This window comes from Microchirus variegatus, assembly GCF_963457635.1.
Source record: "Microchirus variegatus genome assembly, chromosome: 2".
NCBI lineage: Eukaryota > Metazoa > Chordata > Actinopteri > Pleuronectiformes > Soleidae > Microchirus > Microchirus variegatus.
In genome coordinates, this window is record NC_139803.1 from 26,183,538 (window position 1) to 26,255,626 (window position 72,089).

At 39.5% G+C, this 72,089-nt stretch overlaps 1 protein-coding gene across 2 annotated transcripts; it reads right to left on the reverse strand.

Moving 5' to 3' along the window:
• Positions 1–38,564: 38,564 nt before the first annotated feature.
• Positions 38,565–58,500, reverse strand: usp53a (ubiquitin specific peptidase 53a). 2 transcript variants are annotated; one of them, XM_083885784.1, is made up of 16 exons: positions 58,323–58,500; positions 57,306–57,398; positions 57,028–57,162; positions 55,723–55,833; positions 54,679–54,761; positions 54,436–54,520; positions 54,048–54,194; positions 52,481–52,630; positions 50,618–50,762; positions 49,956–50,102; positions 48,872–49,018; positions 46,214–47,000; positions 45,306–45,373; positions 40,802–40,868; positions 39,980–40,713; positions 38,565–39,891 (listed from the first exon to the last, which is right to left on the reverse strand). In XM_083885784.1, the coding sequence occupies exons 1-16, from the start codon at positions 58,464–58,466 to the stop codon at positions 39,818–39,820; spliced, it is 3,117 nt and encodes a 1,038-aa protein (XP_083741910.1). In that variant the 5' UTR covers positions 58,467–58,500; the 3' UTR covers positions 38,565–39,817. The 2 variants fall into 2 exon arrangements, with proteins under 2 accessions (XP_083741910.1, XP_083741909.1); XM_083885783.1 differs by having other exon boundaries at positions 49,956–50,105.
• Positions 58,501–72,089: the final 13,589 nt, after the last annotated feature.

The window sequence follows — 72,089 nt, forward strand, 5'->3', positions numbered from 1 at the left end:
TAGACAAGACATAACATTACATACACATGCCTCTAATATACAAGACCGACTCTCAGTCACATCATTGCAATCCAATTTCTGCTGGGTGCCCAGAGATGTTTTCGCACAGTACTGAACATACACATTTGTGTCTTCAAAAGCAGTGTTTATTCAGCATCACAATTTCCTAATCAGCTGTCCCTTTTTAATCACCACCTCATCCTACCTGAAAAACCACACCAAGGACTGGCCACAGTCATGGAGATAAAGTTCAGCTGAAATGGTTTCTCAAATGAAAAAGACCCCAAGCAAGAAGCTGCATCTGCATCAATAACTACTCAATGATGCATGTTGAGTGCACATTGCTTGTGTGCTTGACAGGCTGTCACAAAAACAAAGCCAGAAACACACACGGCTTGGAAAAGGCAAGGCCACTAGCACAAAACATAAGTAGCTTGTAATAACCAACTGACACCTTTTTGGGGTCACATACAAATGGCACCACTTCTGTTTTTTATTTTTAAAAAAGACACTGCTCCTACATGCAACAGAGAGGCATTTGATGTAATTGGAGACAGAACCAATTTGAAAAGCCAAACGTGAATTGGACCTACAAATTGTCCTAAATGACTCTAAAGAATCCATTACTTTCTGGAACCGCTGAGCTGAACAGCCAATGTTTAGGGACACTTTTGCTGACATAGCTCATCTCCGTTTTAACTTTTGTACAAAGTGAGAAAATTACAACATAAAGTGACACAGCTCCTGTGACATTTTTTCGTGTTTTCTCTCCTGGCAAGCAGAATGCAGACACAGCAACGACGTTTAATTGCTCTGCTTCAGAGCTAACATGAAGCCGTTCTCCAGGCTGCTCGATTAAAAACACTTCCAGTGTTGCCTCAGTGAACCTCGTCTCAGATCAGGCTAGTTAACACACCACAATGCTCATTTTAGGCTGATATGTCAGGGGATATCATATGACCACTGGATTAATCCTGATCACATAATCTACCGACTAAACCAAGAAACAACACAATAAAACCTGTGTAACACCACATACCAACTGTTAAATCTACCATGAATGCCTTTGTGTACAAACTTTTCCAGGATTTGTCTCACACCCACCGACAGATATATGTACATATAATAGACCAATAATTGTATTGTCATGTACTTTTTACTCTCTTTACACATTACACAAAAAGTACATGACTGCATGTATGATTAAATTGCTTTCCTCGTGTGCCTCTGACATAAACACACATTTTTCTTCATGCTCACACATGTTCTGTTGTTAAGCATCTTATAGTTCTCGTCACCGACTGAAGGACAGTGCCATGTTCACAATGCAAATCTCTTGCCCGTGATCAGAAAATGAATACAAGGTAATAATAGAGACCGTAGTTGCCTTTTCTGAATGTCACAAAACACAACTGGCCAATGCTGACATAATACATTAAGCTTATTACAAAGGAAATATTACATTTACATATAAATTGAGTGAAGTCACAACTCGGTCTGCTGTTCCTTAAGATTATTCAGTCTTATCAAGAAAGTTGTTGGTGATTAAATACAAACACACTGCTGACATTGAATTAAAACAGGGACAAAAGCATTATTTTTTTTTTTGGTTGGAGATCATCAACAGTAGTGCTAACAAAGTCAGATGAATGCAAGTAAAGTTCCTTTGCAGTCACATTTTCCATTATACATTCACCTGCACTTGTCTTTTCTCATTAAAAAAAAATACACAGACATACAGAATGAAATATCACACATCCACCAAGCAGTTAAATTCCCAGTCTGCCTATCAAACAATTGTTATGACACAAGAGGCAAAAAGTCAGAGGAAGTCGCAAGGATTTAGCTTTCCGGACACAATGATTAGAAGCACTCAGGACTTAAGTGGAAAATAATAATAAACTTTATTTGAAAAGCACTTTTCTCAACACATGTAAGAGAGTGCTTAACAATAGCAATCAAGCCTTATCAAATATTACAAAGCATTTTGGCAAGGCAAGGAAAGAACACAATGAGCCAGCATTAGGCAACAGTGGAGAGAAAAAACTCAATTGTAACAGGAAGAAATCTCTGACAGAACTTGGCTGGTTGCGTAAAATAGGGGACAGAAGAGAGGTGGTGGAGAGACGAGAGATGCTCGAATAAGTTTGTTTGTAGTACAATAATAACAAAATCCCAGGATACATAGTAAAAACAAAGCTCATTTCTACTCATTTAATCTTGCAGTACCCAAGGTCAAGCAGCCACAGCTCATAACAGACAATCGTTTAAGGTTTTTATTCACTCTTCTGGACCACCGCCTATGTCTTTTATTCAAAGACTTATGATGATGACTATATTTTGCCTTGGATACACCTTAGCCCTGCAGTTATCAATAACTTAAAGAGATTCCCCCTGTACAAACAGTGCCGTTGAGAAAGACGTATGCGCGAGGAGACATTATGAGTTCTGGGCTATTGGATCCCTTTTAATGACTCTGAAAAGTGGCCATTTTGCCATCTCTCAGTCATTCTCCACATCCTCCTCCTCCTCCTGTAGGGCTGCAATTTTCCCAAGATGCAACAGCAGGATGACAAATGGTTGCTTAAAATGCAGTTTAAGAGGATTACTGTCCATGCTGTGTTGTGTGTGTGTGTGAGAATATATGAGAGCGTGAGTGAGAGAAAAGAGAGGGCAAATAACATCAGCCACCACTACTGATTTATTGTTTGTGGAACTACATGAGGAAAACATTTACTTTGGTGAGCTAGCTCAAGGAAGAGAGAAAATTATGATTTACTTCATCACTTAGAAGTGATGAGGCCCTCTCTGGGCTTGCTATAAATACTTGTGGCAGAAAAAGGACCAATATGTCCATAAAAATGTACAAATTTAGTGTGCTTCGTCGTCACTAGAAGTTATCACTGATTGGAGGGTTGGCAGTTCAATGACCAGCTCCTGCAGCCTATATGTTCAAGTGTTCTTGGGCAGGATAACTGTGCTATAAATTGCCCCTGATGGCTGTCACCATGTGAATGAGAGACAGAGAGGCGCTGAATATAAAAGTGCATGCATTTGACTCTGCATACAGGTTGCTAGGATTATAGTTTAGAACTGGGATAATTCTTGCCAATGTTATTTCTCTTTAGAAATAACATGAACACATGCCAAGGGCAAAAAAAAAATGAAGTACGCCATTTCAGAGTAGGTGGATGTTGTTTTTTCTTGAATGACTACGCCACAAAAGTATTTATCATAATAATCATACAGCGCCATTGCATATTGAATACTTTGAGTGGTCAGGCTATGTGATACCACCTTGTCTCAGTCATCAACCAGAGATGAACCATCTGTTTCATATCCAAAGAGGAAAAAGCATCACACAAAGAACACACATCATGTGTATAAGCCTTTCTGTCATAACACTGAGCTCAGTATTGACTATAATTATGGACAAATTCTACCACTTCACAAAGTACAGCATGAACAAAAGCGTACACAAAAAAAGGAAAGAAAAACCCAGCCCTTCGCATGTACCCCACACATCGTTAATGTATTTGGAAATGTTTGGTCTTGATCGTGGGAACCGCTTGCACGTATGATAAATAACACATCTGACCAGTCATTAGAGAGCAGTTGAGCTGTTCCTGTGGTTTGCTTGGCAACTATGCTCTGGGGTTTGGAAGCCACCGTGGTTGTATGTGGTCAGCAGGTCAGATATTTGGCAGCCTATAGCTTGACAGTTCGACTGCCTGCAGACTTAAAGAGTGTTCTTAAATAAGAAAGACTTTTGCAAGGAAGTCTTCAAAATGTAGGAAACGTATAAGCATAAGCTTTTTTTTTTCAACAAAGATGGTGGCCACATCTGCAGAGGAACAATTTTGTTGCAAGTATATTTTCGCAAATAAGCATGTTACAATGTTGAAATATGTTGGTTTGATATACATCCAAAAGACCGTTGATCTTTGAACACTAATGTCAGAAAATAAATGACGATTTACGAAAGCACCTAGCTAACTCCCAATTCCATAGGGAAGCCACTTCCCTCAACGAGGGGAATTTACGGTAGAGGGCACCCCAAACCAAGTGGAAATTTAAAGGGGGAGAAATGGGACGGGGCCCTACCTTCAGTTTGAAATAACAGAAATGATGCTTCCCTAATTAAAAAATAAATAAATAAACAATTCACGATTTGTCTTTAATTAAAAGAACGGAAATAAGGAATGCAAGATCACGTTTGCTGGGGGACATCATCGCTCAAGTTGAACATACCAACTCGGCACAAAAACAAAGACAAGAATATTATTAGGATGGAACAATCGCAACGCCAAATAAATCACAATGCTTAAAACTACACTGCCACGTTTCAGGACACTCGCTGATAGAAAAACATGTCCAACAATAATGGATTGAGGTGAAAAGAGGAGGGAGCACGGAAAACATCCTTTGTGACACTGCCGCTTACTCTGGTGAACACACATTGAAGCCCCCCCCCCCTCCCTGCCTGATCTATGGGCTGTCAGGGTAGATATTTTCTGATATACTTTATCCTATTTCTGCTGCACCAGTATGAACTATTGCTGACACCTTCTTGAGGGGGGGGGGGGGGGTTCAAACTCAACACTGCTTTTAACTGCCAATAAATTAAACTGATAATTTTGTGAGGAGACTGCTGTATGAGGAAAGGATAAGTTGGAGGGGAATGACAACACAGGTGCTTGCATAGATGACTACTTGTTTCTGTGATTTTTGTATTTAAACGAGGATTCAAACTGCATTTAAGAAAAGATCACAAGAAATTCTGTATTTTGCCAACTCGACTAAATAAAACACTAAAATAAAAAGGACATATTTTAGATTCAGAGATAAACTAGTCATTAATTTATGCCTCATGCCAAATTATATTGTGCATCGCTCCCCTTGTCAGTTTCTCCATTAACTGTGAAAACACGATAAAATAAGACAAAGTCCATCCTTCCTTAGGTTTGCATGTTTGTCCATTTATTCCAGTCAACAAAATACGGAGATAAATATTGACCTCTGTTATGTTCAGTTGTAAATGTTTGCTCAGAAGTAAAACAAAAATTAAGCAAGTTCATAATCATTTATGCCAGAAAAATGCAACATGGGGGCCCATGTATCCATGTAAAAACAACGGTCCGTTTCAGCCTTGTGTTGATTTGTTGTTTTTGGCAGCCTGACAGTCATTAAACAGTGGCCTCACAATGGTGGTCAAAGGCAACATTATCCTCCCGGTGTAACATGTTTACTTATACAAAGTGCTAAATATTGAGGAAACCAACACAGCTTCCAAATCTGCTACAGCACCGATGATGAAGCCTCCTACATCATAAACAAAATAAAGTCCTTGGAAGCTCAATTAGGAGCTTAAGATGATGAAAAACAAAACAACTGACCACCCTGAGTAAGTTGGTGGAAAAGATTAACTGGGATACGTGCACTCTTTGCCCAGAAACCACTGTGGAAATTCCCATAACAAGTGCATTCATGCCTCAAATGCCCCAGTGAAGCCAGTCAGGTCCAAGTTGTGGGTAACTGAGTGTGAAATGGCACTGCTGAAAAGAAGCATCTGCACTAACCAAACCTTTAGCTCTTTGGAGTAAGTAGTTGCTGTCCTACACCTTTAGTAAAATAAATGCATATGTATGTTAAACTCCTCTTTTATTACAGCAATATATTTAAACACACCATTTTATCATAACTAGATTTTACAGTTTGACTTGTTAAAACTAGAATGAAATAGGTGTTGTTGCTCTAAAGCAATCCATTGTTTCACCTACTGTATACTCTCTTTGTGGGGGTGCATAAGTAAACTGAAGAGGTCTTTCAGAATCCACGACAGCTCGACAAACATTAACATTTTCATTCTCCTCTCATAACTAACAGCCCCAGGGAGACCCAACCATGCGTATTCTATTAACAAAAGGCACGCCCAGTGCTCCAAAGTCTCAGTCTCGATTCATACACAGCCACAAATCCCTTGGCAAAAGCTGTTTGTGTTCACTAGAGCCTGCAAGAGGGACAGAAAGAGAGAGAAAAAACAACAACATAGACACAGAGATTGAGAAGAGAGAAAGAAGTGTAAGAAAAGCTAAAGAACAAAAACCCCTACTCAAATATAGGGCTTATCGCAACAGATTCACCATTAGGTGTTGAACTGTTGTTCCATCATTAGTCTGCAGATCCAAAGTCACACAGACATATTTTAGCTGTTCAGACACTTGAATCAAGAAAATTGTGTTTTCATGAGGAGGATTTTGGATGAACCATCCACTTAATGGGAACCCGGAGTCCATGTTTTTGATTTATCACGCATGCACACAGACATGTTTTCAATATCTGCAGAGTGGCAATGATCATCAATCGGTAAAAAAGCTTAATCAAATCAAATGAATTGTGAATTCATATTTCATAAACATGCGCTAAATGTCATCGACTCCAAAGGATTGTGTTTCACACAAAGGTGAAAAGTAGTTTCTTTCTTTGAAAGTTTCTGCACTTGAAAAAACATTGACTGCAGGGATCATTTTCTTTTCTGATAGAAACTGAATGCATAGTTAATTTCACAGTAGGTACAAGTAGAGCCACAAAGAATTGCTGATGGCAGGAGTTGTTTGCCCAGCAGGTCAGCAACACATCACTGACATTTACCTCTATTCATTTGCACAGGGTCTTGGAGCCTGCTGTGAGCTACACAGGTCAGAACAGTAAAATGGTCTCCTTGGTGGACAATTGCACTTGTGCTGCATTCTCTCATGGTTTTTCAACGATGGTTTTTCACTGCACCATATTTGGAAATCACCCTGTTTTTTAGACCATTAATGTAGGGGCGTTTAGATGTAGCCCTACTAAATTGGAATGATTTGATCATTAGGATCCCTAAGTGCACAAACCAGTTTCTAGGTTACAGGAATACACACACTGACAGGCCAGGAAAGACATGTGTGTAACACATTCACAAACATATAGAGCCCCCGAAGTGACATGAGAAAAAAAAAAAAAAAATGACGAAGCAAAAATTTATTTTTTATTTCTCAATTTTTTTTTTCCCCCGATGTCACTTTGGGGCTCCATACAATCAGATGGTGTAAAAGAAAAAAAAAAGTTAGTTCAACTTTTCTTGGACTCAAGAGGGCTGCTCTCTCCGATAGTAAAAGGTGTTTATCATGTACTGGTGTCCACAGTGGAGCCACTGCAGGGTGCAGATGGCTCGCTGCTGTTTTCTCATCTATGATTAAAGACGGTGAGAGTTCTACCAAACACCATCTTGCTCTCTCTACAGCAAATAAGTACTAAAGCGATTCATTTTATGTTTACTTATTTATTTTTCTTTTTAGACTTTTCAAAATGTATAAATTCATCCCATCATTGTTGTGGTCTTTGAGTGATCTTTCTAAGGAGGCTGTTCTCACTTAAACAAAGGTGTTGAATAAAAGCTTTAACTAGAAGATGATTGCCAATGCCTTTTAACAGAGTAGGTCTTTGTAATGCTTTGTGACAGCAGCATAGAGTGGACACATACTCATATTGCCCCACTCTTTTTCGTCTTCTGCCTAATTTCACATCTCTCATCACTGGGAATGTCGATACACCTTTCATTAATATGTTGGGGTTACAGTAAACTAATGTTTTTTTTCCTCAACCCAACGCTGAGAAAGAACCAAGCTGGTAACAGGGAGAGGAAATACAGCCATGTTTGAACTGTATATAACTCCAGGAGGAGTTGTGACTTAAGACAAGGAAAGACAACACTGCCCCCCAGGTGTAGAAAATGCAATAACCAGCCTGAACAGCAAAGTGAGAAAGAGATGCATTTCAGCAAGCAAACATTCTCATACCTGAAGACACACGCACAGGTTGCACGGTCTGAATCTTTATTTGACATCTTTATTTAAATAATTGTCTTCATTACCTAACTTGAGCTATTTGAACATCATCAAATCTTTCCCTTTGACAAACGCAAAAGAAAAGTTAACACAGAATTGAGAAGTTAATTTATAAATGCACACCAAAAATCTATTTAGTAATGTGTAAGTGACCTCGATTTGTGGGAGAGAAGTATGTGTGTTTACAGTTAAGGCATCTTAACAGAATATCATAATTGCTTCAAATGAGAGCTATTACCATTACCATCAAACCAGTGAGTGAGCCCATAAACAGCTTGTGAATCCTCCTTCTCCTTTATTCTCTATATTTCATATGCTGCTCAACTCATTGCACCCAACTATAGCTAATCTGGCTCTGAGCAGCGTGGGTGGCAGCGGGCAAGGGCACAAAGGGGCTGCTGGGTAAAAAAAAAAAAAAAAAAACTGTGGGGAGACAGCAGTGATTGACGGTTATAATTAGCCTGCTGAAGTTGGGTCGACGGAACAAGGCCGAGGGGAGGAGCCAGGGTGTTTACAAAGTATCGAGTAGACTTAGGTGAACTTACACTTTTTTATACAACATAATGGATAGAAAAAACACTATACATCTTACAGCATGTTGATTTAGAGGTTTGCCCATACTGTTCTGGGGACTTAAGTACTAATTTATTTTATTTGATGAAATTTTAATGACAATAATTAAAGGTCCCATATTATATATATATATTACCTATTTCTCCAATTTAAACTAGTTCTCTGGTGTCCTAATGAACATGTCTGTGACATGCTTTGGTTGAAATACCATAAGGATGAAGCACCACAGCAGTTCAATCACCCTGCCAAAACAGCCCTGTTCAGAACGCTCACTTTAGTAGTATCTCTTTAGGTCCACCTTAAAGGTCCACCTTAAAAAAAGTAAAACCAAACTTAAGGGACAGGAAATGACATCAGCCACAGTTGCTACTGGGAGCTAACAGCAGTTATCATTTGGAAAAGTGATCATTTGCAGGCTCTAGCAGGTACATTGCCGTCATATATATACACATGTACATAACATGTATCCACTGGACAGATAAATCCTCTGAGGCTGAGGGTGTAGGACTCTGTGCAGCACTGTGGAGCCAAGAATAGAACTTTTTTCGCGAACTTTCGGTTTTTGGATACCGTTGCCCTCGCCAGCACTTGCGTGTCTTACGGGCAGTGGAGCTCAGCGAGACAACAATTCCAGGAATTTAGCGTATCGTGACGTCCCAATGAGCGCAGAAGTCAACATTGTGTGTTTTATCTCCTGTACTTAGACTGAGGAGGACCACAAAAACATGAGTGAGTCATCTTTTTTCACACTTTGGTGACTGGTAGACCCTCCAGAGTCCTATTACTAGAAAGAGAATCCTATTACAGCATTAGCACAATATGAACAGGAGGAAACAGATGAGCAATTACAGGTAACCCTTTCCAGGCCTTGAAGCAACACAACTACTGATCACATTAAAGTAAGTTTTGTACAACGTCTCACTCCTCTTGGCTCTTTTTATTTGGAATATGATGTCAGTGTCAGCCTAACCATTAAGGCAGAACAAGGGAAAGAGGGGAGCAAGCTGCTGCCAAATGGTGCAGAGAAATGAGGATTCCATCAGGCTGACAGACCCCTCACTGGCTTTTGAAAAGGTGTCATTTGCTTTAATTTGATTGTTTTTTTTCTGTTTGCTTTTTTCTCTCCGGTGGCCAAAAACATGCCTTTCATTTGGCCCACCTGCTGATCTTTTTCAGACTGCCCCTCAGCAAATAAGCTTATGGGTACCTACATGCAGACGCATTTGGACCACTTTTTTGGATTCATTGTATACAAAAAAACTGTCATGATCATTTGGAGCATTTTCATTACTGACACCAATGTGAACCCCGTTTTTTGGTTGTTTTTTTGTTTCGTTTCTGTTTTTGTACCTGTACCTAGTAAGTACACATTACTACCCCACAGGTTTGTGATGTTGCAATCATTAACGCTGCTAATGCCGTCAGCAGGGAGGTTTCCAAGTACAGTCATGAACTAGTGATTATCACTTCCTGATGGGTCATTGGTTTCAACATAGTCACCTTATAGAACAACTTACTATGAATATGGCAATGGCAGATCCACAGGACTGGAAGCACTTAAAGTAAACGCATTCATCAAAATGATGTTGAATAGCAAACAGAAATTAAAGCAAAAAGATTTGGGATCATACAGCCCAACATGAAATTATTATCATCACACTGATCCAAGTAGACAAGTAAAGCTCTGTATCTAACAGTTGTTGTGCATGGTAATGCATAATAGGATCACTGCTTGATTCTACTGGAGTAAAACATTTCAAACAGCGATTTATAAGTACTAACTATTGAGACTTTGCTTTGGTACACTCAGTCCCATTGAATCTTTCTAATCTGTTTTCATTTAATGCTTACCTGTTTCTGTCCATGGGAGATAAAATAGCCTTACAATTTGCCAGCACAGTCACATATCAACCATATCTTACATTTCTAAAGCTGCACTGCGATTTCTCAAAAAGACAAACTTTGCTTTCCTGGTGCTCTAAAAGTGTGATGGTTTAGCCTGGTTGTGTGTCTTGCCCAAGGCTAAAATGGGTGTGTTATTCGTCTTCCTCTCAAAAATGTTCACAAATAAGTGAAGTTATTTGCCGTCAAGAAGACATGCCATACGCTTACAGATTTGTGGAACACCTTCAGTGGCTGCACAGTTTTGTAAACAGAAGAGATACCTTTGGGGGCTTTCAAACCAACAGTTCAGCCTTGCTGTAGGTACAGTCCACATCAAACTTTTATATATGTATTTTTTTGATCATAGCAGCATATCAGTGAACTGTACCAGACAGTTGCATGGGAAGTACACAATCCATAATGATTTAAGAATATGTCATGCTTTCTCTGTAAGGGGTGACCATAAATAAATATATTATATAGTGGAATAAAGTTAATATAATAACAAAACAAGTGAAACAATACTGGTTTTTGAACACACAAGAGGCAAGAATGTATGAAATATAATAACTATAAATATGCACAGACACTATTAAAAATAGTGATCAAACATAAGTAGACAATTTACCACAATGCATTTCTGATTCTTTGACAGTCACTCAGTCCCACTTGGACTGAAATTAAAAACAAAAATACAATGTATTTGTCCCTTGTCTTTTATACAAGTAATCAGAAAGTGAAAGTGATTTTTCTTCCTTTTCCGAACCTGCCTCCACTACTGCATGTGTGAACAGTTGTTCTGCCTCTGTCAAAATGCCTTCACCCTCACAGATAAAGTCTCTATCTCCCCATGTGTTTCTGCCATAAAGAGAGAAAATAGGTTCAATATTGTGCAGCTCTAAACCCACTGTTTACCAGTAGGTTTTAATGCAGCAAGCCCTTAATTGCATTCATTATCTAAAGCTCCAGGTCTGGGCCAAGGTTGCAGAGGGAGAGATGAGGGATTTCAGTTATCTTTTGTTTATTCAAAAATATATAAATAAAAAGTGCCAGGATTGTAGATAATAAGTAATGAGAACATATTGTGAAAATAAATAATGAAAAAGAGGCAAGGATTTCCTCTGCTCCTTTATCATCCCCATTTTCATACAGAAAGAAGTACAAGGATGTGCCGGCCATCATGGCTTAACGCATATTGAAAGTCTGGAGGAAAATGGAAGTTTCTTTGTGTGAGGGGACACATAATGGAGTCCTCCCCCAGCTTCCAAGGTTAAGTGGGAAACTGGCATATAATTGAAAACAGTGCAAGAATGTATGAAAAAGAATATCTGAATCGACTTAAAGCTTTATGTAAAGCTGAATCTGTACAGCTGTACAACAGAATAATCCAAAATTAGGGATATTTAATACTGTGTTTAATGGTAGGTTTTGTTACTTTTAACATTTTAATCTGTAACATTTAAAAATAATAATAATAATCAAATAATGAAAATTTTGATTCCAGACTAGTGGTTGAGTCATAGATAAAAGTAGCCCTATACTACTGACAGCCCACTAAATTGCCAGTAGGATGACCCTTATATTCCAACATTATGTTCAGTAGGATTCTGTGAATGCATGGTTCAGTGTAAAAGCAGTGGCTCTGTGCCTGAAAACTGACATTCTTGATATATTTTGGTAGTTTACATCTGGTGAGTGAGGGAATCAAGTTTTCAAAATTAAATAACTTATAACTAGACAAAGTGAACAAACATTACATTAACAAGACGGGTCTACGCCTGCACTTTTGCTGAAAAACACACTGGGGTTTTGTTTTGTTTTTTTCAGTTTGAAACTAATTGGCTTCCTTTCTACTAAAATGGTTCATACATTAGCCTCTGAATTAATGTATTACAAGCACCTGGCAGGCAAGCATATGTCGATTAGGACTCAATAAGGTGTAAGGCCCCTATCCTAGTGAGTTACATCACATGACATATGTAGGGGCAGATGGGATGAATACTTCTTCCAGGTTTATTTATCAGGGATGTCGGCAGCATGTTGCACCAACTGATCAAGCCAGCTGCCAAATCAGATAATAATCTGATAGATGAAAGCTGTTGTAGCAAACACTCACCTAAAAACAGCAAGCAATGACAATTACAATGCAATTACTTGACCGAAAACGTTTGTAAAATTGGCTTCATGTAAACAAATTGAAAGTCGTTACTAAGTTATTAAAGGGGTCATATTGTACCCTATTTCTCTAAGTTAAACTAGTTCCCTGGTGTCCTAATGAACATGTCTGTGACATGCTTTGGTCAAAATACCATAAGGATGAAGCACCACAGCAATTCAATCTCAGCCAAAACAGCCCTGTTCAGAATGCACTGTTTAATAGTATCTCTTTAGGTCCACCTTAAAAAAAACTAAAACGAAACTTAAGGGACAGGAAATGACATCAGCCACAGAGGCTACTGGGAGCTAACAGCAGTTAGCTTTTGGAAAAGTGATCATTTGCAGGCTCTAGCAGGCACATTGTCGTCATATATAACATGTATCCCCTGGACACTTGGCACTGTGGAGCCAAGAATAGAACTTTTCGCAGATTTCCGGTTTTCAGATACCGTTGCCCTCACCAGCACTCTTGTGTGTTTTACGGACAAAGCGGAGCTCCGTGAGACTACAATTCCAGGAATTTAGCGCATTGTGACATCCCAATGATTGCGGAAGTCAACACCGCATGTTTCATCTCCTGTACTTAGACTGAGGAGGACCACAAAAACATGAGTGAGTCATCCTTTTTTCACATTAAGCCTACTCATAGGGCCTCCAGACCCCCAAATATGAGGATTTAAATGATTAAAAGGTTGATTTTGCAGATGCTACAAAATTATGAGATATGATATTGTGTAATTAGACTACTACGCAAAAGCAATGGTTAAATGTATGGTGCTCGTCAAAGTCACAATACTCTGTGAACAGAGTCAGAGTTTCAGTCTACTGCTGGTAAAAGAAACTGCTGGTAGGTGGACTTCATGACCATGACCATGCTCCTCTCTATTGCTTGTAATTTCAATTCACTTTCCCTTCTTTGTCCTCTCAGTCTCCCTCTCTATCAACTGTGTAACTGGCAGTCATGCCAACATACACAGCAGCCTTAATAGATCCTCTGGAGACTTCTCTCCCTAACTCCCACTCTGTTTTCCTTTCTACTTCTTTCTTTCTCTCACTATTCTCTGACACATGCTCAGTGAATTGCCCGGAAAAAAATCCCACACATCTCTGGAGCACTCGAAATAGAAAAACTGTAGGAAGGACCACAGAAATACAGTACGAGTCATGTGACGTGTCGCAATGACACCTTTGCAAGACAACACAAGGGAGTCGGGGCAGATAGCCACCTACACCTATTACCCTTTAACTCCAATTATAGCTACAATGATGAAGATTGTAGAATAGCCCTTCCCACCTCGATAATAATTGCCACTATAGAAAAGTGCACTTTAAAGGAAAACGGGTTCACGTCCACAAGTCAATCATTCAGGCAATTGTAGTATATTACAAATTTACAAAATCATTGACTTTCACATCACATCATGGACACAGAACATGGAGGCATTTGCAGACTGACATACTAATTTCATGTAGATCATTTATTTCTAGCAAGGGGGAGAAACAAAAGCATGCAAGCATGTGACCTGTTCGAAAAGCACATTAAGTGAGCTACACCAAAAAGTTACCGACGCTGTTGTGAGTGCGTTTCCCTCAAGGGAAGCAGTCCAAAGTGTCATGAAGAAAAAGGCAAACAATGGTCGATTGAGCTTGTGAGGAAGTTGATTTTGAATTGATTATTTTTTTTAGTTGCTCAAGCAGTGGTTGGTTTTACTGTGCAGGAGCACAAACAAAAAATAAAAAATAAACAGTGAAGTAATTCCAGTAATGGTGTCGCCACCTTGGCGAATTTATAAGCCTTTAAACATGGCAGAAGATGGCAGGAAGGAAAGAGGAAAGCAGGAGATGATTTTTATCAGTGAGAGGAAGAATGACAGTTCCATTACCTGAAAGTCGCAGATGCAGCCTGCAATCCAGCAAGTCGACTTTTCCTCTCTCCGACATGGGCTTATCGATACTGAAGGCATGCCTTTCTGAACCATCTGCAGCGAGGCCTCTCATCGATCACACCCTAAAAATAAAAACGGTTTTAACTAATTATAACACAGAGAATTCCGAGTCATCACTTCACTTCCAGGTTGAGACGATGCTGATCATGTCTTACTGTACTAAAAATAATTGCAAACATCTGATCAGTCAGTTTACGACCTGAAAAAAACTGAAATAATTAAAACCAAGAGAGTTCAGTTTCACAAATCACACATTTTTACATAATGTTAGTGAATGTATGACATAACTTGCAAAAATGTTATTTCCTGTGCTGCAGAAACATTCACTGAATTTAGCATTTTAACCTATGTTAAACAAATAATCTCCTATAATTTAGTTTTTTCAAGTGTAAATTTATCAGTCTAATAATACTTGAATAAAACATTTAGATTCCTGGACTGCAAAGTAAACCTAAGGGACCCCGACTGCATGTAGCCAACTATATGTTTGGAATGTAAATTTGAGAGGTCGGCTTAGTCCACACTGGATGCATATTTTGGTCCTGCAAATAATCCTTAATAAAAGATTTGTCGGGGGGAAAAATGGATTCTGGGAACTAAAAGGCTTCAGATCATGCTCATTTTGCTGTGAGATGTTCCTGTCGAATGGTAATAATAGGCAAGAATCCCAATTTCAAAAAGAGCAACATTTCTCACGCATGCCGTGTGCCTGCTGTAATGCTTTACCTCTTAACTTGTGTGACTAAATGAGAAAGTGAGATATTTCGTGACGCAGATACACACATTCTGTTTGGACCCGGCCTTGGGCATTTGGCTATTTAACAAATTAACATAAATCTGCAATGTAGTTGACTGACAGTTAATAATTTGAAGCACGCACATAGTTTTCACCACAACAGAGGCAGTAAAAGGTGTGATTCTACATTTTATTTTTAAGCAGTCAATCATCTTGATGTGACCCTTTTTTTCTTCATTCTTTTTTTATTTGAGCATATCCATTTATTTCCAATATTCTTTTCACCAAGGTGTTAGTAAAGTGAACTGCAAATAACTGTTGATGGACATGGATAGATGCTTTTTTGTAAAAAAAACATTAAAAAAATCTGGATTTAATTAAATATATTTTCAAAGCTTTTTATCCAAGTCATTTCAGCTGACTTCATATCATTGAATAATTCTTTTTTGTTGGATTAAATAGAAGCGTTAAGAAACCTCTTCTTACATATTGTTGTTAAACATGTCTTGTAGAATTTATTATTTCTGTACAAATTTAAATCAAGGTTTTTATTCAAGGTAAGTAACATTTAAGGGAAATTGTTTGTCTTGTCCAGTATTACATGAAATATTTACAAAAATTATATTAACTGGAGGCTCCATCAACAAAATATAAATCACAAAACATCACTAAATAATACAACTGTGTACGACTGTGTTCAAATATATAATAATAATAATAATAATAATGCATTATATTTAAGGCGCCTTTCAAGACACTCATGGTCGCCGTACAACAACAGTAATATATTATATATTATATTTTATTAAATAGGTTTATTTTACATCAGATACATATACCAGATTTTTTTCTCTATGTTTTGGCTGATTTCTGAAAAAATATGGCTAATCATAATCAATAATACTGAGGTGACTGCCATTTCACCTCTAATCTTCATATAATAAATTAGTAATCACTTGACAAAACTTTCCATTTGTTCTTAAAACAACAAAAACAATGTCCCTGATCGTTGGTTACAACGCAGGTTATTTTCTGTTTTCTTTCCATCAGACCCTTCCGATTTATTTTTGCTTCCTTCACTGGAGTCCTGAATTTTAGGTTAGAAACACAGTCACACAAATATTAATCAAAAAAGTCTTGAAGTAAACACCTAAATAGACTAAGAGGACAATATCATGGAAGACCATTACTCACCCTACTTCAGGCGGTTTTGTTGTTATTTCAACAGTGAATCCTGGGACATAATTGTGATTTATTGTGTTTACTATTATTTATACTATTTGTTTTGTGCTTTTGATCAAAATAAAAACCACCAAGGAAACTGTAAGTAAATTTCTGTTTTGTACATTCAGAAAAACACCCAACTGATTTAGATTTTGCATTGGGGCTTTTTAAATAAATATCTCCCGTCTTATGACCATTGTCCAAAATTGATGATAACAAACATTTCATCATGTTAGGGGCATCAGGGGCTTTAATAAACTGCTAAATCAACTGTACAAAATGTCTCCATGAAAAAAATAAAATAAAATCAGACATGACACTGACATTCATCTTAATCCTCACAATACTGACTGCCTTTCATTTTTGTTAAGGATTTATCTTCTTGAGGAATTATTGAGCATGATGTTATGGGTTTTTTTTTTTAGAGGGAAAAAAGTTTCCTGATTATTTCTCTTTTTATAAATCCTGTCAAAAATAAATGACCTCCATAAATCAGTGTTTCAGTGTTGAAAACAAAGCCCACTGTCACTACCACAAACAGATTTACATACTGTAACAATTTATATAGAAATGGACATTTTAAGTACTACAGAGATACAAAATTATCGCCGAACAGTTAAGATAATGTCATCTACTCTTAATGACCTTCATTTCAAAGCCGTACAACTGTATACCCAGGAGCAAGTGGATTTAAACTTTAATATCTATGAATAATTAAAGACCTGGGAAAAGACCATTTCACCGGCCAATAAAGATGACGGGAAGTACCATTTTATATGCTGAAATTTTCAACAGGTCTAAATTGGCTCTCGATTAGAGAATATACTACACCAATTTCATTTTTGGTTAATAAGGTTAAAATACTTTCAACCTCCCGCTCTACATATCAACAGGGCACATACCAAATATACAACGGAATAAAAAAAAAAAGTCATATTTTCATAGTAATATGACTTAACTTTCGATTACTTTTGCAATATCAACGTGATTACAGAGTTCCAGGATGAGATGGTCTGGAATGGAATGCATTTGCTGAGCAAGCCATCTCTGCAACTCCAGAGGACGTGCAGCAGGTGTGTATGTGTGTACTTCAGTCTGGCTGGAGAAGGATCATTTTGATAACTATAGCCTTGGCAGAGAGAGGAGACACTCATTTGAAAAGACGACATAGCAAGAGATAAATTAAATTGCCTCGTCATCACACATTGATGTGTGAAGTGCCATTAAACTTAGTGGGAGGAGAGAATGATAGGTCTTATAGAAAACAAGAATCAGCCACACTTTTAGCTTAATGTGAGTACTCCAAAATCATCATCTTTGCAAGCATTAATGACATTTCCCATCACTACTGGGCAAAAACGTCATTACACAGGCATAAATGCATTAAGACTTGCACTGTAGGGCCACTGGGTAAACAACGATGTTTTTCCAGTAGGCTGTATAATGAGAATTTTCAAAGTCATGTATTTCTGCTTCACACATTAAAACAAAATAAAGGGAGGAAAAAAAAAAAAAAACTTCTGTTTAGCTTCCAACTTAAAAAGTTCTGAAAGGCAGGAAAAATATAATGTACACTCAGTGGTCTGCTACTGCCACAGCACACTCTCTTTCTGCCAAATTCAGCCTTGCTCAGTCCTTCAGGCTGATGGAGAGGGCAAACAGGATGAACTTGGTCCGTCAGCTGACCTGTGATGGATGGGTTTAGGTATGCTGGGTTTTCGAGCAGCAAGACGCTGTGCTATGTGTCCCAATAAATGCCTGCACTTAAGGTTTTAAAGTATTTTCTTCTTCTAATAAAGATGTCTATCATCTGTAAATAAGTAACCTTGTCGACCCACCGAGTCTGCACTGAAGCACAAGTTGGAGGGCAAGATCAGCAGCCCACAAATCAATCATGCATAAACAATGCCATGCGATGAGCTCGCCTTCGATAACAATTCCAAGAGAATATTGCAAAATAAAAATTGGAAAATGGAAAGCAAGAAACCATGCCAGCAATAGCATCAAACTAATAACAGAGATAAGCAATCAAATGGGAAGCGGACTTGCTGTAAAGGGAACAATATCAGTTGTCATTCATTCTGATGGCACAGAAGGGAAGGAGGCTTCAAAGATTGGATTGAAAGAAGAAAAAAGTCTTCTTCAAAAGATTACCAAACTTGAAACTAGAATGTATTAAAATAAATAACATTAAGACAAAGGAGCCTTGGCTGACAATGCATGACGAGACAAACTTGCAAACACAGTTGCCAGATGCTTACACTTTAAGAATGCATGCACGTACGTTATTGCATACAGAGCAAAACTGAGATTTTGTGACAAGAGAATACATCAAACTATATGCAGGATATCTGAATACCAATTCCTTATGAATGTGGTATACGCAGTCTTTGTAGACCTTGGAGCCAACACTACAGGGCATGTCTTACAACTGCAGCAGTGCTACTAATCTTATATACAAAACGAATTGTATATTCAAGGAGGGGTTAGACGAAGGATCAAGAAAAGTGAATAAGCTGACAGGAGAAGGAACTGACAGAAAGGTACAGGACAAAAGCTGTGACTGGAATCTTCCTCACCCCATCAACTCCAATATACCCAGTCAGATGATGCATGAAAATCCATTTATGCTACAAGCTGAGAGGGAGGACGATTCAGGGAACAAGGGAGAGAAATACAAAAGATGGATGGAAGGGTAGTCTACTGGTGGTCTATGGCCAAAACCAATGGTCCTCATGCTCCTCGGCAACTTTCACTGTTAACAATTCATTGTTTCAATGGTGAAACCTGTCATTTGAACAGATGCATGGGATGCCATTGAATATTTATACAATGTAAAAGGTATGATATTAGGATTAGCCGAGGATTTAGTGTTCATTTAACCAACTATTATGAAATTGAAGATTTTCACCATTGTTTGTTTCTTGTGCTTTATTTAATTAAAAATGCAAGATGGCACTAGTATGTAAAATGTAATTTGTTCAATGTTTTCTATGACCTAAGAAAAAAAAAAAAAAACTAAGACGTTATTTTCATGCAGTTTGCTCCCTTTGCAAACACATTAAACATCAATAAGTTACAGTACATGTGAGCTGGTCAGAACAGAGCCACTTCAACAAAAAATCTTTAGATAGCACTATATAGATTGCATGAAAATGTACCATGTTTAAAGCATGACACATGACATAAAAGAAAATGAATCAGAAAAGTCCAACAGTGTCAAAAGGAATGTGGATATAAGGGCTGTACAACATACTGCAGGCTGTAAACTGACTTACTCACTGCCATTACACATAAAAATGTATTGCAAATAAGTTGAGCTTTCTAAATGTGACTCAGGAGATCGTCTTTTGTCTCCCATCTCCTTTCTCATTGGCCATTAGTGTTATTGCTCTTAGTCTGATACATCTCTAGCCTAACGTGGTTTGTAGGTTGTGAGGACAATAATCCTTAGCTGTATATAATCCTCTGCTGTATCGATACCATTTTTTTCCAACACCGTTGCACACTGAATGTTGTCAGTGCACTCACTGAAGTATCAAAATTTTGGCATGGCAGTGCTCTGAATTTGAGTGCTCTTGCAAGAAATGTCATTTGGATGTTATCTGAGCTCCCATCTCACTTGTGGACCCAGGTGGTGGACATCGACTCTAATTGCCCCCCGTGGTTTGTCTGTCTGAATCACACCTGAACTTCCACAAAGCACACCGTCAGTTGTGACCAACATTAAAGCATCTATGCCCATCTTGTCACAGAGAAAAATTCCCTGTTCTACAACCCTCAGAATTTGCTCAAATGTATGTGAATTTATTATATAAAACCTTTCAAAACTTCATTTATTTTTCTGTTAATATAGTAAGAGTGAAATATATCCTGGTATCAAAAGCATGATTTAAACGGCCTCAGTGTTTTTCTGAAGCCTTACTTCCACCAAGCAGTACAGTGCAGTTCACTGTGTGTAAACAAAGATCAACAATGAAGGCGATCCAGTATTCCGTGGTCTGTCTTCTTGGCATGCAACGGTTTATCACAACAAGACAACACTTTGATAGCGAGAAGACTGCAGGCTGCAGAGAAAAACACAGCATTCTTTTCCCCTACCATTGCATGTAAATGATGATTATCTGTCGTCAAATCAGCAGATTGCAGTCTGTCTAGCTCCACCCTTGTTGGAGATAGACCACTGTGCTTGATACGTAATGGAAGGGTGCCAAAAACAAGATCAGTTATCTTGGGCCCCCTTTTCAACATTTGAAATACAAATAATTGCAACTGAACTTCACTGTTTATTGGAAATGGGGCTTAAGAAATACTATTAATTTAGCTGATGTCTTTGATTGTTTAAAAGTTGAACTGTGGGAGATGGGAAAGAGCAAACAAGTGTTTGTTTATCAACGCTGGGCCAGTGTGTGATCTGACTGCATGTCAAAAGTCAATTTATCTTGCTGAACAAGGTGGCAGAAGCTGGCCAGGATTAAAGAACTGGGTCTCAGGCGGACTCTCACCTTCAGCGCTCTCTCAACTCGGAATGAGAGTGCTCCATCATCCAACGTGCGCTGTGACACCAGCTGGGCAACCGGGTGGAAAGAGCAATGGGGTGTCGTGCTCTCCCACAAGCACCTTCCTTATGGCACAACCAGGCCTGCTTTGGTTTCACCTCACGCATCACCTGCACATGAACAAAGCGGAAGCACCTTGGTGTGACTGCTCATGATCAAGGCCATTACTGCAGTGAACAAATTACAAGTACATGTGTTTTTGTGCACTGTAAAGTTACACATCCCTTTTTGGGCAAAGCTATTCAAGAGATTTTATAGGTGTATGTAGCTGTATTAGTAATAACTTATAATTTCCCTAAGGACACAAAACATTATTGCAACTGCTTTAGCACTGAGCCTTAGAAAAGGAATGCCTGCTATTTGACTTTTTCTCCTTCAACTTGTTTTCCACCAAGAATATGCATGCCATTGTTTGCATCACATTCATTCTAATTAGAGATCGTAGGCATCTCAAGTCGACAACATGCATTTTAATTTCATCTAATTACCTGAAAAGCAGGACTCTATCCATAACTGTCACTTTTTAATCACAAGGTTCCTTTTAAAGCGCAACAAAATGAGGGGGAAAGTGGAAGGCTTTCTTATCGCAGTATCACAACCTCTTGTGCAACAAAAGCCGAAGCCGTTTGTTCACATCTTTTCCGGTTCATAAGAACTTTACAGTGCTTTTTAATTGCCATGCATTGCATGCACATACACACTTAAAGATAGAGGAAAAATATGTATCTGGAATGCATAGGGAGTTCTTTCACATTTGCCCCCAAACAGTCATGCTGAAAATCTCAGGCAAATTTTCATTTTACGGCCCGTCAGCTCCCTGATACAGAGCAAATGAATGCAGCAGCAAACAAATCTATCAAATCCTACATCAAAACAACCGTGCTCTCTCCATGTGACTTAAGGACAGACATAGAAGAGAGAGAAGTGAGGGAGGGGGGAAAAGAAGCTGTTGGTGAAAGGAAGAGGAGGCATTGTGGACTGCACTGAATGTATGACCAAACCTGCTTAGATCCCAGAGGACTGCAAATTGTATTTGTTGAAGGAAAACAAATTATTGCTCCAAGGATCATGTTTGATAAACTGAAACATATCTCAGTGATATTGGGGAAACGATAAACATGAAGGGCTACAAAATAATTATGAAGTGGTTTGTGTGTGTGTGAGATTGTGTTTTCATGCCTGATGAAGATTACAGTGACGACGACTTCTGAACCCTGGACATCTGGAGGTTCTTTTATTTCGTCCACCTCAATAGACACAATCGTACATTAAAATACTATATTTTCACATAATATACTACCAACTTAAAGTATATTGGTAAATATCTCATAAGAGGTTTTTACACAAACGATTGTGATGATTTGCAACTTCAGCAATATCTGCTGCCCAATAAGCGAGAGTGCTAACAGTTTGGCTCACACTTCATTGGACTTTTTTTTTTTTTGCCTCTGTGATGCATGTCTCCCACCAAGATCCTACAACACAGCCGAGAAGAAAAACGTTTATTTTGGTTGCAGGGTGTGAAAACAAAGGGTTTTTCAGAGGAGTTGATGCGTGAAGACAGAAAATGAAAGTACAGGTTGGAATGACAAGAATACAAGTGCACTGACGTATGAGAGTATCAGTGCAGTTCAATGCTTCTTGTAAGGCATCATGGCGAGTTGAAAATGTCAATTTCATGCCATATAGACTTTGATTAAAAAGCCTAATGGATACCTGTCTAGAACATGACAGGTTAATCAGTGTCTTTTCATCAAGCTTTTTGTCCATCGCTTCTTAGGAGTTCTTTTCTTTCAACATGGCAATGGCAAATAACGCAATGGTGAAAAGCACAGACACAATTAGACGGACCTTTATTCATGTCTGCCTTAGTGGTTTGTCCAAATACATGTTGTCTTATGATGTTTGGGCAATTCTCCAAGGCTCTTGATTGTTCTTGCTATTATAAGCATCATGACATAACTGATCCTTTAATTTAACATGACCCTGGTTGATACAATAATTAGAAAAAGTAGTCACATAATGTATACTTTGAGCCTATACAAAAAAAAAACATTTTGCATAATTGGTAGCACTGATAACTGCTAAAATTAAACTCTTTTTCAGAGTTTTCATTTTCACACCAAGTCATTGCACTTGAAATGATGACTTTGGAGAAATTAATGTGCTGCTAGGTTACTTTCAAAAGGCTCAGAGTACAGTGGAGAGGGGGTGCAATCAGTCATCAATGGCCATAAATTTTATTGCAGAGTGAAGAGAGGCGACGGCATTTGTGCTGACGGTGTAAAATAGTTTGACAGAGCACTGGCTGGTTTTACAGTTATTTTTTTGCAATGAGCTTTTCCATTAGGGAAATGTCTACTCTCCAACACTACCTCCCCAGAGGTGCTGCAAGTGTATACATGTAGTGTTTTATTTACATTAATGTGCACACGTGTGATTGGCATACATCACAGCAGCAAGGGACAGGAAGCAAGTGGATGGTTGAGTTCATTTCCGGGTTAGTAACTATGATCCATTCATCCAATCCCCTGGTATCTCAGCAGTATAATGACTACAGTAGACTACACTACACCACTAGATGACATGCACAAAAATGCACATGTGCTCAATCACACCGACTCAAAAATGTTTAAGTTTTGAACACAACGTGAATAGCACCAGGTCCCTCATCCCCAAATAAATGACTGAATGAACACAACGTTACCATTGTTGAAGATGGGTTCAGGATAGTCTAAGTATTCAGAACATGTTACTCAGATTGAGTTATCTAATGGAATGCATTACAAAATGCATGTTAGGGCATGTATTCAGTACTTATTGGAATATGTTTAAAAATATTTTGCGGACCGCAAATCATGTTTCTGTTTTGAAATCATATTTTGGCATTTGGCGCCACCTACCGCCATCTATCAATCATTGCAGTCAGTAGAGTCTCAGCTGCCAAGCAACCACGGGTTGCCAGTTGAGTCTGAGCTACAATGGCGGAGAAAATGAGACATAGAAGACCTCGGTATTTTGAATTTGAGTGTAGTAACTGTTTTTGGCCACATTCTTACACATGGCGCCTTTAAAGCAAAAAATTTGAAATTTAGTCAGAAATAGCAAAATTCGGAATTTAGTACAATACATGCATACAGCACTCAACTAATGTTTGCAGTGAGTTCATTAATCATTAATTAAAAGGTCCAAACAAACACAAAAACAAGTAAAATATTTATGTAACAAGGGAGAAAATCACAGTCCAAGTTCCCAACAGCCAGTGTAGGTTGTGACAGAAACCACTAAGGCAACTACAACTACTTAAAAAACCTACACTTAAAAATAAATAAAATAAAAATAATCAGCTAGTAACACTTGTTACATACTGCATACAGCAAGAAGGCATAAGACCCCATGTATAAAATTGTTTTCATCGCAACACCCGAAATCTCTTGACAAGTCTTACCCCCACCTCAAATACACGCTTTAATCATTTAGATTTCCATTATCACAGCTTCCTCTTTTCATTACTCAACGTAATTCTCACTACTGGATTTGAGTTTCTTAGTTCAAACTCAAACATTTGATGTCTTCTATATTTCCACACTATACCGATCACGATTAATTCATCTGAATCTAGCTGAGACAGAGGATGCAAGGGACAATATAAAAGTTAAGGAAGATGACAACTACATATTGTCTCAGTGTCACCCAGGCAATTTCAGCGAGATGGAAAAGTGTGACTGGGAGGTTTCCATATCAGGTTGTCAGTCACAGAAACCTGTGCCTAGTGGCTTTGAACATAGAGTGCGACGATGCTTGGCGTGTTCTTTTACTATCTTCTTCACCCCTCCTGCAAGCTATTTCCATCCTGCTTCAGCACATTTCAAATCGAAGGCAAAACAAACAAGCAATGTCATTCTTGTATTACTTGCAAGAAAGCCCACTACTCAAGTCTTGACACATGCATAATGAGAAGAAGTAGTACATGCAGCCTATTCTCAGATGAGAGCTCTATTAAATGATCTGCAGCAACAGCCCAAGGACTTTGATCACTTTGTCAGTCAGATACAGAAAAAAGCCGTAAACTAGATGAATATTCATTGTGAAACACGATCATTGAGTCCCTTCCAACATTACTGGAACAGTGAGGATTTTTGATGTACACTGAAAAAATTTTGGTTTGACATCAAAAGACAACTATAAGACGAGATCAGTATTTAGCCTTTTATTTCCGAGTACTTGGAAAACTTTGAAGATAATGTTGTTTGTTTTTTAGGTGAGCATAAGAATAGGAACAAACAGACTTATATTAGGGTGAATTCCAATTCCTTGCTTAACCCTCAATCTCAAAAATGCGCGCTCCCGAGTGCTGTGCCGATTCTCAGAAAAATTAAGTTGAGGGGCAAGTTTAAGGGCTGTATCGCCCTCAATATTGAGATTTTCCGGGACCACCCTTGGGAGCAAGGGCTACCCAGAATGCATTGTGTGTTTTACCACATAAGAAAGATGGCGTCGAAAGCAGAGAAGCAAGTGCGATACAAATTAAGTATTTTCTTTGTTAATAGAGATATAAAAATTATGAAAACCATTGTATTATCTTAGTTTATGCCCATATTATGGATTTCTAACGTCATTGTTGCTAACATTTATTTTTATTTTACGATCTTTTGTCAATAGCCGGCCGGTGTGCGCACACGTGATCGTTTGCTAGCGTTTACCCTTCAATAAGCCGTGGTGTGCGGTAACTGTCAGCTAAATGTCTGTGGTTGTGGTATTTGTAGGAGTATCATCTTATAACTAACTGACAACCTAATAACTTGACTGACAAACGGATCGTAATAAATAATCGTGACGTAAATGTGTTCTTCTTCTTCTTTTTTGGAGTTGACAGACTGGACGCAGCTTTCGCGTTATTCTGCCTCCCACAGTCTGAAGACGTATCTGCATTTAAGGGGTGTCCCACAGAAGTGACAAAATAACCCTCAACACTTGGTTTTGAGGGCCAGTTAAGATAAGGTTTGAGCTTGAGGGTTAAGATTGAGGGTTAAGATAGGAATTGGAATTGGCCCTTAATATTTAGTTGCAAATCCTTTGCTTGCAACAGTTGCATCAAGTCTTCAACAAAATGACATCAACAAAAGTTTGCATTCTTCTTTTGTGATAGATTTTCAATCTTTCACTGCAGCCTCTTTCAGTTGTTTGTTGGGGGGGGGGGGGGTTCTCCCTTCAGTCTCCTCTTGAGCAGGTAAAATACATGCTCAGTTGGGTTTACTTGATTGACTTGGCCAGTCTAAACCTTCCACTTCTTTCCCCTGAAGAACTCCTGCTGGTAGTTTTGCCAGTGTGTTTTCATCATCAATGAAGATCAATGAGCCTGTCCAGGAAAGAAGCCATGCAAGCCCAAGCCATGATATTACCTCAAATGTATTTCACAAAAGAGCTTGTGTGTCCTTTTACTCTCCATGCCTTTCCATCACTTCAGTAAATATCCAAGTCCACAAGACTTTGTCCCAGAGGTTTGTGCCTTGTCTGGATTGTGTTACCTTCACGTCTGCCCTCTGGAGAATGTTGATGTCACTGACAGGGTTTTTCCTTCACAGATCTCGGTATTCTCAGTATCATCAACTCGTGATGTTTTCCTTGATCTTGACTGGTTTGACATCTGTGGCTCAGTGTACCACTGATGTCTTTCCTCTTCAGGATATTCCAAATAGTTGTCGGAGGTCAACATTAGTGCAATGGCTCTGATGATTTTCTCTCAGCCTCAAAATTGCTTGCTTTTCTCTGTGGTCTTCATGTTGGTTACATTTTAACTATAAATGCAGTCTACACAGGCAAAACCCAAGGCAAAAACTGGGAGTAGGCTTTCAGTTAGTGTAATTTATTGTTTGAGTAATCAATATAATTGGATATGCCTGGACAACTAAAAACACCTGCAGTCTGTAATTTTGCTCATTTGAACAAACAAAAAGTGAAATCTTCCAAGTTGGTCAACATCTCAATGGAAATAAAGGCTGAAATACTGTTGTGACAAATATATATTACACAAATATTATCAATGTACAGCAAAAAAATGGAAATGGCCTAACATTTCTAATTATTTTGGAGGGGTCTCTGAAAATGCATTTTATATGATTTTAAAATACTCCACAGATGATTTGGTGACAAAGTACTTAGAGAGTTTGGAAGAAACAAATCAATTGGCATTCTTGGCAGTTTGATTACTTCAATGACTCTGTAGTTTGCCTCCCTCTTCTCCAAAACCTAAATAATGTGGATAAAATTGAATTTATATTCCCTGCGCAGACTGCTTAAAAATAGTCATACCTCAACAGTGACAGCGACACTATCTCTTTTTTTTGGGGGGGGGGGGGGGGGGGTGGAAAATTCTGCCACTTTGGCAAATAAATAAACAGTCTCAAGTAGCTCAAAATAGACACACTCTGGGATGGCAAAAATTGGGAATATAATTGGGAAACTCGGAGCTAAACTGTGATTGTGACTTTGATCAATGACTGGGGGAAACTCATTACTAGTGTGGGCCAGTGAGCGAGGCAGACCCTAATTGTGTGCCAGTCTGTAATTCTGTCCTGTAATTGACAGCTGGATAAAGCAGGTGTGCCCAGTGACACAGTAGCCCAACGAGAGAGACAAAGGAGAGAGGGACAGAGAGATCAAAAAGTGGCATCGGGAAACAAGGGGGCGATAAAAAATGAAAAATGGGAAAGGGAGTTTCTCATCATTCTTTGGCATGAATATCCAAGGTTAGGGAAAAATAACCCTAACCGTTTTTGTGAATATGAGAGTGTCTTGTTTGTTTGTCTCTGTCTCTCATGTTTGTCTCTATATGTGGCCCTGCAATGGACGAATGTCAGGCACAGCATCCCCGGCAACCCTCCTATGGAGGATAAAACGGGTATAAAAATGGGATGGCTGGAAGTATACATGAACGGAAACTAAATTTAGTTGCACTTCACTGCCTGATAAAATGGTGAATATTGTATTTCATTGTATTGCCTTACTTAACTATCAAGATCCTGGCAGTTAAGTGACTACAAGTTCTGATTATTTTTAAGGGTTACAATTTCGAAGGATAAATGTCTGTCTGGATAAATTCTCACATCTGTCAATACATCCATCCAAATGAAACGAAGGATGATATGTTTTGGTATGTGTTTGACTGAGAATAACTGAACAGCTCCACTTGTAGAAAACCCAGAGCAGGGTAAATGTCAGTGAGACAGTTTGTGAGTTACAGGCCAGTTTAAGGAGGTGCTTCGCATCTAATAAAAAGCACACTCCAAACAAAGCCCGTCTGCTTGCTTAATGTGATACACCATTAGAGAGAGCCTTTAGTAGGCTTTTTTGCCACTGCCTGGCAAACTAGACCATGGGCGAAGAATGTTGAATTCAATCATGCACACCATAATTCCTTGCAGTGCATGAGTGGGACTGACTCACAGGCTTCTAATGGCTGCTCATAATCAAGCACCATGATTAAGCACTTGGGGAAGTGAGCACACATTCAAAATCCTTTGGAGATGTCCTTTCCCTTAGAGCTAAGTACACTCATTACCTTGCAACAGCGAGTACGTGGGTGCTTCATTAGCTTTTATGCCAAGTTGCCTGTATTTGCTCATAGTTTTTCTGATTTCCACCGAGTGAAAAGACGCTCCAAGAGCTCTCAACTGTGACAGCTTGAAACCTTTATGGTGGCTATATGGCAACAGGAGGGTCCCAAACTGCCATCTCATTCCAAAGACGAAAGGCTACAGCCTTTTTATAAACCTAAAACGAGCAGTTCAGCGCTTATAATTTTATAGTGCAAATCAAGATCGTTAATATTTTTGGTAACTTCAGTATAAGACACCGACCAACCAGCAGTACTGAAAATAAACACTTTAGTGCACATCAGGAGCTACAATTGCAGGTATCACTATACTATCTGATACATAACATGATTATCTAACCGAGTGGTAATATAAAAAGCACAAATACTATCGAAATATGTTTAACCTTTGATGGGTCATGGTCAAAATAAGTGTAGACTATACATAATGTAAACCCTGGCTGGCTATAGAGTCTTGACTTGACTGTGTCAAAGGGGCCAGACGGTGGATGACATTTCCACATGGTGAGCTACACGAGATCTCCAAGACAGATGCTTCAGCTACACCGACTCATTAGCAAGGGCCATCAAGGTTCTAAACCATTAAATTCAACTTTGACCAAAGCCATCTGTATTCTAAAAAAAAAACAAAGAAACATAAATCTTTTGAAAGCATTCTGAAGTCAAAATTGTTCACTGTGACATAATTTCTTCATCCATTACACATAAAATCAGTTTTTTCATTACAACATCTATGGACATTGCTCTGCTCATGAGGAGCTTTACGAGTGTGATTCTGCAGTTTCTGCATCAACAATGAAAGCCCAAAATCCAGACCTCGCAAATGTGTGCACATTTGCATACACACACACAAACTAACATCATTGCCTTGAGGCAATGGGGAAGATGAATTGCCACCCAGTGCTTTCTGAATCATATTACAGTCCATAGATTATAACCATTATAGGTAAACCTCCTGGCGAAAAGATTAGTCTAATTAGTTTTCTCTTCAACTATGCTCATCTTCAGTTAGACACGTTCATGATACATTACCTCTTTAAAATTTAGAGAAGCAAGTGGAATGCCGCTTTAATCGAGTGTTTTACATCTTCCAATCTGTTAACCCTTGTCATCATAATGAGTTTTGAAATGCTTAAATGGCTCTCGAAACAATTTATTGATGACGATTCGCTTAATATCTGGTTGAGAAAGCCTGGTCACAAAAAAAATAAATGCGCAAGAACCCATTGGGCTGACTTTTCAACATCAAAAGCATCTTCCATCAACTATGAGCCATTTTTTCCCCACAAAATATGGATTTGATGATACTCATCTCTCACTCCTAAAATAAGCGCAGACAGATGCCTGACAAATGTCCCGATATCTATCAAAGTACTATCTCCTTGTCTTGTTTTTTTCCCTATCCATACAGCTGCTGAAAATATATCACTGCCTTTGATCCCAACTGTCTAAATGTCTGCTGAATGTCACATGTTTTCAGACTGTCTCTCAGTGTGTGTTTTGTATGTATGGCTATAATATGTAGCTGCAGGATGCCATACAACACACACACACAAACGTGCAGGGAGCACTACTGTAATTTTGTGTGGGTGTGTGTACACAACGGAACACGAGCCTTATCCAGAGAGGGATAAATCCAATCCATTACCTGCCGGGGCTCAGGGCAGCTCAATCGATGGCACTCTCAGTGGCTGTTGATGAACTTCCCTCTCTGACAAGGTGTATCACTCAGACCTGTCGCAGAGCAAGACTGTCTGGCATTTCAAAGTACCAAGGAAAATAAGGGCCAAAAATCTTCCCTCAAGGAAAACTCAACACTGTGTCCACACACTTGTTTTTATAAATTATATCTCCCCCCCAGCATTGAATTGAATAGCTCCAAGTCGGGCTATGGATCGACTTAAACTATAATTATACTGGCACATAGAAAGACACTTCAAATATTTTCTGCAAGCATGTTTTCTTATCGTCTAGCTGCCACTTCCCTTCAACCTGAAAAACGAAAAAGCGGGGGAACGGAGAGAAGGAGGAGCACTCAGTGTAAAGGAGGAGGAGGAGGAGAAGATCAAATGGCAGGGCGGTTATGAGATGTGTGTCTGATGCCTTTTCAGACTGCGCTGTTTTGGCCGACGCACCAGTCAATCACGATTACAATGGCGAGGAGAGATGGGACCACTGGTGCAGAAAGAGCAGGAGTGATAATTACAATGCAAGGGACAAGATAATGAGAACACGCTGCACTCTCCCAATCATTTCATGTATCAGCTGCTGAATGACCCCCACCGCCACCCACCCATCCACCAATCCCCCCCCCCCACACACACATCCGACAACCAGCAATCACAGGTCATATTTGTGAGATCCAAAATGAATTAATTTGATGACAGCAGTGGGGGTTGTGATCCATTTCTGTATATGCACGTTTGTCTGCGTGCACGGTACTGTCAAATGTCAGGGAGTATTTACTTGTACTTTTCACTATGAAACAAGCATATAAGCATGACATTATCACTGTAGGATGAAGACACGAGGAGGCATGAGCCCAGTGCCGTATAAGCAGACGGATGAATAGATGGCACAAGGCTTTTAATTTTCAACAACTTTTTACACTGGCCTCTCTTCATTGATTAGACATATAAATATTGCTGTATCAACAGGTGAATAGGTGTCTTTCATGAGTTTATTATTGTATAGGTTCATAAGAAACCCAAGAGGATAAATTTCAAACAAATTATAAAAAGGAAATACATTAGGGAAGGTTCTGCTGCATCTAATGGATTAGAAATTTTATTTTTGACTTGTCAGGTTGGTTCAACAAGTGATAACTTAAAACTGAAATATTTTTTCTTTGGTGGCACCTTTGAAATACTACATATTACCCGACACAAGAAATTATCTAGAAATTAAATAACGATCCAAGTAATTAATAAGCATATCAAATAATTTTGGCCACTGCACACAACATTCTTTTTGCCAATAACTATGAGCAACAGTTCCAGTGTTGAGGTGAAAAAAAGCTAGAGGACCAGAGAATTATACTTCATCATGTGCAGATGGAACAACAGAGCAGAAAACAGCTACTCTGAAAACTGAAAGTCTTTGAGAGCATTAATTGTGTTTGCTTGCACAATGTCAGTCAACTGATCCTTGCAACCAAAGCTGTTCACACAAATACATGAAGAGAGGATGATGGAGATTACAATTATATGCACCCACAGTCTGTTTAAACAAGTGTCAAAGATAAGGTTGCTTTTCCTCCTTGGCTTCAAATAAGTGACAGAGTTGCAAATCCATTTGGTGCTAAGAAAAACTGATATTTGAAGAATTTAAGGGAATATTACCTTGTTGGCCTCACATTTAAGATTTGACTCTTAGACTACAAAATGTTCTGAACCAATAGGAAATGTACAACCAATTAATTTATATAATTTCCAAATAGAAGACAGCATTGAGAGTTGCTAGTGTAAATATGTAAGATAGGAGTGCACAACACAATAAGATTAAAGCCAAGAACATAATTCTAAAACTATATTAAAAACATCAAAAGAATTCTCAATTCTTGCTCTTTGTGCACACATGCAATTCTATATAGCTAACGTATGTACAAACAAAAAGCAGGAGGGTTTAAAATACACACAGACCACACAGTTAAAGCTCCTTGGGGGAACAGGCAGAGCTAATCCATGGTTATCAACACTTTTAAGCCTGCAGACTTCAGAGCCATTTGCCCCCTCCCCTCCATGTCTACTTTGCCTTCTCTTTTCACTGGCACACTAAGATGCTTGTGTTTCCACCTGAATCTGTGACAGACCACATGCAAGTGACAGCACACTAATGGTTTCCAGGGAAACCGGGGAAAGCAAGGCTCCTCTATGCACGGGGGATAAAATGCATTACACCCCATTTCTGCTCCCAGACACAAGCAAATGAGTCAATCCAGCACACTTTTTCTTGAACCCATGTTTCAAACATCGGCGTGGTCAATTTTTTGGTGGTTATTTACAACTGCAACATTGTGTGCACTGATTACAGTGAATGCATTGTAAAATAAAAATGTATCTAAAAACCTCTTGCCCAACTATTTAATCTTTGGCTTTGAGATACAAATAAGCATTCAAGCTTTGAACACCAAGTCATTTTAAATACTCCTGTGAATTATATGGCGCAAGGTTTAAGTGTACAAAGGAAGGAACACTTTCAGTATGTATTAAATTCTTCAAAAACACAAATTAGTCCCTTAGGCTTCATTTTAAAAGGTGAAAGTAAATTTAAAAGGGACACGCAAGCTGGTCAGTCTTTGTTGTTTTATCTGCTCTTATGAATTAATTTTCCTCCACTTGTTTCTTTAAAGCTATTTGGTCAGCTTATGCTGTTTTCAAATATCCCACAGAATGTACATGTATACAATGTATTGTGAAATCAAGGTATAGGTCAGCTGCTGAGAGACATAAACATTTCTTATCAAAGCAAAAAAAAATTATATTCAAAAATGATCTGCTGGTGTCACGCCATTAATTAATATACAGATAAAAACAATGTTTAACAGCAGGCACTTACTAAAGAACACTCAAATTTAATTGTCGTCTTGCTCTTGCGTGGTATATTTTTCTGTCATTCCGATCCTTGTAATAGCTTTCAGAGCTTTAGCAAGCCTAAGCTTCTTTCTTGCATGATATTGATTTGTTGCAGGTGAGGAAAGCCGATAGTGATTTGTTGCAGGTGAAAAAAAAAAAAAAAACACTAACTGCATGAAAGCAGCAAAAACAAACAAAGCGACATAATATTATCATCATCCGAAAGGATCACAGAATTGTACCTAAAAAAAGGTGGAAGATATCAGAGAAAACCTCTGAGCCATCCAAGCCACATCACCTCTGTCACTATGACCTTTATAAAGCCTTTCAGTGAGACAAGTTTGGCACCATGTCACTACTGTCAACATGTGTCTGGCTGGTGTGGTACACCCCGTCCACTTAAAGAAACACTAAGATGAAAAAACATTCTTCAATGTGTGTGTGTTTGTATTGTTTTTTTCTCCCTCTTCGTCTTAATCTTGTGTGACTATTTCTCTGCAACAAGCAGTCATCATAGGGACTTTGCTTCATGCGGGCAAGCAGAGGAGGCACATCAGTGGAAGACGTGGAAACAGCCTCAGGATGGAGTGGAACAACAACAAAAAAAAACACAATGATTTAATGCCCCCTAGTGATGAATTAGAATAATGTCACAGGAGTCAAATTTAAACTCATCGTTCTTATAAATTAGAGCTTTCAGGGAGGGAAGTATTTAGTTTATCATTTAAAACACAAGCACAATATCTTGCACTGTTTTAAAAAAACATTTTGCAATATCTTGTAAATCAAGTATTTTCAACGATAATGTGTTACATCACAAAAATACTATTCGGCAGTGAATTAACAAAACTGAATTGTCACCTATGCACCCTACAGCTTCTTCTCTCTGCCCTGTCTTATAAGCCGCACTCTCAAGTCTGAATATTTGGTAAATTCCTGGAACAGACCAACACCCTGCTGCTGCACTTCTTCAGGCTGCTCATATTTAGGATTCCACCGACCTCACGGTGTCCCATTTTTATTTTTTTTATTTTTAAATCTCCCGAAGCAATCAGATTTCACACTTTCTTCGGCTCCAAGTAAGAGGGCCTCTAGCCGTAATCCTGTTCCTACTGCTTGTCAGGATGACAACAAGAACAGAATCATGTGGGCCCGTGTGTGTCCCTGCGTGGTGCATGTGTACAATTGTGTACAGACATGGCTGGATTGCTGAACAAGAATGACTGGAAAGATAGCAAACCTGGTTTAAAAAAAAAAACAGCTGAGGAGAATAGACTGTGTGGAAAAAGCTGAAGAATACAAGTGGGAAAAGAGTGGAACTACACTGCACCCATTTATCATATTTTTCTGTTTTAATCGTTCATTCATCTCATTTGCCAAGATATTCCATAAAACTAAAAGAGTATTTTCATCAGGTCTCTCTAATATGCTTTCTACTGATGACTCACCAACAATGAAAGGTGGTGACGAGGAGGCATCTCCTTTGCAATGAGAGTCGCTGGTGCCAATCTCAGCTGACACAGTGAAAGGTGGTTTACACCCTGGAAAATTCAACAAGCCAACACATAGAAAAACAAACTATGGTCAGTTTAGAATGTGCAATTAATAGCTGCACGTATTCATGCAGAACATGAAACCTCCATGCAGAAAGACCTTTGTTCCATCCGGGTCATGAACCAGGCCTTTTTCATGAACTTAATATGTGAAACAAATATCATTCCATCTGTTCTTTACATTCATAATATGCTACATTTCAAGTTTAATATGAATTTCTTTGGTGGAAAAAGCAACCCAAAATTATTTGTCGCTCAAACTAAAAGAGCTGGTACAAAAATAAATCACCCAATTAAGGAAACTTTATCCACAGTCAATTCCCCCGCTCAATTATTATTTTTTTCTAAAGCCTTAAATCACAATACACTTTATATCAAGCTTGAGAACACAAAGAAACACCTGTTTCTACAACTAACCAGGACCTGGCAACAGCCTAAGGTAAAAGTCCCTTTAGTCTGAGATAAAATCCTAAACTTCACCAACAAATCTGATCCATGCATTTGAAAGAAAACAAAAAGAAGCAACAAACACATTCTGCAATACCGTACACATGTCTCATCACAAGCACAACGTATATATGATTTTTAAAGTTTAACAAATCTGCAATTTCAGAGGCCTAGGTACAGTGTTTTTGATCCTGAATTGACAAAAACGGTGGAATTTCCCCTTTAGCTTTTTCACAAATAAAATAAAAGTTTCACAAATACAACAGTGGGTGTCATGCAAGGTTAATGTCTTACCTAAAATGTCTAAAATATTTTCAGACAATCAGTGTACAAACAGTCGCACTGCACATTAAGTTAAATTCCCCTTAACTTTCCCATTAAATGCCGAATCGGGGGCTGGCGAGTTGGAGGCTAACGGCAGCTTAGTCATGCTAGGTGTAGTTCCAGCATGCATTTCTTTAAAAAAAAAAATAGCGACACTTTTAGCGAAACTACATGGTTCTCATATTGTTTTATTTCTAAATTAAAAGTGTTTTTTGTATGAGCCAGGGGGGAAAAGATGGGTTAGTGTTAGATGTGTCTTCATCCTTGCATGGCAACAGCATGTGAATTCCGTACTTTATCTGACAAAATAATGTACTTAAGGTTTCAATCACCGAATTTGGAGGTGAAATTTAAATTTAATTTAAATTTTGTTCCCATAAATTTATGAACAACAGTGCTACAGTTAACTGCGCTAGAAATCTTATTGTTTCGATAATTATACAAAAAATTACCTGGTCGAGAGCACATTCCTTCTCTGTCCACGGTTACCAGGTGTTTCAATCAGCCGGCAGGTGACGTCATGTGGCTTTCCTACGATGCGTTCAATGACATCTGTTTTTTTTTGTTTGTTGTTGTTTGTTTTGGGGGAGGGGGGGGGGGGGGGTTTACAACTTTTGATTAGCTAACAAAATGTCTTTTTTTTAAATCGCTTTTCTTAACTAGGCAGCAACCTTTATAACAACTTAACAGGATAGCAATGTCCTCCTGATTCTCCAACTGGCATCTTTCAGGCATTTGTCTACTGTGTAAAATGTATGGATTATTGGCTGAAATTGAATACACTACCCATGAGGATGTTCGTAGAGCCACTTTCATATAAAAAATAGTTTGGTTTTCATAACCTTAAAATAAAAAAAACAAGTATATTAGTTGAGGGCCTTTCTTTGCAGAGGCCTCTATTTTGCGCCATCTGTGTTTCTACGGCAGCCCAAATGGACAAAAGTGTTTACTATACAAACAAAGAGGAACAACATTCGTTTTCAGAGGTGTTCAAAACCACCCCTCAGCAGATTAACTGATTTGCAGCATCATCTAAATGCTGCCACTTTTAATCTGACCTGATAATGCAACCACTGTTCAGTTTTTGAGTTTCAACCATTTTTATTAGTAGGTTATCTGGGTCTGTTTGTTTGTTTGTTTGTGATAATATAATATGAGGCAGTGCAGTTATTTCTGTGATTTGAAATTCCTATACCACAGATTTATACAGGGGGAATATAGAAGAAAATCCAAGAAGAGAAGGGGGGAGCCAAGTGAAAGGTATATGAGGAGAGGCGAGGGTGCAAAGTGAGGGCAGGGGGAAATTTAGCAAAAAAGGGAGAAGACTGAAGTGAGTTGACAGACTGAGAAATCATACGAGGATGAGGGTTGTGAGTGCACTTGAGGGACAGTTGGAGAGACAGCGAAATGAGGAGAGAGGAGAAAACAGAAGTTTGACTCTGACAGTGGAGCACTGAGCTCAGCTGATGGCCCCTAATGAAGTACGGCAGCTGCAGAGGAGGAGCCCATGCTGACAGGCCGTGTCCCACTCTGATGGATGGTGGAGAAGACACACACACACGCACACATACATACACACACAGTGACTGACATGCCATACAGCAAGGGGCAGAGTATTGAATGGCAGAACGTTCAGAATAGTATGACTACAGGAAAAAAATAAAAAATTGCCTCTGCTCATCCTCTGGTGAACATTGGTCGAATTATGAATCTTTTCAGGTTCAGTGATTCATTTGTTTTAATCCCTTCCCTCAATTTGTATTTGTGAGTTGTCTTCTTATAAGAGGCAGCAAATTGTGGATTTAATGCAGACGTGTGAGGGTGAAAATATTGTCACTGTGTTTTGCCATTTTGGTACCAAGTCCGATTCGTTGCATTATATTTTCATCTTTTCGTGAGGTTATTTTTGAATGTTTGCAAAACTGATAATGGGTCGGTTAAATTCTAGTGCTGAATAAAGATGTGCTGGAGAAATAAAAACATGAAAATAAATGAAATGCCCCAGTGCTGCAATCAAAGTATTCTTCCTTGAATGAAACAGTGTGAAAACTGTGACTACTTTAATGATAATATTCTAAACATTAATTGGACACAGGTCTCTCGATCACCTTTAACTTTGTTTGGAAAGCCCTCTACTTCCCTCTGCAGGACGATGAAGCAAATGTTTTCTACCGTTCTACATCTGGAGAATAAATATCCCTGGAAATCGTGTTTTGTTTCCGTCATGTTTGACACGCCACAGCAGGAAGTCTGGTTGTGTCGCGGGCTCCACGTTCTTTATTAACTTCTATATGTACAACTGTGCTTGTCCCACTGTGACGGATCAGGTTGTCTTCAGTGGAAAACATGACAATTGTGACGAGCTCTTTGGCCTTCTCAACCGTTTCAATTACTTTAGATATCTACACACTGTCATAATATTGGGTTTAATTGACTCACACGTTGCTGTGCAGTGTCACTCTGAGAAGTGCGTTTATTTAGTGTGATCATTTAATAACCTCATATTAATCTTCAATATTGTTTGATTGACTTTGTGTGATGAAAGTATGTCAGATATACCTCATTTTAACATAAAGAACAAACCCACGGATTTTTACAAAATGTCTAATTCCAATTAGACAAAAAGGGGACAACATTGGCCATCATCTCAGTTAGTATTTGAGAGGTAAAAACAGGTTGTTGTGATTTATAAGGAAACAGTTGTATAAAAAAAAAACAGAGATGGTTGAGGCAATAAAAGGTACAGAAGTGCAGCAAAATAAATGTGTTTTCAGCAGAATAACAGGTGAAAACTTTGAAATGATACATCCCTTTTCTCCTGAAACATGAGACAACGAGGCATTCAGGAGCTGTCAGCAGATGGCAGCAAAACACCATGTTTCCCCCAATATAAAGTGAACACAACAGGCTGAATAATTCCATAACAGTAGAGTAAGTATTTATTCAGGACAGACATCTTCTCTTTAGAACTACATACTGATCAACTCAGAGGTTTGGAAGAAACTCTGAAATTTGTGCTTTTAAAAAACATAACATGGCTTGACACGTAGATGTGGTTAAATAAAAGTTTATTTAACAGCTGTTAATCAATAAAAAATAAAATAAAATGTTACAAAAAATCTTTAAAGTCAAACAATTGTACAAACCATGGCTCCGATTTTAGTTTTGTCTTCACATAGAAAAATACAAAAGGCACTGTGCATTAGAGTCTGCTGCATAATATATAATATAAAACATTTGGAACCAAAAGTAGTCCACTACTCAGGTTAAGAACAAGTTATTAACAAACAAGCAAGGCTGTTTATTTCTAAATGAAGCTTTTTTTTAATTCTGACATGACCATGTCCTAGCAGAGCAGACAAATAATCAACCAGAAATACAGTGCAAAGCCATATAAAACAGTTGCGATGTGTACAGGGACGTGTCTCATGCCACACTTTTCCACCTAATAAAAACTAGATCAATTTCACATATTTTTCCCCCATCACCGTATTGACCCTGCTCAACCAAACTGGTGGTCAGTATTCATATTTTACACTGATTGTTTGACAGAAGGTGAGGCAGAAGAAAAAAGCCTTTGCTGGTTACTTGTAGAGGTCAATAACTAACCCACCACAGACAAACAAGAATCCAATCTGTAACCTGTCTCACTTTGACACATCTCAAAAGAGATCTTATTGGTCAAAAACCAACGTGGATGCCCTCAAGCTTCATATTAACACAGATCCTTGGGATCCATTTTTTTTTAAGTCGTGCCAGGAGTGTCCAGTGTGTAGAATTCCTTTCTACTTTCAAACACTGTGCTCAATGTTCTTCAAAAATCAACGAAAGGTAAAGTCAAAAACAGACAGAACTAGGACAGACACCTCATAACACTGAAATGAGAGTAGATAGACAAATAAAATAATAAATCCATAGACGGTGACGGTGGATCTGCAAGACAGTGATTATTTCTTCATGTAAAATAAATGTTTTCATCTATTGTGTGTTAAAGTGACAGTTTCATATACATTCTTTGCTCACCCTTTTGCTTTGGAGCACCAAAAGCCCAAAACACCACTGACAACAAATAGGCATAGTTCCTTTTTCTGTACCTGTATGGTGCCTTATACTGTGCAAATTCTCTCCTGTTTGAAAGCTTTTAGTAAATCTTACCAAAGCAACCAAACAGCAAAAAGGACACCTTTCTTCTTTTTTTTTTTTCAATCTCTTTGGCACCCAGTTCTGCTATGACTTCATCATAAGCAAGTACAACATCCCATATGAAAGGAGTTAAACTATGTTGCAGTCAAATTGCACAACAATTCCTTTTGGCATACAGTGACGCTTTAGTTAAAAATCATAGGAAACCATGCTCATCGAGTCCTTTTGGAGTAATTGGATTCCACTTAATCCTGGTCGTCGTAGAATAGCCTGCAAAAGAAAAGACAAAAACCAACAGGTTATTTAATGCAACATTTCCATAAAGGGCCAATGATTCACAAATTGTACTGTGGTATACCTGACTCTGATTGGCTTTTGGAAGGCTCTGGTGGCTGAACATCTGCTAAGGGAAGGGCCCTCCCTTCTGCATCGCTATCCCCAGATGATGCCTGGTCCTCTGTTTTTGTGTAAAAGGCAGGCCTCTTATGGTATTTGGCCCGATACGTGTCTGTCATACAGCCGTCCACAGAAAAGTAAGTGGTGGGAAGAACAATGTCTGACAGAGTAGGGGAGTCAGTACCATCAGCATGCCCAGGATTTGGACTCGGTAGCCTCTCGTCACTCTCGCTGGCTGACAGATCGTTCCTCTCCTGGTCCGATGACCCCGACTTGGAGCTGGCACCGGATGAAAGCCTGTGCTCTGCCGGTGTCTCAATCCACCGACGGAGCGTGGTGTGGGAGAGGAGGGACGAGCCATTTTTGGGGTCACTGCGGGGGCTCGATCGTGTTGACTCCTCAGGCAACTGGGAGTGGACACCAGATGGGTCAGTGTGACTGTTGCCAAAGTTCTTGAGAGGTAAAGGAGGGGGATATCTGTGCAGGGGAAGGCTTAGGTCGGCACCAGTACCAGTCTCCTCTTGTTCAGAGAGGGGTCCGGCAAGGTCATCTGAGCTGTTCCACTCAGAACTGCTGGTCTTAGCTGAGAAAAGAGGCACAGGGCTCACAGGGCTGCCATCCACGTCGTCTTCTTGTTCACTGTCCGGAGAACTGTTCTTTTCCAAAATACCAGGAGTGTAACGGAAGGCTCTTCTTCTGTTAAAGAACAAAAGCACCACAGTCAATATTTTACTTGCAAATACTTAATATAATTTGGACTTTTACAGCTTAAGCTTTGTTTCACCTGTGTATGGGCTGACCAGAGAGGATGACTGCATCATGTGGATCTGGAGATTGTCTTCCTTGTTCACCTAGAATGAAATGAAGCCTCATGAGCATTTTATTGCACTGGACACTAACCTGTAAACTCATAAAATAAAGGAAGGTAACATCTGCCAAGGGTTTTTATTTAAACACAAAAACAATAAACCTTTTTTTTTTTTCTCTATGTCTCTCCAGCAAAGACATGTTATCTAACAGGGTCACAATGAGGACCTTTGCCTGGTGCTGTGAGAGGAAGTACTAAAGCAGCTAGTCTGGCAGAGCGCCCTAAAGCCCCCTATGTACCACTCTGACTGTCTGATCCAACCAAAGAACATGGCCCCTCAAAGGGAATTTGGGTTCATATCCAGGCCCCGGTAGCTTCAAGCTAACAGTATTAATGAAACAATACGAACCTTGCATGAACTGCAGCTAATTAAGAAGTTGGAATGAGCACAAACTAATGAAAAAAAAAAAGTTGGCAATGATGATACATTTCACTCAGTAGACACAAACACATTTTTTAAAAACAAAACAAAACAAAACAAAACAGGTGCCCGGGTGGAAGCTGGTGTGGAGCTTAGCCAAGTTAGCAGGGTGGGTGTTATTTACAAGGTCCGAGACAGACAACAGCTGACCAACAGGACCAGGAAGAGAGTGAATGGTCGAGGACCATCTGCGATGTGTCAGCATACCCCTGTTTTTTTCTCATGTGCTCTCTCAGAGCATTAGCGACTAAATCCTTTGTGCTGGCATGCAATTACACCGAGGTCAAACTCCAGATCCCCTCCACAACACTATTGCATTTTTAAGCTGCTAAATCCATGTGGCAATTCACATTTTGATGCCGCTGATCTGCAATGTTGGCAAGCAACCGTGACAATATCATTCCAAAAAATAAAAAAAAGGATGCAGTGCCTACTGTTTAGAAAATCCCCCTCATCTCCATAGTCATTTGCACTGCCACAACAGCTGGAAACCAAAAGTACAAGGTGACTGTTTTGCGGTTTGCAAGGCTGTCTGTTGTGGTTGAAAAATCGCAAACATCAAATAATCAGTTTTACTCCGTCTAAAATGTGAATCAATTCTTCAATTTCGGGGTTGAGCAGATCGCCACAAAACATTCATTTGAGCAGAATTGTGTGCTCGCTTGTGCAGCTGCGAGTGCCAGCAAAACATGTATTTAAGGTGTCATGCTGTTTACATGGCCTTCTGCACTTGCCTGGGAAACTGTCCATGTACTGTGATTGCATGAATTAAACTGCGGTTCAGTAGCATTTAATGTACCATCTAAATTGCACTGAGCGGTGTTCAATAAAACGTGCCCCTCTCTCTCGTTCCCAAGTTAAGAAGAAATACTCAAGTGGGAAGCTTAGTTCCTATGCTTTTCCACACTAAGAAAATTGTGTGAACTGATATATTAATCTTTAAGATTACAGATCACAGACCCAGCGTTGACCACATTTGGGCAAAAACGGTGACTGAGAAAGTTCAGGAAAGACACCTGTTTGTGGGCTGTTCTCCAAAAAGTTATTCTCAACTTTCTTAAGAGGAGGAAACAGTGACGTGGTTCGGCATCATAGCAATTATTCGAACTGTCAAAGTAAGACATTCCCAGAGGAAACAGCGAAAACTTCCTCACAACAGCCCATTAAAGCAAACCCGTAACTCGGTTTTGAGAGCCTGTAACATGCAAAATTTCTTGACAGGCTTTTGAGGCTTTGTTGATGCGACAAAAAAAAAAAAAAAAAAAAAACTCTACACATATTCAGCTCTAAAGCTGTCAAGTCGAGATTTGGAGTTCTCTGCTTTCTGCTGCCTGGGGTATTTAAAATGGTTGATCATCATTCAGACTCGCATGCAAATTTTGCATTTGGGCTTTTCCTGACTGACCAATGGCCAGACGTTTAAAAAAATCCTTTTGTTTCTGTGTCAATATATCATATAAGCAGAAATGTTAAGCCCTATGCTACAAAAACATATGCAGCAATTCCATTGCATTAAAGCTTTTTGCTTGTAACACCTGTCACTGGTTTGCTACAAGACATCAACAGACCTATTAAGCCGAGTAGCATGAAGTAATAAAAAAAAAACCTTTAAAAGGGAAAAAAGGGCAACTTCACTGTTTATCTTTCTCAATTCAGCATCAGCAGCATGTAAAAAGAAGCAGAAAGCACACCAGTCTTCTGTTGATGTAACAATGAGTGGAAACAGAACCATAAAAGCTTTTGGAGTGTGTTTCTATTGACTCTGCAGGAGCCACCAGAGACAATCAGGCTAAATTAAGGAAACTGTGATTTACTGTCTAGATAGCAGACCCAAGTGTCTGGAATTCCCACCCTGTTTTCCTGAAAGCGGTGACCTTTCACGCTTCATGTTCGGCTACCATATCCATTCGTTTTGATATCACATCAACACTCAAAAGGTCATCGTTAAGGTGATCAAAAAGAGCATTTGACAGCAACAACTAATGTTTAGGAAAGAAGCCCGAGGTCAAAAAGTAAAATGTGCTCTCCCAACCCACCCTCCTACATGAACGTTTTTGGATTGGATTTCTGTACTTAAATGCACTCCTGGTATCTGCTTAGGCTTTTCTGAAAACTCCCTTTAATCTACCACCCCTGAACTCAGGCCAAACTGATGCTGTAGCTTGCAGAGAGCAGGGTGTCTGCAAACTACCTCACACTGATTTTAAAGTAGCCACTAAAGAACAGACCTCTGAAGCTCAATGAGATATTTTAAGCCATGTTTAGGTGTAAAACAAATAAGACATTAACCTGGTTGTGTGTGTGAAAAATTATTTCCTACACATTTTGAGGAAGTCAGAAATGTGGGACCTTGAAATCTATCTATAAAGCAAGTTGTGTCTGTCTGTGTGTCTGTGACGGGCATATCTCGCTAACCGTTAGTCAGATCGCCCTAAGATTTTGGATACGGGTTGAGCATGGCCCGGTGGTGTGCATCCTTGATTTTCAAGGTTCAAGGTTTTTTGGAGTAATTTTAATTTTCGCTGATTTACGCATCACGCTGCACTTTCGCCCGATATATCACGCTACATCAGGCAGTAGGCAGCGGCTCTTCAGCAGCAGCTGCGCTGTCTGGAGCAGGGAGGTGGGAGTGAAGAGACTGTCCTCACTGTGGGTGAGACATTTTCACATGGTTCACCGCAGAACATGGTGTTGTCAGTGTCCATTCACCAATACGCAAGCACATATTTATTTAGCATTAGCATGCTACTATCTTGCAGCTAACTTGGCCAACCTGTTTCCAAAGGTATGCTAGCGAGGCTATGATTAGCGCAGCGAGCTGTTTTGTGACTGTCAGCTACGCTGGAATCTCTTTACAAGGCATATTTAATTTGCGGTGCGCACATACCAACTATGAGCACTGCACTAGTAACAACAGTGCAACAGAGTGCCATTTTCCTTTCTTCATATTTGAATATGACCTTCTCAAGGTTCAAGTCCTGGAATTTTCTGCCCAGCTGAGCACAGCTGGGAGGCCCCTGCCAGCTCACTCATGTCCACCTCTAATTCAGGATTAACTCAGTATTCCCATTGAAGAAAGCAGTGGGGATACTTTCTAGACATTTTGTTAATTTAGGATATTGTTCACTTCTTTCTTTCTCTCTTTCTCTTTCTCACAAAGGTAAGAGTGTCCAGGCAACATATCCACAAACTAATCTCCCTCCATTATGGCAGTAAAATAAAAAATAACTATGATTCACAGCATGACTATCTCAGGTTCATTATTTTTATTATTTTTACCTTTTTCTTTCATCTGAAAACTACTCCCTTTCCCCATTGGATAAAAAGTTGTACTGCCTTCTGCAAAAGATCATTACTCACAACAGTTAATGGTTAACAAGGCCCTTGAGGTTCTTTTTTTCAAAATGTTCCATTTTTAATGAGCAAGAAGGGACAGACTGTGTTTTAGAGAATTCATTTACAAGACAGTTGATTCCATAAAAACAATTTTTTTTCTTCACAATTTAGATTGATGTTGCCTTTAAGTCCATGCACATTTTCCTTTGTGCTGCAGAACATAAATGTTGCTCAGGAAAAAAAGGTCAAGGCCAGTGAGTGAAGAAGCTGAGCACACTTATTTCCATACAGTATCCTCTCAATCAGGCCGTGACCTTAACATTACTGATGGAACAATAAATCAAGGAAATCGCTGACTACTATCGTAATGTTTCAGATCCTTACAACACATGGAAGACTATTAGGCAGAGGAAATCTCTTTAATGTCAGGGCCAAGCCTTTGTGATGGAATCATACTTTACTTTGTGACCTGTGTCCACTTTTGTAACAGACAGGATGTATAATTCTCCTCGAGTTATTCAAGTGTGAAGCTGGAAGTAATGGTTTCAAATTAAACATTTTTTAGTAGACCTACGTAGACCTTTGGTGGTTTCATTTCAACATAGCACATTTCACATGTGCATGCTTTGAAGAGACAGGTTAAAGTGTGACTGATTAACTTACTGGTGAAAAACGTGGAGTGCAGAATGTCAGCCTTCAAATCATCACTGCTTCTCGGTGGGAAGTGATCCCTAAAATAAAAAATAAACTTAATTATTCATAAAGTGTAGACGGCCACAAGATATGCCAGAGCTTGACTTTCCCCAAGCCCTTAAAAAGACGAAGCTGGACCCATGCTAAGACCAAAAAGGGGAAAAGAAACCCATATGACCATAGTTTAAATATTGGATGGTAAGAATGATTTATTATGGGGTTATTTGAAAATAAATCCTGCAACATTATATTCTTTGATGTGTGAAGACAGCACGTAAAAATATCTTACTGTCAAAACAACCCGTACTTATGATATTTTTCATGCATAATCAATGTCTGGCTCCTGCCGTTTTCCTTTTTTAAGTGCAATGCCTTGTGTCTCCTTGAAGTCAACAAAATGAAAAAACTTGTGAAAAAAGTACAAAAGATATGGGGCAATTATCGAAAAAACCATTGAACACATTGTCCAACTTCAGCTCTGAACTCAGTCACAACATCGTAACCATACGGTAAAGAATGAATAATTAAGAGGCACTTAACTGATATTATCAGGAGACCCGCTTGAATAATGCACCAGCAGTTGAGAACGTCTGCTATTTGCTGGCTCAGAGTATAGGAGTTGTCAGCTAGTTGGGAATATTATCCTCCACTATAAAGCCACCAAACGACAGCCCAGCATAATTTGCCCAGAAAAAAAAACAAGTTTGCCAGATCTGCTTTGCGAGCATTAATGATAAACTGAAGTTGCTATTTTTAGAACAGTTTGTTTGTAATGTTCAATTATTTCGAAATGGCAGCACTTTTGAAACAAATACTGAAATGAGAAGGCCATGGGATCATTTTGTAAAAAGAAGTAGAAATGCAACAGTCCATTTTACCTTGTCAGGTGCAGCTCTGGTATAGGCCGCAGGTCCTTGGAAGAGAGGTTCTCGACCACAGGTGAATCGAGATTTGCTGAACCATTGCTTAGCCTGTCGCTACTTTCATATCCAGATTCAGTTCGCTGGATCTTCCAGCTGTCATTCCGCAGTTTCAGAGTTGACGAGCCCTTCGACCTGTCCTTGTCACTGTAGCCACCCCTGCTGTCCGAGTCCAGCGAGCTTCGGCTGCCACCGGTTTCATGCCTCTGCTCGTCCTCGTAGATGGTCATCAGACTCTTAGGTTTGCGTTCCTCCAGGGCTCCCCACGTGAAATCTCTGTCTCGCTCGCGGTCACGAGAGGGCGACTGACTGCTGGGCCTTCTCCGTGGGCTGTGCTGTCTTCGCTCTTGACTGACAGGATTATCACTGTTGCCACGTAAAACACTGTCCACATTTAGAGCCTCCCTCATGGGCTTCCACGGGCGGCTTGTCCTGCTCCGACTGTTCCCTCCGCTTCCAGGATGATCTCGAGAATCCTGGCTGCTGTCAGTATCATATCCATTGGAAATCTGGTCTAGCCTGTGGCTATGATGACCACTGCTTATGCTGGGCACAGTAGGTAGCACTTGGACTCTGGAATGAGAGCGTGGGGGTTCTTGGGAGGAACGCCCGCCATAGTAGGGCGTTCGCTCAGTCCGTGTGTTCCCTTTTCCTTGGCTGCTGTACAGTCGAGTTTCCAGGTGTTGTTTGAAGCCTTTCTCTGGAGGGGAGACGGAGCGGGAGTAGGTCCTGTCGTGGCCTGGATCTGAAATTAAGTAAATGAAGTACCATGAGCTGTTATTCTGTAACAGTTGGAATGGCACTAAACTATATTTTGAACATAAATCATAAGAAACAATTTATAGAATATTATATTTTTAAATTCCTAACAAAAAAAATCCATAATAATAAACTTTAATACTAATCAATCATAAACTTTAATGCTAATGTTACAAGCATTAGCATTTTTTTTTTTTAATAGTGTCATAAATCATGTTGCCAAGATCAAAAGTTGACTTTCATTGACACCAAGACACAAAAAAGAACACAGTAGGTGGGCACAAATTGAGGGAGCGGCAATGACGACAATAGGGTTACAGATGACATTTATGTCTGCAGGTGACAGCAAGGTGTAAATTACGACTATCAGGAGTCAATTTTCTTCTGTGGCGCGTACTCGGGAGGGTAGGCAGCTCGTGTGGAGGTTGCCATGCAGGTCCCCATTGTTGAAAGGTTGCACTTTGGTGTTGTATGAAGAGTGTGTGTGTATATATGTGCATGAATGTTTCCCACATGTGACATGTCTGAACCATGTGGCACGGATGTGTGTCTGCTTGCCCAAGGACACTTCAAAATACATGCCCACACACATCCTTCTTCCAAACTGGTTCAACCAAGCATTTATGTTCCTTAACATGCATTGCCATAACTGAAAAATCTTCTTCAGCTCCCACTATAGGAATACATAATTTCTACAGGCACTGCACAAAGGGTTGGTGAAAGTTGAAAAAGTTTCCATCACTAAGGAAAGCCTTAATTTAACATACCAGCCTCATCTGTCCATAGCACAGTTATAATCAAGAGCTGACTGCCTCAGTCTGGGACAGTGGAGTCATCTAAATCACCAGGAAAAGCAATCTATGGCAACGTCTTTTCAGGTGAAAACAAAAATAATTAAATAAATAAATTCAGCAGTACACTAAACCTTGTCTGCCTTTGGAAATGGGCCCACACGATGGGAGTTCCTGTTCTCTTCGATTTTGCTGACTGTGTGCCAGAGTTAAATCACTCCAAACATTGCTGTCTATGTTCTTTGCTTGTATATATGATACCAGTGTGCTTCTGCTGCCAGCTCAGTGTTGTCAACTCCGCACAAGGCTGTGGATCATTTTGGAAGAATAAATCAATACAGACAGTATCATTTAGAACATTCCCTCAGGTTATTCCACAGTCCAACAGGAGTGGCAAAGTTGCTTTTCCTATCTTTTCGTGCTGACCCAGGGCATAATCCACACTGTGGTCACTTTCACCTCCGAGTTTCTCCTCCTACCTTGCTTTTCATCTACAACAACAACCTCCCTTTAGTCTTGTGAATTCAATCATGATGGGAAATGAGCTTGAGACTAAACCTGGCTACTGCTGTTGACATGGTAGATTTGGGAGAGTGTTACAATCAGAGTGTTCACTAATCCCCTCACTGATACTTAACTGAAAGTATTAAAAGGAGCTGACCAATCAGTCTCCTCATTAGAACTGAAAACTATTTGTAAGAAAAAAGGAGTTAAGATGTTAGTTTTTGAAGTTAAATTCAACAATGAATTAAATTATTCACTAGTTAATTTGTTTTGCAGGGGTTTTGGTTTGTCATAGTGTGTGTTTGTTGTAAATGTTTATTCACACCAGAGCGTGGGGAACCAATAGCTGAGTGGGATGACAGAGTGGGATCAAGGCAGGCTCCAACAGACGTCAGCACTTAATCCCCTTTCTGACACATTGCCCCCGAACTGAGAGTTACATAATGGTTGGGGATGTGGACAGCAAGCCTTATTTTTTTTTTTACAATTCCCTTGTTTATGTTTTATGTGCTGAATGGCATGTGCAGTCTCTGTAGAGGATCACATAATATCTACAACAAACCTCTGTAACGTGTCTCCTGCCTCCGCTGACCACTCCTATCGGGCTCTCTTCTGGCTGGATGCACGCTTCGAACCTCTCCTGCTTTCTGGGCAACTTCTCGAGAAATGTCCCTGAGGCGACTCTTGGGATCACTGGAGCTCATTTTCACTACAAATGTTAAAAAAAAAACATTTCAGGTGTTCACGATGAGGGTCAGAAAGTATGAAGGCAGTATGTAATAAATCTGCTGAATCGGGCGGGGACTTCCACCACTGCAGACACCATTAAAAGTATGTTATCTCAGTGAACATATAGATGTATATTGTCACTACATCCTTTTTCCTTGTCTCTTTTTTTTCACCTCTTAGTCCCCAGCACCCCCCGAGGCACAGAGCACTTGCTGAGTGTGTCGGTAGAGGCTAACTTTACAACGCATCGTTGTGCTGATGTATATGGTACATTTTGTGCTACATTAGGGGAACAGGAGGAAATTATGGCACAGTCTCCTCTCCTCTGTCTCTGGCAGATACTCACTTTGGCAGACATTGCCTTTGAAATGCAATGATTAGTCATGGCGCTGGAAAACGTGATCGTGCTGCGATTCTGCTCGCTGTATAAACTTGAGTAAGTGTGAGGAGAACACGAAGTTAAAAAATAATAATATCCCTGCTGTTTTTGTGGACAATGCTTTTGGATTTTGATATTCACTTGAGCAACAACAAAACAGATTGTGTGAATAATAATTTGATTTTCACGCCTCGGTCTAATTGTATTGGTGATAATGTTTCCTCCTTACAACACAGCTTGACAGACAATGACTCGTAGCTCTCAGTGAGCTTCCGATCCTTGTGCAACATGTAATTATATCATAAGAGATTCAAATTCCCCCAATGCTGTTTCAGTTATTACTTACAAAGTCCATTTACATAAACTAAATATCCTCTGCTCACACTCAATTTCTCCTGTCGATGCTGAAGTATGTAAATGATTTGGCAGCTCTTAGTGACCTCTATCCTCCTTTTACAAACATAGCGACAACTTATTTTGCTTATTCACTTCAAAATACTACATTTTAACAGAAATACTGTGTGTTACTGTCTCTTACCATGTCCCCGTCCTCCGTTCGTCTGAACACTGCTCCTGCTAAGGGTTGATGCAGTTTTCTGTTTGAAAGGGGCATGACCCAAAAGAGCATTCAGATTCTCCCTGGTGAGGTCCAGTTTCTTAGGGGCTGGCACTGGAGAGTCAAGGCCTGCTGAAGATAATAAAGGAATCACGAAGATTAGATATTTTCAAGCTCGGAAAAAATTAAGATTTACTGGGGGGGAAGGGGGGGGGGAGTACGTCTACTTTGGTGTGGTGCGCTGTGAGCGCTGAATATGATTTCCATTTGAGATAAGGTGTACATTTTAATTTATGGAAGTGCTGAAGATGAAATAAAGTTCTGCTTAAATAAACCCCTCCTTAAGAATTTTACAACACTGCGTCTTTTTTTATGTACACATAAGATGCAATTGTTCCTAATCAATCATGGAGGAATATCACACTTAAACTGACCAGTCAAGCGTTCAACACGATCTTTACATTTCAATATATTTAACAAGAGAGTTAGGCTGACGTTGCAGTTACACTTTTCAAGGAGTGTGGCTCATATTCAGTATAATGAGTTTTTTTTTTTTTTTTTATGTAATCCCTAAGGCCCCTGATATCCTCTATTTTCACCATTCTCATTCCAATCAACATGGGCATAGACGGGACACATCGTACCTTGCACTTGAGCCTGGCTGCTGCTTTGTTTCGAGGCATGATCTGCAATAATGGCACTCCCGTCAGGGTTGGAGTAAAAAAGGAGGAGGGGCTGGAAGTGACTTTTGATGCATTTGGTGGCGACATCTTTCCACCTGGAGCCAATCTACCGCAGAAAACAGAAGAACATGTGATCAATTCACATGTAGACATTTTAAGAACATGATAAAAAGCTGGTTTCTTGTTGGGTGACAAAATACAGTGAAACTCTGTTGTTGTTGTGGTGTGTTTTTCCTGGGGTTGGGTCAATCTGAAGATATTACATTTGTAGTATAGTCATAAGGCATCTACTGATATCACCAGCAAGTCAAATGAATGAAATGATCAGCTTGTGTAAGAATTAACTGGTGACTTTGAAACAAAAACCATTTAATCTTCATTGCACATCGTCTTATTTGTGACAGAAAAGAACATAGTGACGTCAAATCGCACAATCACAATAAGCCAAGTTGTGGCTTATTGTGACAGGCACCACAAAGACAAGCTGCAGGCTAACAGATGCTTGTGTGCTACTTAATTAAGCAAATGACAGGGCGGGTGACTGTGGGGTTGTAGGAGGAGGAGAGTAAGAAAGATGAGGTAAAGAAGAATCAATGCTGAGCACAAAACAAAACATGGAAGTGCTGCAGAGGTGGATAAAAAAAAAAAAAATCAAAAAGGTAAAAATGATGGAGGTCTGCAAAATGAGTGCTTAATGTGTTCTATATGGAAATCACCATATAATAAAAACTGCTGAGTACTGTACTGTAGTGTGTCATCTTCTCTTACAACCTTGTACTCTAAGGGCAAACTGTGGCTAAAAATCAACCACCGTTTTAAGAGCAAATGAGGATGAAGTGACCTTTGCACTTGAACGTTTTATTTACATAGACTAAAGGCTATGACATACTGTTACTACAACTGCTGCAACCTTGCTGTCGTCATTACCCGACATATTCAGCCAATAATATTTGTGTCAGCCTGTGGTGTAAAAAAAATATTTTTTTTTATGAATGTTATAAAGTTGTAGGCACTAAAAATGCAGCAATTAGGTTACACCACTGTACACTAGACATCCTGCAGCTGGGATTTGGGGTATTACAGAAATGCTGGCAAATTTCATTTCGGGTATAGACTTGGCAGGCGCTGAGTGCTGTAGCTACTCCATCTCAGTCGGGGGCGGAGATGGTGGAGTGGAGTGTTGCACACGCAGCATAAGTGGCTGATGGACTGACGCAGCGCCAACCAGCCGCTGCACCGCAGTACCCGAGGAAATTGTTGGAATGTGAAAAACAAAAGGTTTGCTCGCATGTGCGCGGCTCAGAAATGAAGCTGGTGTTTGGGAAAAGGAAAGAATAGATTCACGACATACACACTGTACACACACTCAAAACAAATTGCCTGCAAAACACAAATAAATAAATTTTTCACACAGAGACAGCACAAATTCCAATCATTTGCATCTCAGCATTCTTTTAGAAAGATGCTGCTGAAACTACACTTCAGAGTTAGAGAACTGCTGTAGAAATTGGGAGTCCAACTGTTAAGAGCCATAAAGTCTCATCAGCCCAAACGTTCTTGAAGGGTGATCGATGTGGCCCTGATTGGAGTGTAGAGACTGCATGTCACTACTTTTTGCAGGTGTTTGGGAAAAAAAAAACTTTTCCATGTGATAATATTGGAATCTGTTTCGGTATCTGTTTTCAGATCCACACTCAATCAATTACCAATGATAGGAAACAAACAAAAACAGGTAATTGTTCATTGATCACATTAATCGTAATAATTCGTCTTTGAAACCGTAAAACTGACCAATCGTTTCAGCAGTACTGTACATGTTCTGACCTCTTTCACAGTTGCATCATCAAAAAAGACCCATTTGGAGGACTTGGTGTGGAAGGCGAAGGCACAGTAGTGACGGCTGGTATAGCAGATCATCCCCACGAGCAGCAGCTCCCCCTTTTTGGCACGCTCATCTGTTACCCTGTAGAAGAGCTGTATCCACACACACAAACACATAAATATACACTTATCAGCATCAATGCCACAGTAAGTGGGCAGGCAAGTGAGTGATGTTGATAGCTACAGGCGAATCAGTTACTCCATCGGTTCATAGATTAAGTTCTGAGGGAATGAACTGACAATCAGCATGAATAAAGACTGGTTTAAATCAGCACTGCCATAGCACCTCTTACTATCTCGGTTACAATTGTCCACCACAATCTTTGGCCTGAATACTAATAGATGGAGTGGTGTACACCAATTTCATTTGTGTCCATAAAAAGGTTTCAACTATAATTAACTGGTTTCTTCAACTGTCACTGACTCAAAACTAAGTATTTCATCATCTATATCAACAATAGTCAAACCAATTGTCCAGCCCTGAGCAGCCATGTGGAGAAAATGCTTGAAAAAGATCACTTGTTCCCCACACAAGTATCCTGCACAGCCAGTTCTCAGTCACTCCCATTCACTTTCTCAAACAATAGATTTGAGAGCCAATGATGGGGGTGGAGGGCTCCTGTTAAGAACTACCATAGTCACATGAAACCCACCCAAATGAATCAAGGCCATTGTGGCAAACAAGTGGGAGTGGTGGGTATGTGACAAATTCTTCAGATGGTATGCTTTGGAAACACGGGGAAGCTGTCAGAAAATCTGTTTGAGTGCTTCAACAGAACAAGAAGTTACATAATGTGTGGGGCAAATGAGCATGCCCTCATCAATGACCCTGATTGATTTTTCTTTTTTATTTCTGCTCGTGGCCTGATGTAAACAGGCTGCTGGGGAATATTCAGTTAGTCATGTGCCGTAGTGAACATTAACAGCATCCTAACCATGGAGGATGAATAGAAATGCAGCACGCATACCCACGTTTGAGCACACTTGCGATGAAAGAATGTGTGAATTTAAGCAGTGAAACAAATGCTGTGTGTAACCCCCCCCCCCCTTTATCTCAATAACATCTATTCCACCCACATGTTCCCTCAGACAGGCATCCGCACACAAATGCTTGGGTAAACAGAGAGATGAGGGGAGGGCTTTTTGACCAGCTGACCAAGGCCAGCGAGGGCTTTTTGATGTGTGGTGCCTGCCAACTGGGCATAGGGTGCCGACTGCTTATGCAAGAGCTCTGTCTCACAGAGAAATAAATCCCTACTTTATTCCCCACATGTGTCTGATTGCACCAAAACAAACTGATCCTAAGGCAGCAAAAAAATGGACCCAACCAAAAACATACCGACAATGTGAACCAAGTTACCACTAATAATTAGCTCATTTGAAAAGTTTAATTAAATCTTATTACTTGGAGAGCGTCACTCACTCTCAAAAATGTACCAAAACTACCGGGAAACAACTCTAACCGATAAAATTGGAAGTGCACACAAGCTGTTGATTAAATTTGACTCACCGCAGAGAGACTGAGATGAGGTCCCAGAGATCGGATAACATCTTCAGTGAGGTCTGACTGGTCAGAGTCCCACACAAAGCCGATGGTAACTATTTCTGGGCAATTCATGAGGACCCGTCTGATCTTAATCCTCTGACCGCAGTTGCTCTGGAACAGAAAAGCAAAGACCTAATATTTAATATCACCCATTTAACCTTTATGTACATTACAAAAACAGCTAGTCAGCAACAGTGCACACCAAGAATAAAACATGAGATTCTTAAGAGGATGGTCCCCGAGAACGATCCTAAAACTGATCATCAAATGTAACAACCATTTAATGGAGAGTGGTGTAGCCAAATCTCTGATGAAGGCTTTGGCAGCCAACTTGAACATTTTAAACACTTACAGGACAGTTTCGAAGGTCCCCTATCGTACTTGCTGCTTGTAAGAGATCCCCAAATGACTCATCTTTGCGTGGAGGCATCTGTTGACTGAACAAAAAAAATGCAGAGATTGAGGATTGCGGAGGGGGGAAAAAAGAAAACTTTTGTGTAAAATGTCAGCTGAAAAGTTAAACGATGCCCCCGTGACAAATATAGACCGAAAAAAAAAATGACATCAGTGAAGTGTCACGTTGCCTTTCCCTTACCAGAGTGCAGTGGTGGAAATATAATGCACCAGCTCAGTAAACGGCAGTGGGTCGGATGATGCCCCACAGCTGCGACATACAGACTTCACAAGGGAGAGACCAAGGGTGACAAACGCACAAAAAACAAACAAAAATGAACATTTGTGAATCACGCATGTCAGAGATGAATCATAAAGTCTGCATAAAATCGGAAATTTTCACCCTCCTACAAAAAAACTCCCTTTTACTAGTATAAGATTAACATATGCCAGTCTTGTTGCTTTGCTTGCATTTTAAACTGTGGACTCAACAGTGTGCGTTTAGAAACCTCAGCCTTTTTTTTAACTCAGTATCGATATTAAATTTATTTTATAGCTTTAGTTATTTAAGTTATAAATCTCCCATTGACACGGACAGTCATCAGTTAGGCTTTTTGTAATGTTTGCCTTTTGGTGCCTTGAAGTGGAGTAGCAAGAAAATCCACCGACTGTGTCCCTAAGGGATTTAGTCCAAAGGCGCATTATCTGTTTGATTCAGAGATAGAACTGGTTTGGGGACATGGACAGAGTCAGTGAGGGGGCATCACAGCCACAGGGCAGGGTGGTGTCCGTGTTGTGCTGGAATTTATTGTGTACACCGTCTGTGATTTATCTGGCAGTGCTGCTGCAGCACAGTGGAATCAGACCAGAAACACCCTCCTTACTCCATCGGGGCTGCCCAGTATCAAAACATGACGGATTGGATTTCTACTGTCTCAGACAGTGATTCATGTACTCGTCTCTGCATGTGTGTGTGTGTGTGTGTGTGTGTGTGTGTGGGGGGCACAATTGTGTGTGTGTTCAGCTTGTACTGGAGAGGCTGTGCAAAACCAAACACTGTAAAAACACCTTTTTATTAATAAATAAAATAAAAGATTATAATTATAAGACTATAATTAACACCATTAACTCAGATTTAAAAATGTGTCGGCCTGAATTAACATGTTTAACGCCACTGTTTTTTTTTAAGAACAGAAAAACACATGTCCCATCACACATAATAAATGCTTTATATCCTTTGACTCACCTGCTCATAAAGTGACATAGCAAACTTTTGATGTGTGATGCAAGACTTCGAAGTGCAGGCATCCGTCTCCTCGGGGACAATGTGCATGTGGATCCTCTCCAGTATGTTTTCCTGTGAAGTAAAAGGTACATATTTACAATTCTGTTCAAACTTTTCACGATCACCACACAGGCTAAGTATTTCCCCAAAGCAAAACTGCAAAACAATCGGGCATTGTAATTTGAGAGTTGCAAGCCTGACATGGGAAGGAGCACATTTTAAGAGTGACACCATTTTAGCTCCCGTTTCCATGGAGTGGCTTGTGAGTTTATAAAATATTAAGGCAGTGAGGTAGGCCTCTAAAGGTTACAGGCACAACTTCACAGCTTGTTAATCTGGCAGTGGCTAACTCGCTCACATAAATTCTACACCAGCATGCTGCTGCCAGTGCATCACATGATAAATGCTCAAGGGCAAAGATCTGGGAGGGATTGAGAATTAAGATTGTAAACAAAAGTGCGCAACTTTTTCACATACGCTTTTTGTAAGGGAAGAAACACAGCATTAATGTTGCTTTCTCCACATTTAATGAACATTATGTGGTAAGTTTGGAGTATAAATGCTTACACTTGTTAGCCATTAACATACAGTCCTTTCCACTTTTGCTGCAGAGACATCACTCACTTGTGTTTATCCATTGCTGCCTAATTGAACTTCCTCACTGGATAAACACTGACTGTGGGATAAAATCAGCATACAACTTTGCAGCTGGGGTATACTGTCATTAAGCAGAAGTTATCACCAAAATTAAGACTGATGGACATAAGAATACATAGTTGCAAAACAAAGGCTAAAAATGCTGCATGGTCTGTTTTGCATTTGTTAGTTGGAGGCAAAATAAAACTGGATAAAAAAAACAATACTGAAAATAACACTGCAGTAAGGGAAAAAACAAGTTCTGGCTGAACAATGCTTTGCTGTGCCAAAAAATAGCAGAAAACAACGGAACCACAATGAAAAAATGATGACGGATGCATAAAATTGACTTTTAAAACGCACAGAAATGATGCGACATAATGTGGTGGCACGAAAGGGAGAGGTTCAAACATCACTGGCGCTTATATAACCTGTCATGATGCTATTAAGAGGCAATGTGGCAGCGGCTGGTGGGAGGGAAGGGTGGGGACAGTGAAGTGCTCTCAGTGACCTCGCCACACTGTTTATTGCAGTGCATTACCAACAACGCATAAACATACACACATCTCTTTTTTTTCATATGCGAGTCACCCTCTCTCGGGGAAAACCCGGTTTGCCACGGGAACTTACAAAGCACTCTGCAGCATCATCCATGAAGCCCAGCTGGAAGCGGTGCTCGTCCTTAAAGGTCTCTGCCAAGGCGTGACGCAGGTTGTCAGAGGGCAGGGCTCGCTCCCGGCTGTGCTGGAACTGGGAGAAAATGCCCTAAAGAAGAGAGTGAGACTTAATCGAAGGCGTTCGTTACACCATCACTGCTCATTACACACGGTCTCAACATCTGACAAAACATACTTCAACCACACCGTTTCTTTTCTGTATGAGGTTTTATCAAATATACACAGACTTACCTTTAATGCACAAAAAATGCATGACTCTCCTAAACAGAAGTGTCCAGGAAGCTGCCTCAAGCTGCGTCTGAAGATGTCCAGATGCCATAGCACCTGGACAAGGAAAAAAGGATGTTGTCAGAAAGAAAGTGTTCCCTTTGGTTTAGACAGTTTTCCACAACAGAGTAAATAAGGAAACAAAAGACATCAAAATAAAAAATACACACCAGAACAGGCTGCCCTTTAAAAAAATCATGTTGAAGAATGTTAGGGTGTGCTTCTTATGTAAGGCACTTTGGGTACTAGGGCAACATCTACAAGGTCGTAAAAGATGAGGATTAGGCAAGAGAAACGTGTCGCTCAGAGAAACAAGGCTGAAGGTAACGATCATCCTCTCGGCCGACTCGTGAGTCGTCTGACCCTGAGTCACAGTCTCAACACAGTAAACGTGTTACTCACCATCTTGTAACCCACGAGACAAATGCAACCTTTAAGTACACGAATAAACTGTTGGGAAGCTCTGACAAATTTAGACAGTGACTACACATCTCCAGGAAGGAAGCAATAACTCTATAAATAATGTAAACCTCAGAACTTATGACTGTGATATTTCATGTAATACTTGCTATTTTTGTGCAGCTTTAAATATTTCTGAGGAGTATTAAGATTGTACTGAATGTTTTCCTCCTCGACAGAAAACATTACCATGTACTGCATCATTCATCTGAAAGTGGGTTAAATCAAGCAATACTATCGAATACCAAGCAGGGGCAAGACATGCTGATGCATGAACAGGTATTTTTGAGCAGTAGATTTCACTTATGAATCATTGTATGGGCTTTTTGCAGCCTTCCCACTTTACTGGTACAACATTGCTGTTGTGCAGAATGGGAATGTCACCACCGGGTGTCACGAGATTGTAACACTATCATGTGGAGGTGATAGGTTTAATCAGCAACTCATTTGATACTGCTGATACTAATCTAACGGACATTTACTTGTATTTCAAAGCTACATACTTTAGCAGAGCAGACCTACCTGCACCGCACTGTTGAGGAAGCAGCTGTTCTGGCCCGGCTCGTTCAGCAGTCCTTTGGTGGGGGCCAGTGACAGCATGCTCCCTGGCTGGTACGATTTCCCCAGATTGCCGCCCGGCTTCCTGAAAAACTTTGCCCATGCCATTGGATAGTGGGGTCTGCCTTCAAAACAGGTGTGATGGTCAGACGACAGGACACTTTGGGGCTGGGATCAAATCCCTTGGCCCCTTCAAAAAGTGAGTCCCCAACAGTTTGGGTCTATGTAATTCCACAAGCTGCAACGGCGGTCCTACTACACATGGGCTTCTAATCCATTTCTGCAGCTCATAAGGGAGGTGCTTTCACTTTATGTGCAATTGAGAAGTTTAAAAAAAAAAAAAGTTTTAAAAAATTGCAAAAGTTATTACAATCCCAGTCTTTGCTTTGGGAACTCTTTGTTGATCAGCGGTCTGACACTTCTGATAAGATGCGTTTTGACCACGAAGGAGCACACATTAGTCATTCTGTTTTCTTGATAGTCCTACAAAAGGCTGTGATGAAGTCCAGTAGCCAGATGTTGCCACAGTGTCCTGATGCAGTTGTAGATATTCAGCTATAGTCAACTGTCCTTTTTAGAGGTTGACCCATTACAACGTTTTAACCAGGCTGGACAGCAAATAGAGGTGAGCTGTATTACAGAAAGAGAAAAAAAAAACAAGATTAATGTGACTTTAGATGATTTCAATGGAAATTATCAGTTGCTACTTTAGTAGCACAGCAGCTTTCTAGTATGTGTATGTGTGTCATGTTTTAATGTCAAACTGGACTTCTTAAATACACATCGACAAACAAACCCTTACTCATTAACTTTTACACACACCCTTTGCACTGGAGCTGTGTCAAACCCCTGTTGCGCATTAACATTTCGTCATATTATTCAAATTTCCTGAACAATGTAGGCGATAATAGATATTCATATATAAAGGGTAAAAACATTTTTGAAGAAGTGCAGAATTACCATAAGAAAATGCATGTCTGGCTGTAAGAAATACAAAGAGAAGGAGCAGTACCATTCAATCAATGGTAAAAGTGCTATTAGCTGCAGCTTGACTTCATTCAGTTCCAATTACTGGTGCTCAGGAGAAATAAAGCATCGACATTACCTGCTGTAAAGATCTCCTGTCACGACTGACAACACTCTTCCCCAGCTCTTAGTATTGATACATTCTGAGCCCAATCTGTTCACATTCCTAATATTGATTAGTCAACCAACAGTGCTACTTTACCCAAATACATTCCTTTTTCCATTTCATAATACATTATTGAACACAAACCCAATAACAAACAGCTGCCACAAACCAGAGCCCAAAATCTTTCACTGCTTACTCTGTTGACAGATAATGGAAACATTTTAGTCTGACAATATGAAACAAAGAGAAAATTTAACCAGGAAGTAAAAGCACAAGATATATTATACATATCTGTTTACAGCTACATGGCTATGGGTTGAGAATTAAGTTTTTAAAAAAACAACAAAAAAACGTATAAATACTGCCAAAGTTTTGTAGGTGTGAGAGCTGACCATTCAGTTTGCCTGGCAGTGTCATTCTTTGACAAACACAACAACAAGAGAGCGCCAGTCTGACCTATTTTTAGTAGAGTAGAGAAAAAAAAAAAAACAGTGAAGATGCAATTCAATTCTTGAAACTTGCAGTCCACGCATCTTTAATAGAATGAGACACTGACAAAAATGTTGCTGTAACTGCGTGCCAATGAAAGCATTGTGAACACAAACTACCCTGAAAGGTTTGATGGATGAATATGCTTGTGCTGAGTGAGGCAGTGGAAGCTGTGCCTTGTTTATTACATTAGTGAATATCCCCAGAGGTACAAAGTCACAACCTGTGTTTTCTTTTATGTCGTTCTAAATGATAACGAAGCTTGCCATGTGACTTTGTGAATAACTAAATCAACAAGGAGCAATAGTTGCTTGTGTGATCCAGTGTGATTCATTCTCTTTTAGGTCTGTTACACCTAAGAAAACAACCTCAAAGAATCAACCTCAAACATTTTGTGATTTGAAGTGAAGACAGAAATACTGCCCTACTTTGTGCAAACAATGAAACTTCCCTCTTATAAGACTCTCCAGAACCACACAAAGTTTCAGCCAAAACCAGTTAGACAACATTGCCATCCTGACATGTCTGGAATCCTCAATGGATGTTGCAACAATGCAGCGTCACAGCAGCTTAATGGTGCAACCTGAGGTGTCGTATTTAATGCAGCATTTAGCGTCTTCCTTTACATGATATAACATGTTTGTCAACATCTCTGTCTCTCATTCCAAGGCTCACTAAACCTCAGAGTTGCTCAAGAGTGGCCTTTTTTAGGATTAGTTTCAGGGGTGGAGGGATCAGTGGAAAAAAGTGGACACTCCACCAACACATTCCCAACTTCACCCAATGACACTATACGCCCAAACATCAATCTCTTTGTAAAGTGTCTCCAAGTTCATGTGGGCACATCCAACTTGTAATAAAATAGAAAAATGTGTTGCATTTCTTTGATTGGAGGAAAGACATGCATGAGCTTTTATCATAAATATCTTCTTTAATTGTTCTAGCATAGTGCCACCCAAGGTCTTCAAGATCAAATGAAACACGGTCAGTGTTGCAAATCCATGTTTCATTTCCTAACATGTTTTCCTTCCTTTTTCAACCCTAACCCTAGACCCCCGAACCCTAACCCTCATTGCAAGTTGCAATGAACTGATTCCAATAGTTACAGAGGGGATTTTGATCCTATTTCTACAGATAACACCCAGTAACACCCCAGCATGTTTGGGATGCATCTCAACAAGTGCAAAAACAATATCACAAACACACCCTCATGTCCACATGAGTCAACGTCACTCTGATGACATGGAGAGGGAAGGCAGTGCATGTTTTGCATTGTGACACTGCTGACAACAGCACAATAAGTAGAATGTGTATCTCTGTTTTTTTATTGCATTATTTTAGGAAAATTGCTCACCTCAGTTATTTACCTTTTGTTCTGAGTTGAAGTGGCACTAGCTCTCCAAAGTTAAATAATATTACCAGATTATGTTGTGTTGACTGAAGGTAAAGTGCATTGGTTAAACACACGGAAAGATAGTCACTTCATTTTCACATGTGATATCATGAGATTTTTGCTGACAGGAAGCTGCCAAGATTTTTGGACCTCGCCACAGTGAGACACTGAACACATTCTTAGACATGGACTTGCTGAGTTGCAATCCATAGAAGTTAGACTGGCACATACTGTACCTTGTCTGTGTGCAGGGAAGGGGGTGAAAGAGTGTCGAGTTAGAAAGCATGTGATCTGTCTGCGCATACATGAACATGACCATTTTCAGTTGTTTTTTTATGACATTGTAATAAAGAAGGCTTAATTTTACAAATTGAAAATAGATCCCTCCCCAATCAATTTTAACCGTAGGCGGATTGTTTGCTTACGAATGTAGGTGGAGAAAATGACTCAACATGGCGAGTCACAACATTGTCCAGGAGCCAAGATTACATCATTGTCTAAAGTAAGTTAAGACGGCTGGTGACACCCCACTGTTCCAAGTCTTAATGGTGAACAACAAGGCTGATTTTTCTTCCATCTGTGAATAAATACAGATTTTCACTGCATTATGCAAGTCTGTAGTATAGATATAACTGCTGGACAAAAACAAAAGGCAATTTCACTTTTTCTCTAAGGAGCACCAGTTCAGGAAGTCCAGTCTTCCTGTGTAAACAAAGACCTGCTCAGACTTGTCAAGCAAAGAACAAGACTGATTTCTTTTCGTTTGTCATGGGGGAAAATGCTAAGGCAAGCACCTTGACACAATCAGGGATGTTGTGCATCGGCAGCTCCGACAAGCTTCAGTAAGCCAGTATGACACGCGTGGTGTGAAGGCACAGGGATTCTGATGCTGGAATAAACCTATAGTGATCTGTTGATGGATAGCCTCATTATAAATGATTCAATTGATCTCCCTAATCTGCGAATGCCAGCTGATGAATCAATCTGTGGGAAATTGAGTCACGCTAATTCAGTGTTTATACAATGTAAAATTAGATGCACGTTGTGGGAACAGTATCAAGGCAAGAGGAGTATTAGATGAATATGAAGAGACCTTTGTTGTAACAGTAATTTTCATGGATCATGCTGAGTTGAGCTCAATGATATGAGGAAAACATGTGTAAATACTGTTGAATAATTTGATGACAATATGACTGGTGATAAATAAACAATACGTTCATGTATTTCTGCTATTATTTTGTCTCGAATTTTGCCTCCATCCACATTTACCACAGTTCAAGCGATCACTGAAATAGGTACACGTCTTTTGCAATATGTATATGTGCAAACCTAATGCATGGCTTTCAAACTCATTTTTTATCTACCCCTTTCTTGCTAAAACACAATGTGCTCAACAGCACAGCACAGCACAACATTCAACCCAATGTTGTTTTCAAAATAAGTTGACGTGCAGTCTATCTTTTCCTCAACATAACTTTCCATCATCATCTGCTACACCTCGAAGAGACTCGGGTCCCTTTTTAACAAAAAGCATGCTATATTAAGAAAACCCCTCACTACTGTACAAACAATGCTGGCAACCTGCTGCTTCAGTGGGAGATTTTAGATTGCCAGCCTAAGTCTCAGAATAAGAGGCATAACATGTAAGAGCAACTGCATCAGTCCCGACAATGGCGTCTCTTCCTTGTACAAATACTCTGTAACTATTTCCACCAACCGTTTATTGCTGGAACAAAAACAGCTGCCAATAAAGCATTTGTACTGAATATGAGCAGTTCTGCCTCGAACAGGCTGTATAAAAATCAGACTTCCAACTCAACGTTTGTAAATGGCTGAGAAGTCCTAATAAATACATAATAACATTGTCTGGGATCAAAAATATACATATATACATATACATATATATGTATATATATGTATATATATATATATATATATATATATATATATATATATATATATATATATATATATATATATATACACATATACATGGAGATGATCCGAAGAAGGAACAGAATACAAACTATGGACAGGGTGCCGTGAGTCTGCAGAGAGTTATTTCAGTTTCTCTTTTTCTGGTAAAGTTGCACATTTATTCACTCAACAATTAATTGAAAACTGAGCACTGGGGACAACAACACTTAACAAGCTCTCCATTTCAGGTGCAGCAGACTCCTTACACATCACACATGCTCTCACACACGGTTTTTAATTCCGCATTATATAAACATAGTGAACAACAAGTCCCCCATCACGACAAACATCTCATTTCCATTGCATTAATTTTCGATAATTTCTAAACAGACAAATTTTTTACCAATTTAGACTGCTTGATTGTTAAAAGTTGGGACAGGGAGAATACAAACATGCCTGAAAACATACAAGCTCTTGCATGTAGAAGAAGCAATAAAACGTGACCGTGCACACTAAAGCTTCCAAACAACAATGGAGCTTGACTGTAAAACTCCCTGCAGACTGCAGGCATGGTTTGAGCCTTTGGGCAATCAATGCACAGGCCGTTTCCTGCACGGGTTTCCTGCTCAAAGTCTTGCCGCTTTCCAGCACACGGTCACCATGTTCAACACGCTGAACAGGTCACCCACACCACACACTCAACCGTTATTCCTTACTGTGTCCAACAGAGGAAAAGGCAGAACAAAGGCAACATGTTCTAGGATTCCATATTGAATAGAATCTGATTGAAATACAACATCCTCCTCTACCCTCTCACGATTACTTCCTTAATATCCCCCACTTGACAGGAGCTTTCAAAGATAGATATAAGATTTACTGATGATAATTCCCACAAATAAATATTTTCAAGCATAATATACAAGTGAAACTTAAAAATAAAGTTAAGATGCGAGTTTATCAAGCCTTTTCAATACACTTCATTGCCACAGCAATTCATCTCGCACAGTCATTCCCAGAGGCTGGATCAGGTCCCACAGATGGGCCACAGGAGACTTTTTGGGAGTCACTAAATAAATGTGTGTATTTTTTTCCAAGCCTTTTACTGAGCATTTATGCAGTAAGTGACACTGGATCCACTTAAAAAAAAAAAAACATTTGAAAAATACCGATCAAGCAAACAGTAAAAATAATGAACAATAAGCAAATTGTAAGTAGCTAAATCCAACAGACTTCATGCACTCTTCTCCACATGCTTGCAAACAAAGACGTGACACAAGGCTTACTGTCAAAACTGGTTCTTCAGCATGCCTCCATAATTACTCCACCACCTTGGACCAAAAGGAAATGTTCCTCACAGTCATGAACGCTAAGCATGAGTGTGCATGATGTTTATAGGGCTGATGACTTCACCGCCTCGTCATCACTGTGCTGTGCTTACAGGGCTCAGGTCTGCTGATCTGGGGGTCTTATCACTGGAATGAATTAAAGAGGTAGAGACCAGTTCACAGAGTGCACTGGATGGGGGGGAAGGACTGCCAGTGAGTTTTCAATGAGCGCCTATAAACTCCAATGTGTTTGTTCAAACAAAAAAAGGTGTTCAAAATAGAATAAATGACTAAACTCGACCGCAAACCGTTCAGCACCACAGCAAAACACGGGAGGAAGCAAAGATGTAAGATTGTAAATGAATGAAAATGCCTTATGTGAGGGGTGTAACAATTAACTGGTACAAATAACTGACACAAATCAGTAATAAGAGGGTCTTCTTCTTCCTCGTCTTTTTGCTTCTCCCTTTAGGGGTCAAAACATCTGATCACCCACCTCCATCTTTCCCTTGTAAAAGACATAATTAGGTTGATATGTGTGGACGACTGCATTGAACTATGTGCGCACTATAAATGTCTGTCTTTCAATGTTGTCAATAAAAGTTTTTGTGTCCAATACCAATATCACAATCTTGAATTTCTATACAAACATATATATATATAGATATATATATCTATATATATATACACACACACATACATATATGTATATATATATATATATATAAACCAAGTCCAAGCCAGTCTCTTACACCACGTAGCTGTTCATAACACATTTGTGCTGAGGTATTTACTATTTACCATCTTGTTATAACCACCTATTGCCTAAAACAATGCAAGGGAGATTTGTGCAGCCCATGTATGTGATATTTGGGATTCATTGATCATCTCAGATCAGACATCCAACCCAGTGACTTTGTCCAATATCAAACAGATAACACTCATCGTATCAATTATTATTATCACTATGACTTGGTTTAACGAAGCTGCTGTGCCGTTACATCCTCACTGGGTTTTCAAACAACACTGAATAATTTTATGAGACTCTTTTAACTATCGTGAGACTCACACCTAACGAATTAACACTTTGTGTTCCCAATCCGATTATCGACTAAAGTAACCAGAATATACACAGTATGAGCTTAATATTTACAGTGTAAACCAGGACTGCAATTTCCTAAATTGCTTATCAACACAACTGTACGAGTATAAAACTAATAATAGAAACATTTCTAATTGTTTTATTTACATCTACAATGTCAGAAATGTTTGTTCTAATATCAGGCATTTAGGTTTTAGTATGAAGGTCTGAAATGATGTGTGTCCCAAAATGTTGAACTGAATTGACTTAAATTGTTATATTAGGCAAATAGTAAGTCTCAATCACAGCCAGACAAATCCATCAAGTCACACTTCCCAAATCTTTCAGGCTTTATAAATAACTATTTGAAGGTAAACAGTGATACAATTGGCTTTTTCCAATTTGTAATTGAAAATCAAATGTCTATTATAATGTAATACTTCTTGCCTTAATCGCGTTCAATCGCCCATATACTTCATATTTCATAACATATTATATGACTATATATTTAAAAAGTACACCGACAGGTGTTTAAGGGGCCAGAATACACACTACAACAGACCAAGAGGAAATTATGTGGAAATATAACCTGAACACGTGAACAATGACCACTACAGGCTCGTTTTCACAGTATTTCACAATAAAAAAAAATGGTGTCAACAACAAGGCCACTACGTATGACTTTCACAATAAAACACCAGCTAAAAGTTCAACAGAACAACCAGTCACACTGACAACTCAGCTCACGAAACATGACCATGAGATGTTTGGTCACATATGTCAAATATATATAACCAACTAAATAAGGCTATATCTTTTAAATGGCCGACTTATGGAGCTCAGCAGCTAACGCTGGGCCTACCTGTTTTCCCACTCACCTGTGCTCCAGGTTACAGGCGACATTTCCTGCTCAGCACGAAAGTTTGCTGCGTTACGTCTAACTCTGTGAGGGAAAAACACGACCACTACTCACCCAAGAAGAGGGAGTGTCACAAACTACAAAGTCCGGTTCTTGTCCTCCGGTGTGGAGTTAAGTGGAGTTTGCCTGAGTTTCGGAGCAAGGAGGAGGAGGAGGAGGAGGAGGAACTGAAGTCGCCGGGACTCGCTGGGTTCAGAGAGAGAGGGAAGCTGGAGCCGAGAGCACCAGAGAGAAAACAACAGGAACAGCTCAAAACTTCACTTTCTCTCCTTGACTCTTTCTTTGTTTTTGCTTTTTTTTTCCCCCCCGCTCCTTCTCTCTCAGAAATTCCACTTCGTCCGCAGCAGCAGCAGCAGCAGCAGTCTGTGTCCACTTGCCATAAATTCCGGTTTGAAGGGGCTGCGTACGCTCCTGCCTGCAGCAGTTGGCTGATGAGTGGCGGTAGTGAGCAGCAGTGTGGTGTAGTCTCTCTCTCTCTCTCTCTCTCTCTCTCTCTCTCTCTCTCTCTCTTTCTCTCCCTCCCTCCCTCTCTCTCTCGACTTTGGCACCTGAAATACTGGATTAGAGATGTTTTCAGAGCTGAGATGTCAAACCCCGCCTCTTCAACACTGTATTCACTGCAGTCTGCCATGCTACACACTACATTACTAGCTACACACACTCTGCCTTGCTACTGTACACACACACACACACACACACACACACACACATGTATCAGCAGTTGGCACTCTGCTTGCAGGCTCATTAATGTTGCTTTATGGTGCAGGGAGTTTTGCAGTGTGCTGCCCACACACACCATAATGCCCAGTGTTAAAGCTGCAACACACACACACGCATGCTTCACAGTTTGCTTAAAAGTGGCTTAAATCACTTAAAGTGCACTTATATCTGTCATTTGAATGTATGCAACAAAAACTGCAATAAATCCTTGGACCAACAAGATCTGAGCACTAGTTCAGCATTCAGTGACGAAGCATGCAAGCTGTCAAATTTAATAACAATGTACCTGCAAGCCCGCCCAACACTGCGGTGGTAATTTAAAATGATGAATATGAATAAGTGAAATAGGAGACATGTAAAGTATGATACATGGGCACCATGTGCACGATCCTGTTACTGTGTATAAAGCAAGTTAAAAGACAGATACAACTATTTATTGTGAGTAGAGTAGTGATGTTTCACCACGATGTATTTTGATAGTTTGAAATGTACCATCAACTTTTATAATTATATGTAATTATATAGGGCCAAAAACTACATGATGAATTATTTTCAGAACCAACTGTCACTAGTGCAATGGTTATTATAATAATAATTATTATCAACATTATAAATGCAATTTGAACATTAACCACAGCAGACAAGTGCAAGGAGATATGCACAATTTTGATTTGAAACAACTGATTGTTCATAAAAGCATTTGCATTTTTTGTTTTTGTTGGTACATTTCTTCCTCTGGTGTTTAAAGAAACAATTAAATATTTAGATTTAATATTCAAAATTGTAGGAGGTTAGGAGGAATTGTTAAATCTGAGGAAACTGTATGCGATGATGGAGTGAGAGGTGAGAGGTCACAATGTATCTGCTTTCTCCAGCCTTTCCCCAGGAAGTACTTGAAAGGGCCCCTCGAAGACACACAATGCTATTTCCCTCCTCACACATTTCCTCTGGGGACACATAATGCTTCCTCTTCAAATATGAAAAAAAAAGTTATAATGTGCAATAAGTTTGCGTGTTATGAGCTTTCATAATCACAGTATTGTCTAGTATCTGCGTGTTTTTAGGTCGTAAAATAACCCACACACCTGGCAACAGTACTCTAGAATATGGATGGAAAAAGATTGTATTTATTCCCTTTTCTTTGATAAAGGATTTACAAACAAGTGTTTTGTCAGTGTGATTCTCTGAGCTCACACGGTGTATAGAGAGGTTACACATTATGACTGGCTGCAGGCCTCCGCACTTTGAAGCCACTGAATATCTTATTCACCCTATAAATTATAAATCAGACACCTCAAACAGATCAGGTCTTCCACAGGTCTTTCTCTTTTCTTTTTTTTCTTTTCTGACCTTGGTGGACACTTTGCAGTCCAGCAGCTGAATTTGTGTGGCGTCAGCTGCTCAAATTTCTCAAACAAATAAATGACTGTATCATATTATTTTACACACAGCCACACTTTTTTTTAAATTACTTCTGCACAACACTGCCTCATTGTTGTTTTCGGTCACATTTTTAAACCTGTTTGTTTGTTTCTACACTGTGTTGGCAACTTTGCAAACATTTCAATGTGATTACGTCACCCTCTTTCTCTCACCAAACATACGAATATATTACCCGTGCACTGCAATGTAACATGCCAGCAAACCACTGATTGTACACAAGCGTGATTCTGTTGTGAAGGGCAATTTATTTTCAGATTAATTAGCGAGACTTCGTCAGCTCCACAAGGAGATGGTGCACACGGTAAATGTCCCACTGAGAACTGGTGCCATTGCCTTGACTTCTCACCTTGGGAAGCTCCCAACGAACAGCATGAGATATGCTGAACACAGTGGATGAGGACGGCTCAGATGACAAAACTGTGCCCTCTTTTTGTCCTTTTTGTAATTTCACCAGCAGGACAGCAGCAGCAGTAGTGGCGAGCCTAATTTAAAATTTTATATGTCAGATATTTTTTACTTTGCCTTTGACCTTTTATGTGATAGATCCATTGCTGATTGGCATCTAAAATCCATTTCTCCACAAATATGCTGTGCTATTTGGACTAGGTTATTTTTAGCAATGCTGTCTGGCTTTTTGAGTCCATATTTAACCTATACCCCACTGTCTTCCAGTATTTCAAAATACGAGGAATACAGTAAATAAAGTTTATGTACATACACACATGGTAATTCATTTTATTTATATCGCACTTAAAGGATGCTGAAAGCTGCTTTACATTGGGTCATAGGGAAGAAAATACACAAAACTGTCCTGATTTCTGTCACAAATTGAAGAGTAATCTAATTATTAGCATTTCCCATGTGGTGCCATGGCTAATAATTAAAAAGGAACAGCTTGTACAAATGAAGTGATTATGTAATGAGGATGTTGTTACTTGTCTTCGCCGTGCATATAAAAACATGTTGGATGATAAATGACTTAAATGAATCTTCCATGTGTAATATTTGGCAAAAAAATGCACAAAGAAGAATCACTAAACATAACTTTTTTAAATATTTTCAGTAAAAATACTGAATGTGTTATGATGATACTGGATTACCACTAAAGAGGAAACACACTGAAGTGCTCAAATGCCATGGGAGATGATACCACTGAAGCAGCTACTGCTATAATTAACCTCAGATTAAAGTCAGGTAATGGTTTCCTTTTTTTTTTTTTTTTTTTTGGAACGAAACTGCTGCTCAGGTTTCAGTTCGAGGCTCTTGGTAGGGAGCTTTTGTTCAGCCAGTCGTTGCAACATCTGGCCCTGTTACATTTCAAAATAAAGGACTGAAGAATGCATAACTCAAACTCCACGTTGTAAATCGTTCACTCAATTGGAATTTGTGCTATCATGGTGAATTGGCATTACTTAACACACACCATGCTGCCCCAGCATGTGGTGGATTTCATAATACACCATGGACGCAGGTACTGTGTGCTTTTACTTTGCTTGTTTTTGTTTTGAAATGTGTTTACATTTTGTTTCCAACCCCACGTTGGACCATGGCTCTTTGTTTTACTGCAGAAAAGTGGATGACATAAGCATCATTTTTTTGGCAATGGACCGAGTTGCTTTCATTCTGGAGCGTAGCCAAAGTGGTGACTGTGATATATTTCACTGCTGTGTTCCCCATATCCGCGGTAACCACAGTTCATAGTAGAAAGCATGCTATCACCTCAGTGCTGTCGAGGCGAGGCAAAGTATACCCTTCTTTGCCAGAGATAACATATTAATTATTCTTTCCACAGTGACATTATCAAACATAAGGCTATTTCCTCCCATCACCACGTTAAAGATATCTGAAGTAATTTTCCACATTTCCCCAGCTATATTAAAAGGGACGTATTATGCAAAATAAACTTTTTAATCATTTACATCCTTATATGTTTGACTCTGGGTGTCCTATCAGTCGGCAAAGTGTGAAAAAAGATGACTCACTCGTGTTTCTGTGTGAGCTCCGATTTGTCCGTAAAACACGCGTGAGTGCAGGCGACGGCAACAGTATCCGAAAACAGGAAGTCCACAAAAAGTTCTATTCTTGGCTCCACAGTGCAGCACAGAGTCCTACACAAACTTCCAGCCTCAGAGGATTTAACTGTCCAGTGGATACATGTTATATATCACGGCAATGTGTCTGCTAGAGCCTGCAAATGATCACTTTTCCAAATGCTAACTGCTGTTAGCTCCTAGTAGCCTCTGTGGCTGATGTGATTTCCTGTCCCTTATGTTTCCTTTTACTTTTTTTAAGGTGGACCTTTAAGGTGGACCTAAAGAGATACTACTAAACAGAACGTTCTGAACAAGGCTGTTTTGGGTGGTTGAACTGCTGTGGTGCTTCATCCTTATGGTATTTTGACCAAAGCACAGACATGTTCATTAGGACACCAGGGAACTAGTTTAACTTGGAGAAATAGGGGATAATATGGGACCTTTAATTTGACAAGTGAAGGTTTAAATGCTAAACTTTGTATATTAAATAGCTGTGTTCGCAGTTGAAGTAAGCTAATAATTCTTTACTCACCAAAGAGAGGAGGTTAACATGCATTGACCAGTCAGGAATATAGATCAGTTCCCTCAGGTAAAAGTCAAAGGCAGGATTACTGAGACAACAAAGCGCTAATTGGTCTCAAGGGCTTATCCAAGTAAACAGGACGATCTTAGATGTTCATTAGCACAAACAGGCTAATTACTAGCATGGCACCATCAGTGATCGTCACTCAAGAATAATTTTCCTAATTTATATGTAGCAAAGGATAAAACAAGCAGGTTCATGACTGGATGTGCACATAATATGCAGGCAGCCACCCTCGTACGCCCTCCTGACACTTGACGGATTGGAAATTTGCTCAGAGTGACACATAAGCTCACCTGTTGCGTCATTTTACCTCATTTCAGGAGTGGAATGTGTGCTCCATCACCCTTCACCTCACCTCACTGTCAACCCAACACCACCCTACTGACCCGTGGGATGCTTTATTTTAACTCATATTTTTAGGCATCCCGATGAGCGGCGCATGATCACGTGAAAATGAGCAACTGCTGTGCACATCCATCAGGCTGACCAAGTCTGTCATGTCATCAGGTGAGAAGGATATAAACCAAAACATTTACTCTGTGGATTAGCTTTGCAGCTACATGTGGATTTCTGTGTCAGGAGGTCCCTTTAACATAATAATGCAAGGTTAATCCCCAGATCATGTTTAGTGAAAAATGTGAGCTCAAACAACAATTAAAAACACGTCTGTATGCAAAATACTTTTGTACAACA

Coding starts and splice junctions, on each gene's coding strand:
- usp53a (XM_083885783.1), bottom strand. CDS start 58,466: ATGGCATGGGCAAAGTTTTTCAGGAAGCCGGGCGGCAATCTGGGGAAA. Junction 50,763..52,480: donor ATGATGCAACTGTGAAAGAG/GTCAGAACATGT, acceptor TTTCTGCGGTAG/ATTGGCTCCAGGTGGAAAGA. Junction 49,019..49,955: donor GAACGGAGGACGGGGACATG/GTAAGAGACAGT, acceptor TAACATTTGTAG/TGAAAATGAGCTCCAGTGAT.